Source organism: Primulina huaijiensis, chromosome 12 (assembly GCF_012295235.1).
Source record: "Primulina huaijiensis isolate GDHJ02 chromosome 12, ASM1229523v2, whole genome shotgun sequence".
In the NCBI taxonomy this organism is placed as follows: Eukaryota; Viridiplantae; Streptophyta; class Magnoliopsida; order Lamiales; family Gesneriaceae; genus Primulina; species Primulina huaijiensis.
The window spans coordinates 5,107,787-5,178,700 of NC_133317.1; the positions used below are offsets into that span (position 1 = coordinate 5,107,787).

General features: G+C 31.5%; 9 protein-coding genes across 11 annotated transcripts; 6 read left to right on the plus strand and 3 right to left on the minus strand.

Annotated features, from left to right (window-relative positions):
* The first annotated feature begins 1,362 nt into the window (after window positions 1-1,362).
* Window positions 1,363-4,318, plus strand: LOC140989264 (probable arabinosyltransferase ARAD1). The gene is made up of 4 exons (XM_073458431.1): window positions 1,363-2,097; window positions 3,008-3,301; window positions 3,389-3,484; window positions 3,677-4,318. The coding sequence occupies exons 1-4, from the start codon at window positions 1,609-1,611 to the stop codon at window positions 4,091-4,093; spliced, it is 1,296 nt and encodes a 431-aa protein (XP_073314532.1). The 5' UTR covers window positions 1,363-1,608; the 3' UTR covers window positions 4,094-4,318.
* Window positions 4,319-8,519: 4,201 nt separating this feature from the next.
* LOC140989319 (flavonoid 3',5'-methyltransferase-like) lies at window positions 8,520-9,926 on the plus strand. Its single transcript, XM_073458512.1, has 5 exons — window positions 8,520-8,652; window positions 8,771-8,853; window positions 8,941-9,085; window positions 9,188-9,319; window positions 9,468-9,926. The coding sequence occupies exons 1-5, from the start codon at window positions 8,602-8,604 to the stop codon at window positions 9,756-9,758; spliced, it is 702 nt and encodes a 233-aa protein (XP_073314613.1). The 5' UTR covers window positions 8,520-8,601; the 3' UTR covers window positions 9,759-9,926.
* A 7,998-nt stretch (window positions 9,927-17,924) lies between these two features.
* On the plus strand, window positions 17,925-19,573 carry LOC140989318 (flavonoid 3',5'-methyltransferase-like). The gene is made up of 5 exons (XM_073458511.1): window positions 17,925-18,069; window positions 18,413-18,498; window positions 18,591-18,735; window positions 18,833-18,964; window positions 19,072-19,573. Exons 1-5 carry the CDS (start codon window positions 18,019-18,021, stop codon window positions 19,360-19,362), a joined length of 705 nt encoding a protein of 234 aa, XP_073314612.1. The 5' UTR covers window positions 17,925-18,018; the 3' UTR covers window positions 19,363-19,573.
* Window positions 19,574-26,144: 6,571 nt separating this feature from the next.
* On the plus strand, window positions 26,145-29,566 carry LOC140990246 (uncharacterized). 2 transcript variants are annotated; one of them, XR_012177620.1, is made up of 10 exons: window positions 26,145-26,342; window positions 27,150-27,259; window positions 27,682-27,750; window positions 27,943-28,058; window positions 28,159-28,213; window positions 28,337-28,457; window positions 28,548-28,595; window positions 28,828-28,922; window positions 29,097-29,319; window positions 29,424-29,566. XR_012177620.1 is itself a non-coding variant. In XM_073459846.1 (9 exons), exons 1-9 carry the CDS (start codon window positions 26,249-26,251, stop codon window positions 29,193-29,195), a joined length of 807 nt encoding a protein of 268 aa, XP_073315947.1. In that variant the 5' UTR covers window positions 26,145-26,248; the 3' UTR covers window positions 29,196-29,379. The 2 variants fall into 2 exon arrangements, 1 of the variants encoding a protein (XP_073315947.1); XM_073459846.1 differs by lacking the exon at window positions 29,424-29,566 and having other exon boundaries at window positions 29,097-29,379.
* An 886-nt stretch (window positions 29,567-30,452) lies between these two features.
* Window positions 30,453-33,889, plus strand: LOC140989593 (protein BIIDXI-like). The gene is made up of 3 exons (XM_073458862.1): window positions 30,453-30,686; window positions 30,992-31,537; window positions 33,020-33,889. The coding sequence occupies exons 1-3, from the start codon at window positions 30,623-30,625 to the stop codon at window positions 33,622-33,624; spliced, it is 1,215 nt and encodes a 404-aa protein (XP_073314963.1). The 5' UTR covers window positions 30,453-30,622; the 3' UTR covers window positions 33,625-33,889.
* A 2,916-nt stretch (window positions 33,890-36,805) lies between these two features.
* On the plus strand, window positions 36,806-44,550 carry LOC140990142 (uncharacterized). The gene is made up of 11 exons (XM_073459720.1): window positions 36,806-37,055; window positions 37,598-37,898; window positions 38,124-38,266; window positions 38,466-38,562; window positions 38,690-38,767; window positions 38,858-39,127; window positions 39,955-40,292; window positions 40,590-40,803; window positions 42,936-43,024; window positions 43,111-43,347; window positions 43,954-44,550. The coding sequence occupies exons 2-11, from the start codon at window positions 37,739-37,741 to the stop codon at window positions 44,404-44,406; spliced, it is 2,079 nt and encodes a 692-aa protein (XP_073315821.1). The 5' UTR covers window positions 36,806-37,055; window positions 37,598-37,738; the 3' UTR covers window positions 44,407-44,550.
* Window positions 44,551-45,231: 681 nt separating this feature from the next.
* On the minus strand, window positions 45,232-47,419 carry LOC140989293 (uncharacterized). Of its 2 annotated transcripts, none has more exons than XM_073458465.1 (3): window positions 47,285-47,419; window positions 46,550-46,835; window positions 45,232-45,425 (listed from the first exon to the last, which is right to left on the minus strand). In XM_073458465.1, the coding sequence occupies exon 2, from the start codon at window positions 46,832-46,834 to the stop codon at window positions 46,553-46,555; it is 282 nt and encodes a 93-aa protein (XP_073314566.1). In that variant the 5' UTR covers window position 46,835; window positions 47,285-47,419; the 3' UTR covers window positions 45,232-45,425; window positions 46,550-46,552. The 2 variants fall into 2 exon arrangements, with proteins under 2 accessions (XP_073314566.1, XP_073314567.1); XM_073458466.1 differs by lacking the exon at window positions 47,285-47,419 and adding an exon at window positions 47,043-47,063.
* Window positions 47,420-52,776: 5,357 nt separating this feature from the next.
* On the minus strand, window positions 52,777-54,351 carry LOC140990492 (F-box protein At1g67340). The gene is made up of 3 exons (XM_073460207.1): window positions 54,025-54,351; window positions 53,779-53,941; window positions 52,777-53,614 (listed from the first exon to the last, which is right to left on the minus strand). The coding sequence occupies exons 1-3, from the start codon at window positions 54,282-54,284 to the stop codon at window positions 52,862-52,864; spliced, it is 1,176 nt and encodes a 391-aa protein (XP_073316308.1). The 5' UTR covers window positions 54,285-54,351; the 3' UTR covers window positions 52,777-52,861.
* Window positions 54,352-69,790: 15,439 nt separating this feature from the next.
* LOC140989811 (uncharacterized) lies at window positions 69,791-70,481 on the minus strand. The gene has a single exon (XM_073459237.1). It carries the CDS (start codon window positions 70,243-70,245, stop codon window positions 69,946-69,948), a length of 300 nt encoding a protein of 99 aa, XP_073315338.1. The 5' UTR covers window positions 70,246-70,481; the 3' UTR covers window positions 69,791-69,945.
* Between the last annotated feature and the right edge of the window lie 433 nt (window positions 70,482-70,914).

Here is a 70,914-nt window from a genome sequence, read left to right on the forward strand (position 1 = left end):
GATGATTTAGATTTTAGAAATCGTTCGTCGACGTTGAACGTTACTTGGTGATTCCAGGTGGGGTTGCAGTTTCCACGATGGTCGACCGCGGTAGATAATCTATTGTTGGGGTTGATGTAGGACACGGCAAATGTTCGTAACATTTTGGATACGGGGGGTAGATCTTGTGCCGAGATTATGGTGATTTCCAGGAGCTTGAAAACAGTCATGGTGATTGATTTTGATAGTTCTACAGATATGGAGAAAAAGATGATGCCGATGAATTTCAACCCTTTGCGACACTATATTTTTATGACACTTTTTTTAGCAAATATCCCACAATAAATGTGTCGGGAGAAAAAACTACTCAAATGAACTTATCGAAGGATTTATAAGATGTTTTTTCAAACACGAAAAATGATTTGTGGTACATTGTATATTATTGGATAATCTTTAACGATACGATCGAAGAACTAACCTATAACTTGGCTCAAATTTAAGTTAACCAGCGATATTACTAGGCTCCTACAAAATCACAGCAACAAGATGCCATATTAGCTGACTATTACTTTTCATGACAAACATATAATTAGAAGGAATTTATGTGAATCGATTAAATGTTTTTAATTAAGAGTAGGTCTCATGTGAGACCGTTTCACGGATCTTAATCTGTGAGACGGGTCAACCATACCCATATTCACAATAAAAAGTAATACTCTTAGGATAAAAAGTAATACTTTTTCATGGATGACCCAAATAAGAGATCTGTCTCACAAATACAACCCGTGAGACCGTCTCACACAAGTTTTTGCCTTTAATTAATGGGTAAGATGGATGTATAATTGTGTTTCTGATTAAAAATATATATCAATAGATTTTTATTTGTTAAAAGTTACAATTTGACTTTCCAATTTTTCGAAATCTTCGTAATTTTTGTTTTTTAGATTTATAGATATTAAATATAATAACAATTATTAAGCCTCTAACGAGTTTTCAAATTAGTTAAATAAATGAGCGTCGAGCGTTTGATCTACCGTTCGACTCTTCAATTAACATTTTCTCGAACGATAATGTGATACAAGACTTGTTAAATACGATTTTATCTAAATAACATGATTACATTAACTCAAGTTTACTTAATATACAATTCACGTCATAAAAAAAGACAAAAACTGGTGTGAGACGGTCTCACGAGTCATATTTTGTGAGATAGATATCTTATTTGGGTTATTCATGAAAAAATATTACTTTTTATGCTAAAAATATTACTTTTTATTGTGAACATCGGTAGGGTTGATCTACCTCACAAATAAAGATTCGTGAGATCGTTTCCATAAAAAATTAAATATAATAATGTTACGATTAAATATCTATACCACGTTCACTACAGAGATCCAGTATTTCAAATCCCTAATTTCATTGATAGAATACTGTGCCGATATCAATGTTTTGTATCGAAGCACTAAATTCCACTTTGATTTTCTTCAATCCAAAGTTATAAATTCAAAAAAAAAAAAATAATAAACAAAACAGCAATCCTTGAGATTAGCTATTTGTTTTCGTCAGATCTAATCTGCAGCATTCCTTTTGCCTCACGGGATTCTCACTGAAAATCCAGCTGCTTAACAAATGCAAAAATCGATAAACAAGACCCTGATATGCTTTTCGCTATGCATTCCTCTACTCTTCGGTTCGTTACTCCTCGCCGGAACTCTCGATTACAAATCCCAGTTCCTATCTTTCTTACCCCAGCTCAATAATGCTGCGCCTTGCCGAGCTCAATCACCACCTCTCCGCGTGTACATGTACGATTTGCCTCCACGTTTTAATGTGGGATTGATGGACCCCACTTTTCCCGACAGTGTGCTGGTGACTGCTTCGAATTTGCCCATGTGGAGGTGGAACGATGGGCTCAGAAAACAGCACAGCGTGGAGTATTGGATGATGGCTTCGCTTTTGTACGAGGGGAATGATGAATCAGGTTTCACCCGGGAAGCGGTTCGTGTTAGGGATCCAGAGTTAGCTGATGTGTTTTTCGTGCCTTTCTTTTCCTCGCTAAGTTTCAATCTTCATGTGCGGAATATGGCCGAGTTGAATACTGTTGATGAGCAGCTGCAGGTGGGATTTTTTTTTTTTTTAAGATTATTTTATGTGTTGTATTTGTATTTTCAATTGCTGTGATGATGATGTCTTTTGTCATTCACTTGTCTTCTTTTATAATTGTCTGGATTGCATATTTGAGTACTGCCTTGGAATTATGTACATTTTGTATTGAATTTTATGGTTTCAGCTGGATCATATGAAATTAATTATTGAGCTGATTGAAGAAAATGGTGAGATTCTTTTCTTAATCTTTATTTGTATCTTCAAATGAGTTTCCTGTCTTTAAGTTTAGCTATGGTTAACCACCATAAAAATTCGAATACACAAGGGTGTGCATAGCTCGCTAGCTAAAATTACTAACAGTCAAATCTCGCATTCTATGTATGATGTGTATCGATTAATATTATTAACTAAAGCGCACCATGGGATGATTTTCCGTGAAGCTGGGACGTAATATGATTTTTTTATGGTTCCTTTGTGAATTGAGTACAAAACACGTTAATGCCATTTTTTTGTGGGCATACTATTCTGTGTGACAGAATGTTTGAATAAAATAGAGATTTAGTCGGTATCATCTTTTTTTTAGACAAACTCCCAGTGAGTAGCTGAAATCATAATGCTTTGTATCATCAAAATGCAATCTTCTTGTCATAGAATCATTATAGCTGCATTTGAGTCATAAAATTGGAATCAGGCATTTTCTCTGAATTATTCCCAAGTCCTAGTCAATTGGAGGTTTTTTGATATGAGTGATTGCCTACCTCATCAGTTTAAACCTGTCCTTACCTCGGTCCTTTTTCTATATATGTTTGTTTGTTTTTACTGAATTAGGGATGAATGAGGGGTAACTTATTAGAATGTATGGCTTTCCATGTTAATCTTTTTTATTATTTAATAGAGCTGATCACTGTTCGTTTTACCGCAGCTTGAGATGGTAAATATTATAAGAGCATCGGATCACTGGAAAAGGTCCGGTGGACGAGATCATGTTATTCCTCTTCATCATCCAAATGCTTTCAGACAATATCGTGATCAAGTTAGTCCTTCCATTTTCATCGTTGCTGATTTTGGTCGCATCATGAACATTTCTCGACTATCAAAAGATGTTGTTGCTCCCTATCCACATATGATAGATTCATATATCAGTGAAGATCACAAGGACCCGTTCGAGGCTCGAAAGACACTTCTCTTCTTTCGCGGGAGGACTAAGAGGAAGGATGTATGATAATCTACAATAAGGTGTTAATGTTTTGATCTTTCTTTATTGAATAAACCATATGGCTGACACAGTATATCAACCTGGCAGGAAGGAAAAATTCGTGCACAACTGCATGAGATGTTAGCGGGAATGAAAGATGTAATCTACGAGGAGGGCAGTGCATCAGAAGAAGGCTTCAAAGCTGTAAGTTAAAACAGTGGATACTTTGCACAAGAAAGTTGTCAGTGTCCGAACACATCTTTTAAATCATGAGAAGATGATATTTTTTCTTTCAAAAATTAAACTTGGAAGTTTGGGGCCTTGGATTTCTTATTGTTCTTCGGTCTGGGAATATTATTTCCGTCTGATACTTCAAAATTTTCTTGGTTATACTAGTCTGCTGAACAAATGCGTTTGTCGAAATTCTGCCTACACCCTGCGGGTGATACTCCATCATCTTGCCGTCTATTTGATGCCATTGTGAGTCACTGCATTCCTGTAATTGTGAGTGACAGACTCGAGCTACCCTTTGAAAGCGAAATAGACTACAAAGAGTTTTCAATCTTCTTCTCAGTGGACCAGGCTCTGCAACCAGGCTACATGATCGATGGGCTCAGGGGCATTTCGAAAGAGAAATGGACGAAAATGTGGCTGCAGCTTCGAAGCATATCTCATCACTTTGAGTTTCAGTACCCACCAAAGAAGGATGATTCAGTCAATATGATATGGAGGCAGGTGAAGAATAAGGTTCCTGCCGTTAAGCTTGCTTTACACAGAAGCAGGCGTCTGAAAATACCAGATTGGTGGAGATAGTTCTCTGAAGTTTCAGAGTTTGTAAGTGTGTACATTCTTTATTTTTTCAAAATATCCGGGATATCTCCGGTTGAGTAACATGGGAATATAGATGGTTACAGTCTTGACTATACAAACCATAAAGATATGCTATGAAGAATAATTCTTGCTTACATAACACATTGAATTGCTTGGTGATCATAAACCATGAACTTGAATGGGATTCGAAATTGCAATTATACATCATATTCTGCAAATTTGTGTTAGATACGGTGTTACTCAACATGTACACTACGTGGTTTCAATTTTGGTCGCTGTCCGGAATATCAACTTTGTCAAATCATTGTAAACCATAGTTTCTGGTTTATTCAGGATAGGATAACTGACTGTCAAATATGACCAAGATACAATTGTTGATCATGTCAACACCATTATTTTCTTGGTGGATACCTGTATTGACTCAAAATTTGTATCCGACAAGTATTTGTATTAAAAATTATTCAATGTGATTGTGACCATTTTCCTCAGTGTTTGTATATCACAATTTATAAGTATTGTACCACTTTTTATTTCTATTATTTCACATACTTGTTTGTGTCCTAATATATGAATTGTGGGTGTTTTTTTTATTCCTCTACCCTTATACTTCTCTATTTTTGACATTTTATCTCATTTACATCTTATGATTTTTGGAGTTGCCTCCAATTCCAAGGATACAATAACGGAGAAACCAAAGGAACCAGCGTGTGAATATCTAAAACCCCAAAGGGTGAACTCTGTCCACATACAAACTGCTTTGCAAGTAGAATTTTCATTGTGGACCATGCATACATGTTTCAAAACTCAAAACCCAAATTTTTTTATTCCAAGGTAAAAAATAGTACGTATCTCGGTGATAGTATTAAGAGACAAATGTCAAATACGCTAAAAACCCATTGAAATATCGTACTTATTTTGCAACACAAATGGTTCAAGATATTCAAATTACAAGACAAATCTTCATAACGATTTCTGTCAACGGATGGATAATCGAGTCTAGAAAACTACAAATTTCTATTATTTTGTGCCCCCCATTCATATTTGTGTAATTGTGATCAACAACCTAATATTTCTGATTTCAACATTAGACCTAAGTTTGACTTATGAAAAATATAATTTTTCTATCATATCTCGTTATTTGAGATATACAATTGACAAATTCAATTATGTCTGCATTTTGCTACTTGTCCTGTTTTCTCACCAAGAAGAAACCATTCACCTTTTCTCAAATGGAAAAAAATCCCGACAGAAAGTCAAATTTTTGGCCTACTCTGGGAACTGTTTCCTAAAAATACCAATTATAAATATTATGAAGCATATAAAATAAGCAACCTTTATCTCGAAAAATTAGATTTCATTTAATAATTTTTTAAGAAAATTCAAATTTTACATATCCTCTTAATTGGATTTCATTTAATAATTTTTTAAGAAAATTCAAATTTTACATATCTCGAAAAATTGGATTTCATTTAATCATTTAACAAAAAAAAAAATAGTATTTCATAAATGAATTTTTTTTTTATCATCTTGACATTAGAATATAAATCCCAATCAAAATTTTCAACATAAGTTGTTGGAGTTCCATGTATTAATCCAACGTAAATTTTGATTTCTACAAGTTTTGATTTAAATTAATCAAGTAAATTAATCATTGTCATGTATAAAAACAATGCTTCCGCAGATAGTTAACCGAACTCCGACGTGACATATTTTAACATTCAATAATATAGTTGTACCACACCACACAAAATCTTATAATAATATCATAATCGTTGACCATATCAAATCATAATTACAAAATTTTTTTTTTTAAAAAAAATTTATTAATGCATATTTGTTAGGGAGTAGGTCTATTGTGAGACGGTCTCACGAATATTTATCTATGATACGGATCAATCCTACCGATATTCACAATAAAAAGTAATACTCTTAACATAAAAAATAATACTTTTTCATGGATGATCCAAGTAAGAGATCTGTCTCACATAATACGACTTGTGAGACCGTCTCACACAAGTTTTTGCCTTTGTTAAGAGACTTTGCGTGAATTTTATTGAGAGAATTTAAATTTTGCATATGTCAACACATAAAAGAAAATTTTGGTAATTATGATTAGATAAAAACGCTTAAAATATATATAATATGCAAAATAATTACATTAAAGAAATATCATTTTCTTAAATCTGGAATAATTGACTAAGTGGTAGGTAGTTGGAGCCATCATCAGCATTATTATTATTATAATAATAAATAATTATTATTATTATTATATTATTACACGATTGTTACCTAGGAAACTTACGTACTTTTTGTCGTGAAATGAGAAAAAGGTGGTAAATCAAGTGATTAACATGCTAACAGTTGAATTCGAATTTGAAGGTTTTTTTTTATTAATGTGTTTGGATTAATGATGAATAATACAATACCTTCATGCAATGTTAGATGAACCCGAACACCAACCAATGTAAAGTTTGACCTGATCGTGGGATTACGTGCTGAACTACCAGCTGTCACGTAGATCGATTTAGTGGACTGAATAATTTAATTGATTTTTAATATGAATTATATGCAAAAACAAAATATAAAAACAGAGATTCTCAATTTTTCAATTTAGTAAACAAAAGATGGCCACCAGCTAAACCAAAAAAACCTGGTTGGATTGCATTAATTATGCATCGGAATTTATATTGATAAAATAATTAATTACACGCAAAGAATATAATTCAATTTTTCTATTCGTTTGGAGCGATCCGCGCCAGCCATTAGCCATTAGCCATTAGCCATTAGCCATAGGAAGACAGCCTAACTATTTCATCTTCAAATTTATCTCATGGTTAATTTAGCTATCTATTAAAAACATTTCCGACCTTCAAAGTTATTATGTAAGACCGAAATATTAGATATTTCACATCAGCTGGATCGATATCTATTTTGAGATAGAGTTAATTAAACTCAAGTCTATGATCTTAATATGTTTATACTGTTATGTGTTGGCTCAGTTGTTTGTTCCTAAGCATGAGAGGCGTGTTAAATGTTTCAAATCGACAAAATTAAGTTTTTTAGAATTATATATATAAACTTGGAGAATCCTGTTTTTGGCATTCCAAATTAACAATAATGTCTAATTTTATAACTCATCTGTAAATCAATGAAGAAATTAACATATAATTTGACATTTGTACTAATAGTTACAATATTCTTGATTATATATGTTGTTAATTTGCAGGATCTTTTGGCCGTTGGAGAGTCCTGCATATATAATACATATTGGATCAATTATTATCAGTAAGGTAAATTTGACAACAGGTCGCGATCCGAGAAAATTATTCACAACGATTTCTTAAAAAAAATTAAAAATAAACTCTAAGAATTGACTTTCTGGTGTTATATTCCTTTGCATTTTTCTTTCTCTCTCTTTTTTTTTACCATATACATATCATAGTTTAATCATGATTTAATTAAAATACGTCGAGAGTCATAGATGGCTCTTGTCACTAGAATGATCGAGACATGATATTTAAAATTTTATGTAAAATTTAATAAATATCATGAGTTTCATCTTTATTTACCGTCGTTTTTTTTATAAAATATCAAACACTCAATCCTGCACGTTATTTTGTAAATATTTGCAAGTTGCACCATGTGCATAATACATTCAACTCTATTATTTGAGTATGTCTATTGTGAGACGATCTCGCGAATCTTTATCTGTGAGACGAATCAATCCTACCGATATTCATAATAAAAAATAATACTCTTAGCATAAAAAATAATACTTTTTTGGATGATCCAAATAAGAGATCTGTCTCACAAAATACGACACGTGAGACCGTCTCACACAAGTTTTTATCATATTTTTTTTATCTGAGAGCTGAAACCATAAAATTATTTTTCAAAAAAAGTTATTTCATTTTAAAAAAAAATCAATTGCTCGGTGAGCCAGACGAAAACAAAGTAGTTGCTCTCTTAGTAAATAAAAATTTTATAACTTTTGTGTATTATTTTGTAATATACTTTTTTTTGAATATTTCATTTTTTTTTGGGGTTTTTATTTTAACGGGACAATTTAGGGAAAAAAATTGTGAAACCTTAAAGACCAAAACGATATCTACCCATTGTCTATAAATAATATTTAAGAATTTCAACTCTCTGTGTTCAGATTCCACGAAGCAACTATTGCGGCAGTATGGTTGGTGAAAAAACACCAATCTCTGCTAACCCATTATACCATTATTATTATATAAAAAATTGGATAAAATATTCATAAAACAAAATAAATAATTACATGAAAAGTTGGTTGAATTTGTGACATTTTCCAATTGAATATTTCAATTAATCTTCACGCGTTGTTACGTACTATTACTAAGCTTTGCAGAGCTTTATAAATTGGCCTGCACTTTTGGCAAATGAACCAAAAACCAAATCAATCCTTTTGTTAATTTTCACAGTTTCAAATTCTTCTGATCCAACATCTCTCATTTTCTTTGACAATGAAAGACAAGTTTACAGGCACCATTCTTCAGAGCAATGCTCTTTGCAAGGTTTCATTTCTTGAATTCATATTTCTTATCCAAATCAGAGTACTTCATTTTTAACAATACTCGAAATTTGAGATATTTTTCCTTATAGTACTTACTTGAATCTTCGAATTGCATGCAGTACATCTTGGACACTGCGTATCCCAGGGAGCATGAACAACTCAAAGAAATAAGGATGGCTACTGTTGACAAATATAATTTCATGTAAGATTATATATATATTGACTAAATGTTTTTCGGAAAAAGTTCTTGTAATTATTTACTGATTTGATAATATGAGTAACTCATCAGGAGCATGATGAACGTACCAGCCGACGAGGGATTGTTTTTGTCAATGTTGTTGAAGATTATGAATGCAAAAAAGACGATCGAAATCGGAGTTTTTACCGGATACTCACTTCTATCGACTGCCCTAGCCCTCCCGGATGATGGAAAAGTACGCAGTTTTTTTTTGAATAAGCTGATAAATAGTTAATTTATACTATGAAATATGGAAGAAAATTTATTAATATTTTAAAAATTGTTTGTTTCTTTTTAGATTATAGCTATTGATCCAGATAGAGAAGCATTTGAGACCGGATTGCCATTTATCCAAAAGGCAAACGTAGCACACAAAATCCAGTTCATCCAGTCTGATGCCAATATTGTTCTCAAAGAATTTGTAGACAATGTAATTGCTTCATTTTATGCTTTTTGATGTTAGAACCCCGATTTAGTCAAAAGAATTTACATAAAAATTACATCTATATTATTTTCACGAACATGCAGGCCGGTTTGATTAATTATAGAACATAACTCGTTTCTGAATCGATGTGCAGGGTGAAAGCGAAACATTTGATTTTGCATTTGTGGATGCTGATAAAGACAATTACACAAATTATCATGAGAAATTATTGAAGCTGGTCAAAGTTGGAGGAATTATAGCTTACGACAACACCCTTTGGGGTGGAAGCGTAGCAATCTCCGAGGAAGATGAGATGGAGAATTATTTGAGGGTATGGAGACAAGCAGTCATAGACTTCAATGAATTTTTGGCTAAGGATTCTCGTATTGAATTGGCTCTTCTTTCTGTCGGAGATGGACTCACCCTTTGCAAGCGTCTCAAATAAACGACCAAATTATATATTCTTTTAGAAAAGAATGTTATGCATGCAATATGTTTATATCATTTTATATTGTTACTGTTGTATTCTCGTTTCAATTTATGATTTTTCTTAAACTTTATTTCATTTGTGATTCAATAAACAATATATATGCAAATGTATTAATTTTATCAACACCAATACAATATATGTGTTTGAACAATATTTTTTATTACTATATTTTTTTTTTACGCAGTTGACTTATTCAAACTAGTTTGAATTACTGATGGGCTATCTTATCACATCTTATTTCTTTTTTTTTCTTAGACTTTGAGTCGAATTCGCTTTGGACTTAAAAAAAGATTTGTATCAATTTTCATTCATGTGTGAAATTGTTGAAAATTTGAATTAAATTTAAAGTTTGAATGAAAATTATGGCTCATGAATGTGAGATTGTATTTTCATGACTCTACACATTCTTGAGTTAATTGTGGCTTATGATTGTGAAAATGTCTTTTGACTTTCCACATTATTGAATTAATTGGAGACTTAATCTTGCTAGCTTATAAATAGTGTGTTCTTTTTCTGAATTCATATATACAAAAAAATATTTTTTACAAACAGACTAAAGATCTCACTCAATTATTCTCTTGCATTTCATATTGTTAGCTTTTCATTTGGTCTAAGTTAAGTTTTGGTGATAAAATGAATGTAAATTTTCAGTTTGTCGGTGTAGTTACATCGTGCTAAGTTGTTACATGATTTTGCGGTTGTATCATGTGACACATTTGTTCGTCTTGATCCTCGAAGCACCATCGGAGGGGATAAATTTGTTTTAAAGAAACTGTACTTCGTGCATATCTCGATTTGATTGACTGGTTTCTTATTGTTTTACACATCCAATATTTATACTTTCAAATTTCAATATCATAATGATCATGATTTCATTTATTGTTCTATAATGTTTGTTTTCATACTTAAGACTTTAGCATTTTGGCTAATAATATGATATGTGTGTTCCATAAAAAAAAAATTTTAAAAAAAATTAAGATAAAATTTATAAATGTTTGAAATTGAAATGGTAGAAGATAAAAATAAAATATAAAGAAATTGATATTAGTATAGTAAAATCATGTAGTTATTTTAATCAAACTAATATTTTAGAAAAATCCAAAATTACATCATAACTATGAATAATTATTATATAATACTCTTGTATTATTTAGTAATAGATTATTATTATGTCACGGGTCAATTTATAATATAATGTTAATGGTCAATAAATATTGGTAGGTAACACGATCCAAGAAAATTGCTGACATCGGTTTATACATTTGTATTGTAAATCGATCTGATTTATAGTAGCTAGTACTAGTGTACTACACATCTAATGACTTGATTGTAGAATTAACTATATCTAATCTTTCGAATTGCACGGTAAGTCCAGTGCCATATTTCAATTAATATTCCAACAGCAAACGAAACAGGTTCCCAATAATAATCTTCTAATTATTAATTCATTGTATAACTTTATAAGTTATGAAATCGAACATATGATTCTAGTTACAATATCAATTGAAAGATCGAGTGTTTGTCGTTTATCAAAAAGTTATATATAACTAATAATAACAATATAATCCAAATCTTTATTTTTCTGCCGAATGATAAAAACTTGTGTGAGACGGTCTCACGGGTCGTATTTGTAAGACGGATATCTTTACTATTATATTCAATGTAAACAATATTATAATCAATATTTATTTTTATCAAAATAAAAGCATAGAAATTTATCTAGACAAGTCGTATTTGACAACGCGGAGTAAGAATTTCAAGTCCTTGTATACCGATCCCAAGAAGCAACCATTGCGGCGATGTGGTGGGTGAAAAATCACAGATGTCCCCTAAACCATTTAACCAATATATATATTTTTTTTTTACAAAAAGACGTTATAAATTTAGATAAAATGTTGGAGGGTAATAATTGTTTTTGTTGGAACTATCGAAATGTGATTTAAAAGATTTTAGTTGTATTGTTGTTTTTATCTATAACTTTTAGTAAAATGACAAACGTTTGTTCTTACAACTCATATCATATTGCAAGATCACGGGTTTGATTTTCATTGATTTCAATTATTAGCAGGGGTTATTGGCAACTTAAGGAAATAAGGATGATGGTGATACCCCCGGGGGGCTCGGGTCGGGGGTACTGGATGATCTCGGGTCATGGATTAGGTCGTGACAAGCTTTAGGTCGGTTGGATAATAGCCGAGCAAGTGACTGCCTGAGACATCATCTCCCCGGGCTGCCAGAAGCCGGGCTTCTAGACGAGTTCTCGGGTGATGGTTCTCTGTCTGGGTTACATCATAATAGAACCTTACTCGAGTGCACAAGTATGAGATATCTTATCTTAGTAATCATTAGCGTTAGAATCGCATGGATTTGACAAGGCGAAAGGAACAGTTGGGCTTGTCAGAGAAGTTGGTATCAGAAAGCAAGGTATGTGCAACCATCTTACCATAATTAGTAAGTGACCATTGAAAACAAAGTCATCACTGACTTTCTTTCTATAAATACCCGGTTTGTTTAAACATTGGTTCATTCATGGCCTCATATATATTCTACCCTCGCCATTTGCTCTCTCAAAAAAAGACACCATTAATACAGCATTTCTCCTTGTTATATTAATTCTATTTATTCACCTGCTGACTTTGGCATCGGAGTGGCCACGCCGGATAGCCCTCGGACACCCATTCACGTGGTTATCTTCATGTTTGCACGTAAACATCATATTTTTCTCAGGAAAAAAATCTCTGGTTTGGACATATCTCGATTTGCTCTCATCCCTCATCATTTGCATAACCCGATCCGGTGAAATTGTCCACGCATCTTGCACCTATTTTTACCCGGTCACATCAGATAAGTACTGTCGAAAAACACAATTTCAAGATTAAATGTGAAAACCTTGTGATTATTTGCTGATTATGTGAATAATTATTTAGTGACATGATGAATCGAATGAATGTTTATATCGATGTTGTTGAAGTTTATGAATGTAAAGAAGACCATCGAACTCGGAGTCTTCACCGGTAGCTCGCTTCTATTGACTTCCATGGCAATCCCCCATGATGGAAAAGTACGTAATTTTGTTGAATAAATCGATATTCTTTTATTCATAGAATACAAACAAAGATTAATTTGTATTTTTCAAAGAATGAGTATATTTATATCCTTGTTATTTCTATATGTTGTTTGTGTGTGTGTGTGTGTGTATACATATATTTGAATACTTAATTTTTAAATTTATTATGCAGTATATTTATATCCTTGTTATTTCTATATATTAATGTTTGTGTTGTATTTTTATCAATTTTCATTTTTTTCTTCAACTTATTTCAATTATAATTCAATAAACAATATAATAAATGAATTGATAAAAATCAATAGCAAATGTTTTGCTCTTTTATCATTAGTGGGCATGTCAATTTTAATTTATACATCAATTTTACTTTTTTGTGTCATTCTTGCATATGGTCAATTAGTGGCTTATGTCCGATCTTAAATAACAAAAATTAAAAGGATATGTTGATATGGAACGGGGACGGATCTAGAAATTAGAGTAGAAGTGAACTTGAACTTAATTTAACAAATTATATATTATAATGCCATTATTTGCCATTTGAGGTTATTTAAACTTTACATATGTCACATGATTCTTTTTAAAAAAACGAATCCGATGATTATTGACTCTTTAAATATCTACTAGTGGTGTAAACGAATCAGATCAAACGAGATTCATATAACTTGCACATTGGCCAGCTCGTAAACCAATTGGTCGGATGTGCATTGTTTGTGGGCGAAGAACCGATGTGTTTGCACATGAACAACTGACCATAGAAATATTTGGTTTCACATGTTTTTAAGGATATTTTCCCAATTCATGGTCTTGTTATAAATTCGGAAAAAAAAAAACACATGATTTTACCATTATTGCATTTAAAAAAAGCAACGTCTTCGATCTTAAAAAAAAAAAACACACATGATTTTACCATTATTACATTTAAAAAAAAGCAACGTCTTCGATCTTAAAAAAAATGAAAAATAAACTTCAAAACTTTATTTTGATAAATTTTGGGAACGAATATGACAATCAATAATTATAGAATGAAATAAAATAGTTCTCCTTATTTAAAATATTAGTTGATTAAGATGAATTGTGTATACTATAAAGTAAATATCGAGTAGATATATAATTCAACTAGCTAGTGATTTTTTTTTCTATGGAGTCGGTAGGCAAAATTAGATATTTGGTTCCTTGACAATTTTCTTCTACTAAAAAACAATTAAATACGTAATTATAGGAATAGATTTGGTGCATGAATTTCCTAAGGAATTGATAGCTACATTATTCCATACAAAAATTGTATTTATTCATTTAAATTATATATTATTAATGAGTGAAATTATTGCATAAAATTTAATATTAACATTTATTAAAATCGACAGAGAAATCATTTATGAAAATGGCATAGCTCAGAAAGAAACCAAAATTAAGTTGAAAACTGGTGGTTATTAGAAGAAAAGAACATATTATTTCATATAAGTTCATGATAAATTATTTTGGTGAATCTTGGCATGTACCGTCGTGTATCTATCGCTCTCTTAGCAGTGACAATTATTTTTGACAGTTAAAAGATAAGAACATATTATTTCAGATAAGTTCTTAATAAATTATTTTGGTGAATCTTGGCACGTAGCGTCACATGCATATTTGTCATTCTCTTAGCGGTAACGATTATTACACCCCATTGATATACGTGATATTGACTTTAACATTAGTCGTAGGATCAAACATATGTCGTTTCACCAAAAGTTTTAGTGGTACACCTAAAATCTCACAGCAAAGCAATTATCACACCCCCACAAAAATATATTTTTTAACATCGAATTTCATGTTCGAATTTTTATTTTAATATATTTAGTGTTTCATGAGAATAATATTATAATGGGGATGCGTATTTGGGAAAGAAAATTGGTATATCTTGGAGACCAAATTAATATATATGATAGACACACACAACATATATCTAAATAATATTAATATTCAGATTAAAAAACTATCCGATAACATGAAATGGTTCATTCGATGCTGGTTGTAAGGACATTGCCCTGAACGAGCCGATGGATAACACGTGGCAATCCCAATTTCAACTCATGGTTTGGATTCAAACAAAAAAAACTATTGACACATGGCAAAATTTGATTGGGTCAGGGCAATACCCACAAAGGTAGCATCGAATATTCCACATGAAATCTATATACGTACGCTACTGAAAAAAAAGTACTTGAAAAAAAGAAAAGAAAATATGTCTTCAAAATAATCTTTGTATCACAACGTAGATTAAACTTTAAAGTAGAAATTACTATTCTTCAATTTATTAAACAAATTAATGAACGCCACTAGCCAATGCAAAATTTTGTTTGGAATAATTATTTAGGTGCATTTATGTGAGTTAGTCTATGCTTCAGAAATATTTCTGTCGATATTCTAATATTGTTAAATCATGTGAACTCCTTGTATTTTTATAGAAGTTGATATATATATTGATGACAGTAAATCTAACATTTATGAAATGTTAATAATTTCGGAATTTTTTCATATATGAATATTCATAGCTTTAATAGGCATAATAATTGAGAATCTGATTGATCCCATGAGTTTGATTAAAAAGATTCCTAGTTTTACTCTTAGTGAGTTTTTTTTCTTATTATTTATTTTTATTGGATATAAATATATATGATTGATTTTATTTCTCTCTCTCTTTTTTCATGATCTTTTGGTGGTTGGAGAGTCATGCATCTCTTTTTATATTAATTTTTTCACTTTTGAGTTTTAGTCGATAAAGTTTTCAAAGTTTGTTTTGATATATTAACTTTAATTTTCAATTTTTTTGGTCAATTCCTGCTGTGGTAGTAGAATGTATCGATGTGACACCGAAAACTGTCGACATGACATCAAAAAATATTGATGTGTAATCAAAAATTGTTTGGTGTGTCAGATTTCAAATAAAAAATTGTACCAAAATAAGCAAAAATTAAAGTTAATGTATTAAAACCAAAGTCCACAAAATTAATAGACAAAAACCCAAAATTGAAAAAAAAAATAATGGACCAAAAGTCATTTTACTTTGAGATAATTGAGCGAAATGCTCTTGTGAAATCCTAGTTGAGCTAATATGTCCATGTGTTATGGATTTGAGCATTTCAATCCCTATGTTAATATGCAAATTGTGTCAATATCCCTGTGAAAATTCTCGGTGAGCTAATACTCATGTCTGTAACAGATTTGAACATTTTTATTCATCTGTTTTTTTTAGCATGCAAATTTCGTCTCTATAAGAAATTACTTCAACATATTAGCCAATTAATTCCCTAAAAAACTCATCTTCTACGACAAATCAAAGTTTACCACAATTGTTTCGATTTAATTGTGTCAATTACATATGGATATTAACTCAACATGAATTTTCACATGGATGTTGATACAATTTGGGTATTAACAAAGAGACTGAAATTCTCAAATTCGTTACACATAGATATTAGTTCAACGAAAATTTTACGGTGTATTTGGCACAATTCTCTTTTTTTCTTTTTTCTTTTTTTATAATATATATATTACTTTTTTAGAAATATGTAATATATATATATATATGCTGGTGAACAATTATTGGGTTCTTGGTAGGTAAATCTGATGGTGGGTCACGATCCGCGAAAATTGTTCCCAACGGTTTTAAATTTTATTTTACTTTTAAACAAGGGCTTTCAACATTTTAAATTTACATTTCTTTGACTTTTTTATATATACAAATAGTTTCCACGTTTAAAATTTTCTAAAAATTTCGTTATTTTTTATAAGACAAAAACTTATGTGAGACAGTCTCATGAATAGTATTTTATGAGACGGATCTTTTATTTGGGTCATTCATGAAAAAGTATTACTTTTTATGCTAAGAATATTATTTTTTATTGTGAATATCGGTAGGGTTGACTAGTCTCACATATAAAGATTCGTGAGACCGTCTCACAAGAGACCTACTCTTTTTATAATATACAAATTACTTAATTGGGATCAAATTGATAGTTTTATTAAAAGTATAGGTTGCAGTAACAAATAATTTTAACATTTTAAGTTGTAAAATATTTCAAATCTCATATTTCAACCTATTATCCCAAACTATCATCCTCCAATCATGACACCACTTTATAAGTTATATATGGGAGGCAAATACCTCATTTTGGTTATGATATCAATTATACGATCAAATATTATCATTTAAACTTATAGTAAGTCAAAATAATATCATTCAAATCTTTTAAATTACGAGCGCTACAAATATATCATCTAGGTATCTCTCGAAAAATTATAATTACTTCCAAATATAAAGCATAATTGATTAAATTATATGATAAATAATTGCATATTGCACCATCTATTGCATTCAACTCCTCTAATGTTTGCAAGAACTTATTTTAAGTGTTTTTCGATATTTTATTGATTAAAAAGTTAGAAGCAATTAAATTAAGCTCTTACAAATACTACATAAAATAATTTATACAAAACAAAACGAAAAAAAACTACACTGAAATGGTGAACGAGATGGAAAAGTCAGTTTTTTTCTTTAAATAAAAGATTAAATTTATTTTTTAATCCATAATGCTTTGAACTATTATACTCACGGACCTTCTGTTAAATTAAAGAACTCAAGTTCACCACCTTCTTATACGAGTATTTCGTACAGATCTTACATAATGCGGTTTATTTAGTTAGCATGATTTGCAGACTATCGTGTTATTCCGAAAATTTACTCAATGCACACCGAAGATAACAGCCGTCAGTACTCGCGTCAGCAAGTGTTTTATTATTTCAATTTTTTTTTAGGAAAAATATTTTTACTAGATTAGTCGTATTTAAAACCGCGGTTGTAAGAAATATTTCAGTCCATTGCGGCGGTGTTGGTGATGAAAAAGCACTAACGGCCAATGCACCCACCCCCAACCCTATCATACCGATATAATTTTTAAAAAAATAATTCTCGCGGAATAAAATAATTGATACAAGAAAAGTTAGGTGAGTCGTACATATTTTCCCATTGAAACTTTCAATCTTCACGCGTTACTTGGCCACCCAGAGCTTATAAATAAAGCCACGTTTTTGGCAAAAGAAGCAGAACCAAATCCTGCATCATTCATTTCCACAGCTCCAAATTCCTTTGTATTCATATCTTCGAAAATGAAAGACAAGTTTACGGGCACCATTCTTCAGAGCCATGCTCTTTCCAAGGTTCGATTTCTATATAGAATAATTAGTATCCGAAATTCGAGTTCGTTTACTTATTTACTAAATAATTTTGTTTCCATTTTTTCCACGTAAATAAAATATTTCTATACTATTTCATTGTCATTCAACACTTAATACGTCCTTACTTGACTCAGAAGTATTATTATTGTTAATTTGTTATAATAATCGAGTCCCATAACGTTTTAACTTTGGGTTTACTTTAGATATATTATTATTATTATTATTATTATTATTATTATTATTATTAGTAATTGATTTATTGCTTCATAAGTCATAACTCGTCCTATGTTTTCTTATAATTAACTGATTCTTAAATTGCATGCAGTACATTTTGGAAACAACTGCATATCCCAGGGAGCATGAACAACTCAAAGAAATAAGGAAGGCTACTGTCGAGAAATATAATTTCATGTAAGATTATATATAATATTGAATAAATGTTTTTTTCTAAAAAATAAAGTTCTTGTAATTATTAGTTATTAATTATATGAGTAACTTACCAGGAGCATGATGAATGTACCCGCCGACGAGGGATTGTTTATATCAATGTTGTTGAAGATAATGAATGCAAAGAAAACCCTCGAACTCGGAGTTTTTACCGGCTACTCGCTTCTATCAACCGCCCTAGCACTCCCCGAAGATGGAAAAGTATGTAATTTTGTTGCATAATTCTTTTTTTTTTTTGCTGATAGAATTAATATGAACATAGATAAATAATTAGTATTTTTGGAATTGTGTTCTTCAGATAGTGGCAATCGATCCAGATAGGGAAGCATACGAGACCGGATTGCCATTCATTCAGAAGGCAAACATGGGCCACAAAATCAAGTTCATTCAGTCTGATGCCAATATAGTTCTCAAAGAATTTGTTGCCAATGTACGTAATTGGTTAATTTTATTCTTTTGATCCACAGATTTTAAAATATTTTACTTCAGAATAATAATTATTTATAATAATTGGTAATAAATTAATATAATTTGCAGGGAGAAAGTGGAACATTTGATTTTGCATTTGTGGATGCTGATAAAGACAATTACATAAATTATCATGAGAAATTATTGAAGTTGGTCAAAGTTGGAGGAATTATAGCCTACGACAACACCCTGTGGGGTGGAACAGTAGCAGTATCCGAGGAGGATGAAATGGAGAATTACTTGAGAGTATGGAGACAAGCAGTCATAGATTTCAATGATTTCTTGGCTAATGATTCTCGCATTGAATTGGCTCTTCTTTCTGTCGGAGATGGTCTCACCCTTTGCAAGCGTCTCAAATAGACGACCAAATTATTCTTTGAAGATCAACAAAAGAAATGTATTATGCAATATGTTTATATCAGTTTATTTCTTTATTATACTGTTTTTGTTGTATTCTCTTTTCAGTTTATGATTTTTCTGGAACTTATTTCAATTGTGATTCAATAAAAGATTTGCAAATGTATTGATTGTATCATTACCAATACATATATGTAATTTGAATTCTTTTTATGCGTTTTTGCTCTTTTTTCATAATTGTACATGTCCATTTTAATTTCTATTTTTTTTTTTTGGGTACATGCTTTGGCTCTTTTATCATTAGTGGGCATGTCATTTAAAAATAAAGCTGAGACACATGTCTTAGAATAACCGTATCGGGTTGTTTTAGAATTAATTATAAATAACTGTATCGGGTTGTTTTAGAATCCGACCATTTTTTATGTTTGTATATGTTTTTTGCAGTTGGACAATTCGATGCGTTCAACATAAAATCACTAATTCAAGCTGCAAACCAAGATCATATCATGAATCTATTTCAAATCGGATGGCTGAAATGATCATTGATATTTAATTATTCAAGTCTAACCGATCAAACTTTAGCAGATGGAGGTGGATACTTTGATTCGAGCTATTCAAACACTACTGGTTAAAGTAATCAAAACACAGTATTCTAACTCTTAATTGACATAATATCTTCCAAATTGTCGAAATTCGATCAAATTTTGAGAGGCTAAACGAGATAAAATCGTAAAAAGCAAAAGGACATTAAATGAAATTTAATGAATTGTACAATGATTGAAAGCTACAAGGTAATTCTATCGAGAGTTAATACAGATGATAATTAAAAAAAATTTTCCGACCGTTGAAATTTTTCAAGTATAAATATGCAGATTCAGAAGTGAAAAAATAACAAAATAAACGATAACAAAGAGATTAAATTACATATTTCCAATATATATATTACTAGATCTTGAGCACGCTTATTCTTTCAACTTCAAGTTGCTCATTTAATACATGTCTATCAGCTCATATCAGATCTTCTAAGGATTATTTGTGTTATCCTACCGACTCAAGCCGTCAAAACTAACCGTTGGTGTTTGTATTGGTTTGTTGTGAACCGGGTGTTGCTGAACAACCAGAAGTTATTAAGTGATCACTAAGAATTTTGGTTTAGACAGTGGTGAGTCATGGTCTAAGTGAGTTGTTACAAAGTATTATAAAGCCAAGTCTTTTAGTGGATTTCTTTCCTACGTTAAAGAAATATTGACGTAAAAGTATTCATCTCCTAAAATTCTTAAACATTGTATCTTTTACATTACNTAGTTAATTAAGATATATTTCCTATAGTAATAATGCAAATTCAATCTACCATATAACAATTCGAGCATCATATATCAATCACTCTAACAATTTTTCTCATACTAATTATAATTTATGGAATCAAACGCGAGACACTTAATCTAATATTAATTAATGTAGTTCAATTGTTTGTCGTTTTACCAAAAAGTTGTAGTTGTAACAATGCAATTTCAATCTTTTAAGTTGTGTGAAAACTCAAATGTCACGTGTCAATCGTTCTTCTAGCCACGTGTCAATCGTTCTTCTAGCATAACCAATTATTACCCACCAAGTACATAATTCGATTATGCCTATTGACATTTTTTCTATGGAGTCGGATGGCAAAATAAACAATTTGGTTAATTCAATAAGTTTTTTAACTATCAAAAATAATTAAATAATTAGAGGAATAGCTTCTTCAAACATAGTTGGTGCATAATTTCCTAACGAATCGATAACTACGTCCATTCAACAATTGCGTATATTACAGAGTGAAATATTATTTATTAGTTCCACACGATGCACATATTTATGTAAAGTAGTCTAATTTTCAACATTCTAAAATCAAAAGAGAAATTATTTATAGAATTGGTATATATCAGGAAAAACCAAAATTAAATTAAAAAGTCGGGTTAATTAAAAAATTTATTATTTAGGTAATTTTAAAAAAATTGGTTAAATTAAAAAGTGGTGTTAATTAAAAAAATTATTATTTTAGGTAATTTAAAAAAAATTGGTTATATATATATTCATTTTTTATTTAACAAATTAATTTATACATTATTAATATTTTGTAGTGATGTTTTTAAATGTTGGTTGAACTATTTAATTGATATTTATTTTTATTTTCTTAGAATTTTAAATGTTTTTAAATGTTGGTTGAATTATAAACTGAGTTTAAAACTGTTAACCACGCTTATCTTGAAATGAATTTGACACTTAAAATGACAATGGGTTGGTTTTTAAAAAGTCAGAAAGGCATCAGCAAAAAAAAATAAGTAACAATAAAAAAGCAAGGTTCTAAAAAGCGTGAAGCGTCTCGAAGCGCGGATGTCAAGCTCCAAGCTTTTCAAGCTTAAGCGAGATTAGCACAAGCTTAAACGTGAAAAAGCGTTTTTTATCTTTAGTGTAATTGTAATTATCTCAAGCCAATAAATAGATAAAATAATACATAAATATGATAAATTTAAGTCTGATGCATTAATTCTCATATTTATAAAATCATAAAAATATCAAAATTACAATCTTTATTTGTTTTTGCAACTAGAACACTTTAAAAATGTTAAATATTTATCAAATCATTATCAGACACGTTTAATCATAATTAAAATTAAAGAAAAACATCTAAATTATAAATCTAATTTATTATTTTAAAATAAAAAGGAATACCTTCAAAATTAAAAAAATTTAAAAATAAATAGATGCGATTAATGGTGCTTAAGCACGCTTAATTAAACACCTTAATTATGCTTAATTCGGTCAAACTACAGTTTGACCGCTTTTTTCCGCTTTCTCCGAAGTGGGGCGTTTTTGCCGAGCTTCAAGATTAAGCGCGCTTAAGCTTTTAGAACACTGTAAAAAAGATGTCTTTTTATATTTATCCGTCCGTCCATTTTCTGTCATTTATCTCAAATATATAATAACTATATATATTTAGTATAAAATATATATATATAGTATAAAAAAAATATTTTACTAATATACTTCAATCATTAAATTCATTAGTTACTTCCAATAATTTATAATAAATCATTAAAACACTCATTAATTGAGTATAAAATAGGAAATTTATTTGAATGATTAAGCTTTTCCAATGATATTATTGATCGGTTTTTGAAAAAAACAAATTGAGACAGATAGCACCAACGTCCACAACGGTGTACACGCACGCGTTTCATATGCCTATTATTGCGAGACTTTTTGACAAACCCGTTGGTCAAAATAAGATACAATAATTTGCAGATTTTACCCTAATACATGAACTTTAGTAAAAATTCACATCATTTTCCCTAGTTTTGGATGGAACGTGCAGTGTTGTAACTAACGCATTAAGTAATCGTAGTCGAGGAGTGTGAAACATGAGACAAATAAAACTTGATTTGAATGAACGCTAGTGTCCATTTTGTTCTACAATTTCTGTAAATATTTGTGTAATGAAAAATATATTTCTTTCTTCTATATTTGTTTGTTTGTTTTTTTTAAAATTTTCGAGAAGATAATCGGAAAAGCAAAATTAACTAACAATCTTAATACTTCATTCTTATTCAATTCATTCACTGAATAGTAGTTATATGTTTACAAAAATTTAGATTATAGATAAGACTGAACTATATATTTGAGATATTCGAAAAAATAAATTGCATCATGAAACAATGATTTTCACCCTCACGGGAGTAACCTAACTGGTAGGCATTTACCAAAATAAATTATTGCATTATAAAAAAGTGCATTTCTCAAATCCTGCTCGACACAAATGGAGGGTTATGTTTTTTCTATCATATTTTTAAAACATATCACTAAATTTTTTTAGAGTCGTGTTACATTTACAACGAGATTTGTACAACAGTTTTTACGACATAAAAAAGTCGATACAAACATTATATCTATCAAAATGTAATAAAAATAAATTCAATACAAAATCTCTTGAAATAATAATAAGTTATCACGATATAATTGCTATAAATATAGTTTATAAGATATACTTGTTATACTTTTGGGTTTATTCATTTTTTGAGTAAACAATTGAAAAACCCCATCTTTATGTCTTAAAAACGCACATGAAATTCCATAGGAGGTTGGGCTTACTGAAAAAAGCGCAAGCCAATATGTTGAAGCCCATAGTCTTGAATGGGCTGACTCAAAAAAGCCCAACTCAACTAATTGGTCTATAATCATCTCCAAACAATTTATGTACCCTTCTTACATCACATTACATAGATTATATATTACACATCGACAAAAATCGAATGAAAAATATAAGAAACGATCGATCTTTCGTATCTTCGTATCTCAGTTATCTTTATTATCACGAGTATATGGTGTGACGATTTATGACATGAAACCAATGCTATATCATTATCAAAATAGATAATATATACCAATTGGCACACTATTCTAATTAATCGAGAGGAAAAAAGAAAAAAGAATAGAATGGGAACATCGAATAAGAAAACCTGGCCTTACCGTCTTTCCAAGTAGGTCCAGGTGAGATGCTTAACGTGTTAGCTACATCACTGTACAAGTCAATACGCACATCACCTAGTATCCGTCGTTTTCGGCTAGGTTGGGTATCTAATCTCATTCGCACCCCTAACTTCATCTCTCATTATCAATATCGACCCAACATTTGTGTTTTTTTACAATTTATACGCATTTCACCGCTTCACCGACAATTCTCTCTGCCCCTACCTACATGATAATTCTCATAATTTCCTAAAGTAACATGGCTAGTGTCCATCAATTTACATATAAAATATAATAATACGGACAAATATGAAGCAAAATTTTACAGTAAAACAGGCGCTCCTTTGATTTTTAGTTCACAAACTTTTGCACACCATAGGAATCTCCTAATAAAACAATGTGGATTTGTGATATCTGTGTGCCAACACTCCAAAATGGCGCCATATGCCGTGGCGGAGCCATATCAATAGCCAATGGCAATGGACCACTTTTTTTATAAAATAATTTATATATTATTTATGATATTCTAGATTAATTTAATATTAGTTCGGATAACTCAATTTTAAAAATTAAAAAATCTCATATTTTGAAATTTTACTAAAAATATCAAAATCAAACACGAACCACCAACCCGACACTCTTAAATTTTACCTAGAAGAGATTGATAATTCTAGCTCTAGGTTGACTATATGTGCCAAAACCATGTTGAGATGCAATCATGCATATATATTGCATCTTCCGATGTAAACGAATTGTTTTTGGCAGTCAAAGACCACAGAGCTGACATGTTTACATATATGCCGAGTCATCATTGTCTTTTCCATTTATGTCGATTATAATTTATACCCAAACCACTCCTGATTAATAACATAACGTAATTTTTTAAAAAAAATTATATTTAATTTAATTTTGTTGTTGAATCTAATAAAGTTTTTTAATATATAATTGTGGTTTTAGTAACACTAATACACTGATGTGCTTGTACAATATTTTTTTATAATTCATTTGTTTTATATTTAAATGAAGATCAAAAAAAATTATAAGAAATAGTGAGAGATTGTACTACAATTTGGATATATGAATTAAAAACATAAATAAGAAAAAGAAAAGAAAAAAATAATTCAAGTAGAAATTGAACTTACAAACGCTTAGGAAACAAAAAATCAATCTGTTTAGTTACATGTGATTTGTAAGAAAATTTTAACATTTTATTAATATAAATATTATTAAAAAAGATTATGACATTAAAAGTTAGTTATTCTATGTGTTTCAAATTTAATAATATAGTATAGATAATCATTTTTAGCTGCATAATTAATTTTTTTCATCTTTTCTCTTCTTTTTCTTTTCTATGGTCATCTCACTCTTTTTTTCTCTCTTTCTTTTGGCCATTTTAAATTCTTTTTCACTAACCTTTTGAATAAATTTCAATTGATCCTCAAGAACATTTGGATTCAATTGAACCAATGAAACATTTGTTCCTCAAGAAATTGATGTAAAATAGTTCCTCATTGCCTACTCGGATTGTCAAATACGAGTTCTTTGAATGTTCACTTGAGATCGATTGTTTATCTCGTTAATAGTTGTTGCTAAGTTCTTCGTAATTTAGAAATGAATATCACACAATCAATTGATTAAAAAAGATCGAGACAACACAACATTTTCTTTGTTTCATCGAATCGAGGGTGTGACTCCGTTTCGAATGCGTTTGCTTTCCGTGGTCGAAGAATCGCATCATTTTGGTATCACCACATTGTTAAAATAGAAAACTAAATCTTTAAGGATATGTTTGTAGCGAAGGATTTAAATTTGAAAAATTATATGAATTGACTTCGGATGAATTTGAAATCTATAACAATTACTCGAAAAATAATTAGTTGAATATTTGAAAGTCATTGTCAAGTGAATTTACCTAAACCTAAACCAAATGATTTGTTATTTATTGATTTGAAATGCTTAACTTCAAATCTATCCGTCCAAATGTAACCTAAAAATTTGATTATAGATTTGAATATAATCGAGTAACTTGCAAAAATAAAAATATAATTATCAATCACTTCTTATATCGAGGGGAAAAAATCACATCCCGTTGATTACTCCCACTCATTTATGCGATATATACAACTAATAAATAATAAATAGTAATGACTATAATTAAACCGCCCTCAATTAAATAAGGAAAATTAGAGATTTTAAAAATAGAGGGTATTTATGTAATTACGCCCACATGCAATAATAAATAATTACAAATTGAGTTCTAAAGAGAGGACTAGTGCCACTGGTTTACTTTAGTCTGGCTGAAACTACGAGGAGCAAAACGACAATGGTGACTGAATGCGTTGTATCATAAGAAACGGAGAGATTTGTTGGATTTCTTGCGGCTGAAATGAGACCGGACAAGATTCAGGGAGGCGGATGCGTGGCGATTCGGATGCTTACTCACTCATCCTCGTTTTCCAAATGCAATCCTTCTCATTCAGGTGTTCACTAGAGGTTTTTTTTCCTTTGTTGTGATTGAATCATGTCTACGTTCGATGTGTTGAGTTATGGTATGAGGATCATTTGAGACTTTTTTTTTTATATAGGTTTTGAGTAGAAGCTGTGATATTTGTTGAAATTTGGCTATTATGTAGTTTTTTAACTGGTAGTTTCGCTGTTTTCGGAGTAATGCTGCTTGTTCCAGTTATTTTTGTGTTACTTGATCGATTGAAGATTCCTGTCTGTCAGTTTGCTTAAGCTGATGTATGGTTTGAGATTTTTTCCTTTTGGTTCTCGATCGTAACATTTTACTGTGTAAGAAGTGAACATAGGAAACATTTTTTTAAAAAAAAATGGTCTTTTCATGTTTATTTGAAAATCCTCAAGTATACTTGGAGAAATGACTATATGGTAATTAACGGCCGCCATTCTATTTCCATTTTCTCAAACAATGCGGAGATGGGTTGATGATGCCCAATTCCATGCTTCTTCGAGCATAGGTGATGATGGTATATGAACTGGATGGTCAATAAGATCTAAGAAGGAAACACATTAGGTGGCTATGGGAAAGATGTGAAATATATAAGTCTGCTTGTACAATATCTAGATGGGCAGTCCAGTTTGTTCTATCATGATCCATGAGGAATATATTATGAGAATAAAGTTACAAGGAAATTATTATTTAGATTAGAAGACCAAAGGATTTGGACTTTGATCACTTTCTATCTTCTGCATAATGTTTTTAAGCATTTTCTCACTGTGCCATTCATGTGCATTTTTGGGATAAACATTTACTGCTTTGACTTCAGATGTTGCATCTTGTGGCACACCAGTGTGGATGGGTAAAGGCCTCACCTGTGTTTGCTTCAAGCGCAAGGCCAGCTGTCCGCGCGTATGCATTAACTTGAGCCCCATACAGGTAAGATCTGTATTATGTTGATGTAAGGCATCTCCTACGCAATGTTGATGCCCTTTAGATTGTAAATAAATCTTTCTAACAAATTAATGATAATAACAAAAGATCAGAAGCTCGTTGTGCACAAAAGCGAGTGTGATGGAAGCATATAGCATATGTTAATCTTTTGTCATTTTGTTAATTGGTTAGGATTGTTTTTTAACTGTGTAACAAATCTATTCCAGGTGTCCTTGTATTATTAGTTACACTTGTGTATATATACTTGTAAGAAGGATTTACTCATTAATTAATGAAAGCCATAATTTTCATCACTCTCAAAGTCCTCTTAACTTAACACATAGTATCAAGTGGCATGACAGTGTTATTTATTTATTATCTTTAATGTTTAAGATGATTGTCTTCCCTCAATTACTTCAAATTGCCAGGAGGAGAGACTAAGAAGATTAAGACGCCGGACTAAAGTTTACTTTGATGCATCCAGGCCAGAACATCAGGTGAGATTGAAGGACACAGTTATGTAATCTTGCATCTTTACAATTTATAAAATCTGCATCTGCCCCCTTTGCACACATCCGTAGTGTATTGTATGTAATTGGTTGAGTGGTATCTGAATTTGCAATCCAAGAACTTGCCCAAGTTTCTTGTTTCCGTTTCAAATTATACCTTCAAATTTGCTCAAATCACAGGATGCTTTAAGGGCATTATGGTCAGCTACATACCCTGGAAAGCAACTACAGAGTTTGATTTCTGACCAGTGGAAAGATATGGGATGGCAGGGGAAAGATCCATCTACAGACTTCAGGTATTCTTTGGTCCCAACTTCCATATTTGCTAAATAGCTCATTTCGCCTCTCCTTGTGCTTGCCTTTCTCATGGACATTGAACGTGCCTCTGTTAAACAGGGGTGCTGGCTTCATTTCTTTGGAAAACTTGCTGTTCTTTGCCAAAACATTTTCGGTAAGATTCAAGTTGTCCTGTTCTTATGGATATTAATATGGTATCACGTGATTTATCTTCTTGAAGTTGCTATCGCATGATGCAGTATATAAAAATGTCACAAATCATCGTTTTATGCCACAGACATCTTTTCAGAGTCTCTTAAGGAAGCAGACAGGCAAGAGAGCAGTTTGGGAATATCCATTTGCAGTTGCTGGAGTAAATATAACATTTATGCTCATGCAAATGCTCGATCTGAATGCCAGTACGTAAATTCCCACATAATTTACAAAGAATTTTCGATTGTATGCATTCCCTTCCTATCTATGGCTGATTTGAGGTCAACTATATGCAGCCAAGCCTGGAACGTTTATCAGAGCAATTTTTCTGCAAATGTTAGCAGGTGAAGCAATCACATCTAACCATTTCTCTTTGAGTATGTCGAAACAAAGATAATCAAACATATGGGGGACAAGGCGTGTTCAAGATATATTATCGATCAAATTCATTGCACATGATCAAATTTTTTTATTTTGATAATATTTTTATACTTTGCTCATTGGTGTTGATGTGTTTCTGCCTTGGGAAAATGAAAGTTTTAACTTCAAAATTTGAAATCTTGATCCTTTTTGCAGAGAATGAGTGGGCATTTGATCTACTATACTGTGTAGCTTTCGTGATAATGGACAACTTGTGGCTCCAAAAAAACGCAACATACATGGACTTCAATGTAAGCAATATGTCTCTCTCTCTCTCTCTTAAAAACATGACCTATATAATATTCAACTACTGAAAGACGAATGTTCCTTAAAATATATTTCGTTTAGCTCGAAACTTTACAATATCGTTCACCCTTTAAATGAAACTTCATCTTTGAGAGTGTTTATATGCATGCGTTAAACAGGATATTTTAAAATCGACCCGGTATCAATTGGAGAAAGAACTGCTGATGGACGACGTTACATGGATCGAAGACATGCCTTCCTACAGCCTTCTGCACTGAATTTTAGTTGATCTTTAACATATGCTGACACAGAATTGGAAAATTGAGTTTTTATTATGGTTAGATACTTCAATCTTGTGTAGCTTGACATTTTCTTTTCATGTTCTTGGATTTGTAGAAGTAGGTATCTATCAGGTTTTACTTGTGCATATGGAAACTAGTATTAACTGCATTCAATCTTGTGTAGCTTAGCATTTTCTTTTCATGTTCTTGGATTTATAGAAGTAGGTATCTATCAAGTTTTACTTGTGCATATGGAAACTAGTATTAACTGCATTCAATAAATTAGGACAATGTCAATTTTATCAAGTTCTATATTTGTAAAAGCTATGGTAAGTTTGTTGGAAGTACAAGAAATTCATTTTTCTTGATGATATATAATGGTTAATGGGATCCTAAGATAAAGATATTGTCCGCAATATAGATCAAATGGTATTCAATTATCCAAATATGTAAAGTTTATACGTGACCTCACATAAAAATATTTTTTAATCCAATTGTGATCATTTGATTTATCATGATTGTAGTTTGAAGGGGAAGTTGGTGAAAAATCCTCAATCAAAACATTTCTTTGGGTTCACTCCCTACCCACAAAATTGTGGTACTATGTCATACAAATTGTGGTACACTTCATGTGGAAATGTGGTACTATAAAAGTACCCAGAGACTGAGCACAAAAAAAAACGACTATTGAGGACTGAAGGCCAATTTTCCCTAGTTTGAACATAAAAACTGTCACTTTTGATGGGTTTTTAAGTTCCACTGGATGGCACTTTTTGGGAAATCGGCACATGAGTTGTCACATGACGGAGAGTTGTCTAACCCAAATCCAAATCCAAAACTTTTAAGTTTGTCGTTTTTATTTCTTTTTTATAATTCGTATTCCATTAGCTGACTCGCATATTTTTTTCTTAGTTTCTCATAAAATAAAATAAAACATCAAATTAGATTCCAAAGCTTTCATATCATTTGTCATAAAAGAACACGCCAAAAAATTGTGTGAGACGATTTCACGGATCCTATTTGTGTGACGGATCTCTTATTTGAGTAATCAATTAAAAAGTATTACTTTTTATGCTAAGAGTATTATTTTTTATTGTAAATATCGATAAAATTGACTCGTCTCACAGATAAAGATTCGCGAAACCATCTCACAAGAGACATATTCAAATAACACACCCCTGCTGGCAGTTTCATTATGGATTTTTTCTTCAGAGATTTGAGTTAGACTATTAGAGGGTACTTATTATTTTGAAGTTCGCCTTCGTTTCATCACAAAAATGAGTTTTATAAATATATTTCCAAATTTCTTTGACCAAAATGCAAAGAAGTTTCTCTGAAAATCTGCATTCGTTATCATCAAAGTCAACTATCATGCAGCTATAAATAATCATCATCCCCCCATTCCCCCTTCACATACGAACACGATGGATCATGTGTTCCAATTCCTCCTCTTGTTCTTCATTTACATCACATTATCAAATGCTGCAGGTATATTTTATCTTCTTCTTTTGTTTTTTTTTTATTAACGGGAACTGCATTTCTATTTGATACCGACTTTTTTTGGCTGCAGTCACTGTTTTTATGCACATTTTGAACCCATTGTGCGTCCGGAGAAGATCTTCATTTTTATGAATTTAAATACGAATCTGTCAACCTGAAATTTATTAACATCTCTCCCCCAATTGGACCAAGTAGGAAACGAGATGGACGATCTCATACGATTTCTCCTCTTCCCGAACTCACGGATCCGCCCCCTGTACAAAATTTCTAATTACATCCTCTGATTTCTGCAGATATACTACAAAACCCGGATTTCGAAATCCCTCCAATGAATATAGTCGAAAACGAGACTTCCCAGTTATTGCTCCTTCACAACAAACAAAACCCAATTCCAGGATGGTCGTTCGATGGAACAGTGTGGTATGTAACTCCAGCTGCCAACTTATCTTTGCCAGGAAATGGCCACGCGATTCAATTAGGAGAAAATGGTCGAATCAACCAAACATTCAAAGGGACTGATGATTACTCGGATTATATTCTCACTTTCACTCTGGCTGCTCAAAACGAGAATTGTTTCAACAACTTTACGGCCGTTAATATTTCGGTTCTTGATCCTGAATACGATGATGATAGATCACGAGTCTTCTCTTTGGAGAGGAATCTGAGCAGACAGTTGTGGATTAGCTATGGTTTTCATTTGGGATCATGGGGAAGTAAAACGGATTCCATAAATCTCGAGATCATGAGTGTGGCACAAAATTTGGAGCAAAATGTTACTTGTTGGCCCGTCGTGGATAACTTTATCGTGAACAGAAATCGAATGCCCCGATGGTACGAAGGTATGTAGCCTTTCTTATTCCTTTGTATATATATATATATATANTATATATATATATATATATAAACACACATATATGTAATTGCGGGGTAGGCAGGTCAATTTTGGTACCTCTGACATATATATACATATGTTTAGCTATCCAAAATATGGTGGGAAGTCACTTCGAGTATATATAGTTGCCATTCGATGGATTTCAAATAATTTTTTTTGCTATTTAGAAAAATAAGATTATAAATTTCAAATTTACTTAGTGTTTATATAATATTTTATGTTAATTATGATGAATTTTAAGTTCAACCAATAATTGTGTCATTTGAAATTTATTTTACTTTGCATTACTAGCGTATAAATAAGTAAGGTAAATTTGAAATTTAATATATTGTTTATTATTAAAATTAAATTATTATCAAAATATATGGATTTTAAATACATCTTTTTGTTAAGAGCTGACAAATATAAGGTGAGAAATTCTATTTGAAAGATCTGGAAATGAATGGCATACATATCTTAAATCTTAGGTGACAACTATTTATTTTCGATGTTCATTTTATGATACTATGTGAGTTTTAGTCTCTGTATATTTTCATACAAGATGTTCGTATGACTATTTGAATTCCAAAAAAACATATTTGACATCTATAGTAAACATCTTATATCAATCATACGGCGGAGTAACACATTAAGTATAACATAAACCGAGATATTTTTCGACTATCAAATTCTTTTGTTTTCATTCTAAGTTTGTACATCAGCAATTTAAAATTATTTACAATGTAATTATTTGAAATAATTCAATCTTTTCAGTAAAAGTAAATGCACCAAACTAATTACACGATTTAAATTATAATAGCCACTTTGTCTTTGTTTATATAGTTTTTATTTCTCAAAAAATGAATACTATCATTTTATTTTCACTGTTTCTTTGTTTTCACATTTCTAAGTAGAATAATTACTTCTTACTATAACTTTTATTATATGCTAAGTACTCAAATCGTTATATTATACTATTTGATTATGACACACGTGATGTGTGTTCTGTAAAAAAAAAAAAACCAAAGTGGTTTTTTTTAATTAATATAAAATAAAATTTGCAAAATTTTGAAATTGAACTGGTAAGAGATAAAATAAAATATTAAGAAAATGTTATTATAATATAGTAAAACCGTGTAATTAATTTAATAAGATGAACATTGTTTTAAGCAAATCTAAAATTTTATACACTTAACCAGAATCTAAAAACTCAGAGTATCAGAGTATGTAGGCACCGATTAATTCACTCATAATTAATAAACACACACTTGATAATTAAACAGTCTACTTATTCAAAATTGGAATGAAATTCGAGTAAAAAAAATAGCATTTTTTTGGAAAAAAGAATTTAAAAAAAGACCTCTAATCCCTAATCTAATCGGCCCAAAATTTTTTTTTTAAAAAAAAAAAACACATATTTTCATATTTGAAAATTCAATATTTCTCGCAGGTAACGTGATAGCAAATGGAGATTTTGAGATTGGGCCAGCAGTCATCAAGAACTCCTCAGAGGGAATTCTTGTAAATGAAGAATCAAGCTCATACCATACCCCACTCCAACAATGGAAAATCCTCGGAACCGTAAAATACATTGATTCTAAACACTTCAAAGTCCCCCGAGGCAACGCAGCAATTGAGCTATTTTCTGGTTATCCATCTGGCATCCAAGCAGATTTCGTTTTCCAAATGGAAAAAACTTACACTTTGAACTTCACTCTAGGTGATGCTGATGATTCCTGTGTAGGAGATTTATTGGTATTCTTACAAGTGGGGAATGATATAAGGAATTACACAGTCCAAAGTAATGGGACAGGATCGGCTAATTCCAGACATTCTGTAAGTTTTAGTATTGCATCCGAATTGTCGAGGGATACTTCTATAGCGTTCTATAGATTCAATGAGACATGGACTAGCGATGGTGTCCTGTGTGGTCCTGTCCTAGACAACATAAGTCTGTATATGCTGAGTTCGAATTCGAGTTCGATGAAGATGGAACTTTGGTATGGTGTTGTGATTTTTAGTTTGGTACTTCTTGGTATGATGACTCTTGTGTAAGGATGGTGAAATGGGACTTGAATACTATTCGGTTAGTTTACTCGTAAATAATGACGAAGGACGGACTAAAACATGAATTAGTTGTTTAGATATTGCAGGTTAGGATGTTTGATATTGATAACACTTGCGGACATCATTGTTGAACTTTAAAGCTATGTATTATGGAGAAAATTATACGTGGGTAAACAATATTGAGTGAGACACAAGAATTTATGACAATTTACAAAGTCCGAGGGAAGAGAGCAACAAGATTTACAGTATGAAGCAAATTTAACTTTAATCGGAACTTTTTACTCACTAATTGTTTTTTTTTTTTTTTTCATTTCTCTGACTCTATACAAATAAATACTTTGAGAGACCGTCTCAAATGAAACTTACTTATAATCACATAAACTCATGTGAAACTGTCTTTCAAGTCAATTTTGTGAGATGAATCTTCAATCTGACTCGATACATGAAAAAAATTATTATTTTTCATTGAAGGTATGAACTAAGTTGACTCATCTCACGAATATGGCTCCGCGAATCCGTCTCACAAGAAACATGCTCTTAACTAATATTGTTATTTTGGATAGATGATAATGGTTTGATTGATCAAATTTGATGTAAAATGGTAAATTACAACTTTGTCATCTTTAAATGATCATTGAACATAAATAAAATGAAGATACAAAAGCTACAATGATGTTATCTCGTGGGCAAATCTTTTGAAACAGATCTCCAACCTCGGTCGACCAATTAAAAAATATTATTTTTATACTAAAGGTGTTACTTTTCACTAGAGACATGAACCAAATCGATCTGTGAGATCATCTGATTAAAAACATAATCAAAGAATAATATAAATGATAATATTATAATTCTAATTCAGTTATTCAATTGACGTGGATAAATAACACACATAAAACTGCGCTAAACATTTGATCGGATTGGAATATTAATCATATCAAGAAAATCAAATGCCACATGATTTTTACACGAATTTTACGTGAAATTTGAACTGTATTCAAACTGTATGATTACGCTAATAAACATATTTAAACTTGTTGGACATGTTTTCTTATATTATATTTCTATGTTTTATAATCATTTCAATGAACAACGAAAACTTTTGAAAGCATAAATAAAAATACAAAGAATTTCAACGTGGTCCTTCCAATCAGCCTAATTAAGACATGAGATCATGACCAACTGTCGAATAAAATCCATTAAGTACACAAAAATTTCCAAATGCTCAATTTGTATCTGAAAATTCAATGAATCATCTATTAAATTTGCTATCAACCAAACAACCATTCTTCCATGTATTTTCCAAATACTCACAAGACTAATTTGCACGTCAGAAAGCATGTAGAGATACTCATTTTTTAAAACTTTTATTAAAAAAATACGATAGTATTAATTTTTTAAAAAATAAAAATACATAAAGATCTTGAAAAAATTATTAATTTTACTTTATAAAAATATTGTCATTTCAATTAAAATAAAAAAATTTCCCAGAACAACCAGAAAACTCTGGCGGCCCGCCATTAGGAACATCGGATACCCCTAAATTCAAATTACATTATCGGGGGACAAGGCTGGTCCTTGGGTACGTCTCTCTGTCTGCTACTGTGGGGTCTTGTAATAAATATATATTGCTACGATTCCACTTGATTTCCCAATGCTCCTATTAAACTTTTTTTTATGCAACAAAATTATTCAAAATATAATTTTGGGCAGAGATTTATTTGATGGACGAATCTTAATTTAAATTTATTTTTATAAATTTGTCAAGAACACTAAATCATAATCGTAATAATTTAAGATTGTCTCTGGCTTTCCACGCTTTAAGCTCAAATTTAGGCTCGTGTTTTTTCTGGATTCGAGTCTCTCATTAATCTAGTTTACATTTCATGTAACTAAAATCGAGTTCGGATAAGAACTTCATACGTTGTATTCATGTCAAAAAGAAGATTCAAAAAATAATTTAATTAGTTTTTAGTCGTACTCGATTCATTGGTAATCCTATTAAATATAATTTATGAATTCTATGATGACATCTGTTAGTTATCCACATCGGTTGGATAAATAAATCGGGAGTTGCATATATAAACTTGGACAATTCTCCTCTCTTGAACTAGCTTCTGAGGTTGAGTTAAGTCCAAATTTCAATCTTAACAACATCGAATATATTTGGAACTTTTAGCGATCTAAAATATCAATAAGTTTATGTTGGAATTGTTGTGATATTGATGAATTGAAATTAAATAACGAAAATCAAGAAAGACTCGTAAAAGAAAACAACGCGAAAGAGCTCCAAAGCTGCCTTGGAACTATTGGAGCATCCGAAAGGGAACGCCTTAGTGTCCCAAGTGCTGCCTGGAAATGCAGACAAACAGAATTAAATAAGAGTGAGTTTTCATGAACATGACGGGAGCGCTTCTAATCTTGTTTTCACGAACGAACATGTGTTAGTTTTCAGCGGATTTTCTGAATTCCAAAATGTGTCTTTTGATCAAAACTTCAAATACATACATGATGAAACAACATATTCTTACAGACAAAATTAAATAAGAGAATCAAATATTGTTTTAAACACTTTTTCAGATACTCAAAAATCATTATCACATTTATATTGAACTTTTTCATCTTTCTATTATAACAAAGATATTTCATATCGTTTTTTAGTTATTGAATTTGTGATTCAATATGTTTTCACAATTTCAATATGTTATGACAAATGAAATTGCTGTATCTCAAGAAAAGCAAAAACTTGTGTGAAACGGTCTCACGGGTCGTATTTTGTGAGACGGATCTCTTATTTGAGTCATCCATGAAAAAGTATTAATTTTTATGCTAAGATTATTATTTTTTAATGTGAATATCAGTAAAATTGACTCATCTCACAGATAAAAATTCGCGAGATCGTCTCACAAAAAAAATACTCATCAAGAAAAGATGGCCAATTACCATATCATCGAGACACTAATCTCAATTTATCTTTGCTCATATAAAGGGAATGATATGTATGGAGCTTCAAACCAATCCAAAACCTACTTATTGCTGACGTGGCTGTTAAATTAGCACCGCATGTGAAGTACACGTACGAACGCGCGATTGTTTTATTTATTTGTCCATCCATGAATACAAAGACATAAATCGAGAATTTAGCCAAGGGGAACATAAATGTATATTTCTCACTGAAAACAATACACAGTATTTGTAATTTTTTCTCAGTTTTCTTCAAAAGGAATTTCCATCCCTTTTCATTTTCCCTCTCATTTTTTTCATTTCCCAATCTTCGGAGGGAAAGGAAAAAAATCAGTACTCTTCCAATATTTTGAATTAAACCCTGGTACTTCTTCAATCTTCGACTTCCACCTCATTAGCTTGCTGTGCTGCTTCGAAGGAACTGCGATTTTGTTGATCTTTTCAACTTGCAGTTCCAGGTACGTCCTGTTATTTGTTTCTTCTGAGTTAATTGGCATTAAATTAAGCTCAAATATGCTATTGATGCGTTGCTATGCTGGTTTATGTGTTGTTCTTAGGGTTTTGGAGAATTTTGAGTTTAGGATTCGATGCATTTTGCTGGAGAATCAGCTCATATTTTATTGTTTGTGTAGTTTTTGTTTGTTTGTTGGTCTAATGATTAGTATAATCAATTGCTGGGTGAATAGATTGTGTTGTGAAGTTCTTGTGTTTTTATCTTATTGCGTGTTTCTCGATCCAATTATCTATAATTTATGCTTTTATTGCTGTGGATTAATTCAATTGAGCATTTTCATGTTTCGTGCTTGCTTGTAGAATTGCATATTACTGGTTTGCCAACCATGGATGTGTTTTGCACTCGTATCTTTTGGCCACACTCAGTCGAGCTATGAATAATTGCCTTGTTTTGTGTTTGCCTACATTTTCTGATTCTGATCAGTAGAATGAATTTTTTGCTAATCAGTATTGCTTTATGGATATTGATGGCTCCTTTTCTTCCCAGATTTGGTTCTAAGACTTGAGTATTTCACTCCTGAAGAGTGGAACTAAGACTTGGTGACTTAATATCTAGGTTGATTGGTTCATCTAAATTCATCGCTTTTGTCTTGAAGCTGGGAGTCTGGGTTGAATCCCTTTATGCGAGATGCAGACCAGGAAAAAAGTAGCTGGAAGAATTTCTCAAGACCTACCCAGTCCTAGGGTTTCAAGACTACAAAAAAAACTGGTGGGAAATGTTCAAGTTCAAGTTCAAGCAAAGAAAGTTACTGAGCTAATCACGTCTTCTGCTAGGAAGAAAAAAGTTGGTGCGTATTTGAACTGCTTATCCATCGACAGCCTTGTAACAGTCTTTTCTTCCATTGGATAAATCTCCTTGCTTAACTTCGCCTCTACTATCAATGATGCCATCTTCTAGTTTTCTCTTAATGACACATCATTTACTAATTAGTCATCACTTCTAGAAAGATCTACTTTTTTATGCAACTTTGTGGTTTGAAATTGCTGACGTGGTTTCTCTTACAATTTTTAAGTTGGTACACTTTCTAAAGCTGCTGAGGAGCCGGTCGGTGGAACAAATTTGGATACCAAATTCAGAGTGGAGTTTGATGATTCAGATGTATGTTTGAGCTATGATGCTGGTTCTGGATTTGACAGTTCTTGTATAGCTAATCAGGTAACCACATGCTTTGCATGTGCAACATATCTTGACATGTATTATGCTTCATCTGCAGTGCTTCATACATATCATTACCTTCCATTGGTATTTGTTCGATTGTACAGTAATTATTGAGGAATTTAACATGTCAAATTACAGTGTTAAGAAACAAGAAGCATATTAGGTGATATGAAATTTGGTTCTTGTCGTTTTTTAGGGCTTTGACAATGAGGCTACTAATTGTGTCATGGAAACTATATTTTCTCCATCCTTTCATGTTGCAAGAAGTATTGGAGCGGAAATTTCAAGAGGAGGTAGTTTGAGAAAATAACTGATTTCCTTTTATTCTCTATGCTTTTTTTTAATAATTATGGGCCTATTTTTATCTAGTGTACTCTATCTTATATTATATGGATTCAATTACCCTAATCTTTCCAGCAGACTTCTGCTCGTTTTTTCATCATGGGAGCCAAAATATCGAGGAATGTGGTAATAAGAACACACATATAGATTGCCCTGGTATGTGCTAGTAGAATAGAAACCTGTATTCTTGTCCCCAACATTTTTCATAAGTTTGTCTGCTGAATCATGCTATCATTATAAATTTAGGCGGTGCCGGTCTGTCACCTGAAGTTTCGGCTATATATCTTTCCATGAAAAATTCCAACCTAGAATGTGTAGATGAGAATAATCAAGATCACATGTCGGTCGTTGTCTCGCGGGATAATGAGGATGGTGAAGAATATGATGATTTTGACCCATACTTTTTCATCAAGAATCTACCAGACTTGTCTTCAGTGGTCCCAACTTTTAGGCATATGCTACTGCCTAAACAGACAAGAAGCTGTCCATCAACCTCTCTCGTTCTGGACTTGGATGGTAAAATGTTTACATAATTTCTCTCTTCCTTTTGTCCTTCATGTATGTGAGGGCTTTTCTGCGAGATCTCAACCAATTATCTCACTCTGGGTTAGAGGTGTAAACGAATAGAGCGAGCCGAATCGAAAAATATTTGATTTGTATTCGTATTTATCGAATTCGAGCCGAATTCAAACATGTTCTTTTTTCGAGCCAAACTCAAGTCCAAATTATTTTGTTCGTTTGTTCGCTAGCCGCATTCGAGCCTTAATATTTTATTAATATAATATAATTATATATTGAATAAATACATTTCTAGCTTTCGAGTACTTATTTTCGAGTAATAGTTCGCGAACATGTTCAAATCTTTCAAGCCGAACTCCAACTCGAGCTTTAATTCGAACCGAATTCATGCCAAAATTTTCAAACTTCGAAAAGTGTTCGATTAGAACTAATACGAGCCAAGTTCGAACCTTCAATTTTTTTATCATATTCGATTCGATTCAGTTTGTTTAACTCTGGGTTGGAGAAATTCTTTTCACGGGGGATCTTAATGATTTTTATGCAGGTTTGAATTAAAAATTACATTGTCTGAATCACTTAATGCTATGGTTATTAGCAAAATCACATGCATCAAGTTACTGCTCAAGTACTTGGGAACTCTGCAAGTGCTTTCTAAATCATTATTAGTATCTGCCGTCATTTAGTAGTTCTCTTTGTTTGAAGCAGTGCTGAATATTCGACTACTTTTTCCCTTGCCAAATTTCTTCTCATATGCCTGCTAGATCAATTGCGTCTCTTTTGCTAGTATAGTGACATGTTCTCAAATGAAGATTTATGCTTGGCAGAGACATTGGTGCATTCTACGCTTGAGCCATGTGATGATTCTGATTTCACATTCTCCGTTAATTTCAACTTAAAGGAGCACACAGTATATGTGCGATGCCGTCCTCATCTAAGGGAATTTCTGGAGAGAGTATCCAGACTTTTTGAGATCGTCATCTTTACTGCCAGTCAAAGCATTTATGCTGAGCAACTTCTAAATGTCCTGGACCCAAAGAGGAAAATCTTTCGACATCGTGTATATCGTGACTCTTGTGTTTTTGTTGATGGGAATTACCTCAAAGATCTATCTGTTCTTGGCCGTGACTTGGCACAAGTCATTATAATTGACAATTCTCCTCAGGTAATATCACTGTTTATTTTACTTCGGAAGCTTTCCGAATCAGTGCTAGCTTATGAAAGCCATTTCATTTTTCATCTTCTAGCTGAATTTTATATAATTTTGTAAATGGATGGAGATTATATGATGCAACCTTTCAACGAGTTCCAACGCTTATGTTCCACAATTTTCTCAGTGGCATGATGAAAACTTTTTGATCCTGCTGTTCTAGAAAAGAATATTATATTCAGCGCTTTGACGACAATGCTAACCAAACTTTGAGGTTTATCGAATTGGACATTGTTTTTTGTTTCCATTCAGGCTTTTGGTTTCCAAGTGGATAATGGAATACCAATCGAAAGTTGGTTTGATGACCGATCTGACACTGAATTGCTATTGCTCCTGCCCTTTTTGGAAAGTTTAATCGGAGTTGAAGATGTAAGGCCCCTGATCGCTAAGAAATATAATCTCCAAGAGAAAATAGCAGCAGCAGTTTGCCCTTCAGATTATAACCTAGGCGACCCATTTGAAAGATGATCCCCCATTTTCTCGTCAAAATTCTTGGACCATGATTTCTTCTAAACCGTTCTCTGAATAAGTTTGAATACTACAATTGGTGTCGGAAGTGAAGGTCGAAAGCTACTTGGCATTTCACCCATGACATAGTTTGATCTCAGGCAATTTCGCGACTCCCGGATTATTGGCTTGTTTTCTATCTCTGACTGTGTAGATAGATCGAGATTAGCTTAGTCTTGGAATTCTAACAATTGTCAAGGCAAGTAATTTAAGTTATTAAAACCCCAACGTTTTTCAAATGGAGCAGAATAACTATATTTACTCCTGGTTTGTCTCTCTGTTTATTTTAAAATCAGGTTTGTGTTCTTTTGCTGTTGTGATTTCAGTGCTTATTCTGGTTGGGTATGCTTGTTGTGTTGGTTAACTCTACTGAATTTGACCCAAATGTGAGGGTATAACTAGGAGTGTAATCCAATTTGGCTAAAAAAATGTTTCGATCATTTTCGAGTTTATCTCAAAAAACCAATTTTTGATTCAGCTATCAATGTTCATTCACTTTTACGAGTTTCTTGTGAATTAATATGTAGTGGTTATAACTTATTATTTAGGATGAAAAGATCAGGCGATAATAATAGTATAAAGAGGGAGTGAGTAAATTATTTAGGAATTTAATTGATTTTCAAAGATTATCTTTTAGTTATCATCTGTTCATACAATCAGTGTGGAGTCAAATATCGACTAAATATTGATGGTGTAAAGCAACAAAGAAAAATAGTGTTATCGTGTGTTCACATAATGATGATGTAAAGCGACAAAGAAAAATAGTAAGAAAATGCATAAAGAAAATAATGTTATCGTGTGTTCACATAATGATGATGTAAAGCAAATTCTTCTACTTTTTCCCTCTGTTTTTCATTATATTTTTTGCATTTGAGATGACTTTACCGGATTGAGTTTTTTTTTATCCCCACCAAGTTTTAAGTCTAAACCAATTTATTAGAAACGACACCGAAGCACTCCTAATTTTTAAACCCAATTCAACTTCTACGATGACTTCTTGCTAACTCCTCTGTTTCCCCTATGACAAGTAAGAGAAGAGTTTAGTTCTCCAAGTCTTGAGGCAACACTTTAGCCCAAGTTTATCTCAAAATTAATCTCATATTGTCCTACTAATAAAAAATTATAAACTTACTTCTATGCTATTTGTAAACATCAGTAATTGAACATCTTAAAATGACACCATTTCCACCAAAGCATTTGAATATGGAAGTGTTGTATCTAAAGTGCTTGATGAGTGAACAACGAGTCCATAAAATCACATCATATGCATGAATGGGGGCAGCGCCAAACAAATTGTTTGATATGTTTTTCAAATCAAATCAAATCAAATCAAATCAATAACTCATTTCAAATTTAAGATTTTTTTTTAATTGTTGCTTATATATTTTATAATATCCATATTAGTAGATACTTTGTTTTTTCTATTTATAATATGTTTATATTCTTTCTGTCTGATTGGATTTTTTTTCATTCATTTCAAATTCAGAATATCTCAAGTCAAGTATGTTTAATTTTGGAATTTTTATGTGATGAGTTTCCAAAAAAAATTCATCATCTTGATATGAGTAATACTATCAAATCTTTTAGGTACTCTTTAACTGCACAGTCTCATACCTGAATAGTTTTAGAATCCCTCTCCTTCTTGTGTAAGTTCAGTTTATTCATGTTTCCTTCGCCTGTCAGGAGCCACTCATTGTCCGTGTAATCTCATGACACCAACAATCACTCTCCGCCATCTTCAGTCTCGGGCCTCTGTTTCAAATATATAATTTACTTTTCATATTTATTATTTTTTCTAATTTTTTAGTGAGATGTTTTTATTTAATTTATTTTGTGATAAAAATGGGAAAAAAATCTTTTGGTAGGAGAGTTTGTATGGGGTTTCCAAAATAAATAATGATCATCCACCGATTCATGCATAAAACAGAGGTTAAATCAGCTGCGGCCTCCTCTAGAATATTCTTCCTCCACTCGATTAAGAGTCCCTTCAGATCTTAAGACACGTGGCATTATTTAACCATTCATCACATCTTTATGTAAATTACATCGTACGCCTCAGTTCACACTTCTTCGCCGACTTTGTGTAAGAAGTTTCCAGTTCCCTAAGCTTACGTTATTGTTCGTTCTCTCTTGTAGAAATTCTCGATTCGAGTTTTGCGATTTATATGGCTTCGTCTGAGGTAATTGTTAATATTTTATCTGTTTAGTTTTTTATTTACTTCAAATTGTTTACGAATTTGCATTTTTTCGGTTCTTTTGTTGCCAGGTTGATGTTGAGGTTGAGAGAAGTGATGCGGAATTGAAACACCTTGAATTTCTGAAGATTTTGGCGGTGCACGCCTTCGTGGTGGTGTCAAATCTGTACGACAACGCCAAACAGAACTCCGGTCCGCTCAAATCCACCGTTGAAACAGTGGAGAACGCCGTTACGGCCGTGGTTGATCCAGTGTACCAGAAAGTTAAGGGTGTTCCTGGTGATCTCCTTGTGTTTCTCGACAAGAAGGTATTCGGTTTCTTTCCAAAAAAATATTTCTCATTTTTTTTGTTTTATTGTTTTAGCTGGATTTGGGTTTTTTTATTTCTTGCAACTGTATTTTCGAACACAAGTTTGTAATCAGGATGATATCATGTTTATGCTCGTTGTTTCCCTTTTTAATTGACAAAAGTTTCCAGGATGTTCAAAGTTATTAAAAATATCCTCCAAGTACTATGTCATTTTGAAGGAAAAACTTGTCTTCCGATGTAATTAAGTTAGCCAAGTTAAAGTTTTGAATTACTGTAGTCGGGAGTTTCTTGTTTATCAAGTGATTAATGAACATCTTGATTTAAATTGGATAATTTAAGCTTTATTGCTTACTATTCCACAACCCTGTTTCGCTGGGCTTCTTAGTAAGAAAACTAAAAACTTGTATCAAATTTTTTTTTGAAAATTCATATTTCAGTCTCTTGAATTTACGAAATCGCTTTCTGACCTCTTCTAGCCGCCTTCAATTATTCTCTCGTGTCCTACCTCGATTGAAACCGAGTGTTGCTATATGTGGTCCAGTTTCATTTTGTATCCAGCCTCTAATGGATCCTCAAGAACTCAAATTTCATTCTTGTTTCTTAGGTGGATGAGGCGGTCTACAAATTTGATGAGAATGCTCCACCCACAGCCAAAAAAGCTGTCTCTAAAGCTCGGAGAGTCGTGAAGAAGGCATCAGTAATAGCACAAGACTTGGCAGAGGAAGCTAAAGTTGCTGGTCCGTTTACTGCAATTTCCCATGCTGGTGTAATTTCAAAGCAAATAGCTGTGAACCAATTGGCTCTCTTTTGGTTCAAAGCTAACCAGTATCCTGCTCTGCATGGAGCATCTGAGGTTGCTGTTCCTGCAGCTGTGCACTGGTCGGAGAAGTACAACAATTTGGTTAAAGATATGGCAACAAAAGGGTATAGTTTATTTAACCATATCCCATTGGTTCCTGTGGAAGAAATGGCGATGGCTTATAAGCAGGTGGAGGAAGCTGCTGGTAAGAAGACAGATACTGGCAGCACAAGCGGCAGTGAATCGGATGAGGAGTAGAGGGTTTGGATTTGTTTTCAAGAGTCCTTTATTATAAAACATCAGGTCTGGGTTTGGGAGTTTTTCATCTTGTGGATTGAAAGATTTGTGTAAATGATTTGGAATTGATACTTTTGTGTGTATAGTTTTTGTTTTGGTGGTCTCTATGCATTTTGTGGCTTGTTCAAATTATGAAATTAGAAATTGAGTAGTAAAGACAAGAATTGAGGAATCTGCAACTACATAGACGATCTTTGCCGTGAGAAATTAGATACCTCGTGGGGATTTCGTGATTCCGTTCGGTAAAGAAGAGCAAGAGCTGAGGGCTAAATTGTCGAGCAAACCCATTAGAATTTGAATAGTAAGAAGCAAACAGTTGGCACATAGAAATATGTAAACTCCTCAGTTTTAATATACTTGTTTCTGCTTTAAATTCATAAGATGAAACGTGTTTCTGGAAGAACATTGCCGAGATGCTTTTTCTGCTGCTTCTGTGGATGTTGTTTGATCTATGTTGATATATCAATATACCGTCACAAAATAAGTCTTTGCTTGATCTATATTTGATTTTCCGGCACAATATAACTCAATAAAAGGATGCTTAGAGTCCCAAAGAAGTGCAAAAACCAGGATCCTTCAGAAAAATGGGTTCCTATTAAAGGAGCGCATAACAACTTAGATGAACTCCGAATGACAAGTCAATGTGGGATGTGATTTGATATTTTCCATGGGATGTACGGGAAGGAGTATATTTATGCAGAAGAAAATGTTCTCTATTCTTCTATATCTCATTACTTAAACCTTATGCCACCAATTCACGTGATAGGGGATAGAAACGCAGTCACAGATCGCAACAAAGTATCAATAACATAGATGCAGAAGAAAATGCAATTTATTCTCAATCCCATAATTTATGCTTCCACAATAATAAGTTTTGAATATAGAGCTTTCTTGGTCTCGCTGATCTGCAGCACATAGCCAGTAAAAAACAAAATACATCTCTATCCAGACTCCTTGAAAGCTAGATGCTTTAAATTCCACTGCATGAAAAACAACACAGAATCATCAGATACCTCAACACAATTTTTCAATCATAACACTTTGATTCTTGAACGTCTGACTCCATTTTTAAACTCTGATTCTTGTTTGAGCTTCTGCACGTTAGTTAACAAAAATAGAACTGCTGTTATCTCTATCCTTAAATAACAAGGCAGTGTTAACATAAACCGGACAGGGATAAGAAATGTCTGCGGCATTTCTTTAGTTCTTAATTTGTTTCATAAAGGTTTATATCTGAGTTTTGAATGTACTTGGATGAGCGCATAAAACATCATTGCTTTTATTAAACACAGTTAAATTCTGCCACGAATCACGTGCATAACGCCACGTAAGAATGGAGGTTGTGTTGGTAGAGGTGATTCTGGTGGAAATGTGAACAACTGGCCCTTCTAGGAAGGTGTTTATTTTGTGAACAGAGGGAAGTTAATGCTGGAGAAATCAAAACTGAAACAGCTCCAAGGCCATTGAAACTTAATGCACAGTTGAAATGCCTGTGCTGGAAATAATATACATCTTGACATAAAAAGTAGGACGATGAAACAAAGTTTTACGACAGTTTGCAGCAGCCATAACTCGTGACATTAATGCCAACAACGAATAGGTTCCAAAATATTCTCACCAATAGTATATGCAACAACCTGTTTACATAACGGTGCAGCCAAAGTTAGAAATTATGTAGCTTTTATCTTTATATGGAAATATCATAAGGACTCTTCCAGAATCCATCCATCAGGTTCAGGCAGTATGACAGGCTTTCCATTTTACACTATTGAGAATAATACAAATCCTCCAACTCCCATAAGTACAAATATGAATGCAACTAGGATTCATAATCATATCCAATATCAACAATTTATTTTTCGGTGTACATATAAAAAAAATCTCAGAAGCAACCAGTTTACATTTTATATTGAAGAAAAAATGAGAATTAATTAACCCGTAAAGCTCAATAGTCTGCATCAAAATGTAGTCTCGTAAGAATTATGTGACCCTAAAACCTATACCATATTTTTAGTCCTGAACTGTCACAAGGTCATAGTGATACTCATACAAAGTTTCTTATGTGCACTTTCGACAAAAAGAAGGGAACAAGTTACAAACTGACCAATTATTTGGATGAGGAAGACGAAGAAGCTTCTTGGATGAGGTCATCATATGGGTCCCTGCGCCCTGGAACTTGGCTAATCTGAGAATCCCAGAAAATCTGAGCATTGTGCCGCTCGAAGGTCCAGAATCCATAGGGACGCAGAGGTAAGCTCCACATTTCCTTAGTTTTCTGGCACTTGTCTTTCCTATCATACAAACGCTCCCTAAATTTCCTGTCCCTCTCCTTCGGATCCTCCATCATTCGCAGAATCAAATTCTCGGCAAACTCCATTATGAATCCCATCCTTCAACATCACATTTCAAATACAAGCATTAAAATTAAAAGCGAAGATGTTCACTCAGTTGTTTTTGCCAGTGGTGAATGCAATCCTAGGTCCAATTATATCTTAAAAAACAATAAACCATCTAAAAAAACAGGAAAAATATACACAAATCAGCTACGATCAAACATTTTTTGAGTTAAAACAAGATCACACAATACAATAGACAACTTCACTGGGATTAGGGATGAATAATGACGTAACTTTAATAGAATCGTGGAGGCTCCTATGAAGATAATTGAAACACAAAGTCTAGCTTCTGAGCCTTTTATGAACCCTAGATTCTGACACCGGATCGAACAGAAACTGAAAAATTAGATCACGCATGCAGCTGAACATAGAATACAGATAAAGTTTCAAACAAAAAACCAATCAAACAGAGAAAAAAAATTGAATTTTGTGGATCGATTTACCTGAATCAATGGCGTGAATCGACTGATGAGAGAGCAAGGCAAACGCGAAAAATTGCTACTGGCCAATGAATTTGCCACGTATCTCAGCCACTGATGCTACTATAGTAGTGGGCTTGATCTCTAAGCCTGTATCAATCATATTTGGGTTTTAAATACAGATTTCTATTTCTTTCTGGAAGAGCCCACTAGTTCATGACTATGATATCAGGCCCAATTTCATTTGTCTTGGTCTACCAAGTTTAGGCCGATCAGTTGTATAGTGAGTGATATACAAAAACTTTTCGCAGACTTTGAAGTAATTATTTATCATATTATTTATTAATTATTTATCTTACATAGATAAATCATTTTAAATTACAACATTACTCTTAATAAATAATAATAATATTATTTTATTAATTATTAAAAGGACAATGATACAAACTATTATTTATCAATCAAATCAAATACTATATTAACTATTTATCATCATATTTCTAACTTCAAACTGAAATTAAATGTCGATTTTTTTGTATCTCACAAATTTGACGATAGGCTTAAAATATTAATATATAAATAAAACTCTGAATATTTAAATCATTTTGTATTATAATCTTAATTTTTAAATATGGTATCGCATCCTATTTATTTTATATATACAAAAATGACAAAAACTTGTGTGAGACGATCTCACGAGTCGTATTTTGTGAGACGACTCTCTTATTTGGGACATCCATAAAAATATATTACTTTTTATGGTAAGAATATTATTTTTATTTTGAATATCGGTAGGGTTGACTCGTCTCACATATAAAAATTCGTGAGACCGTCTAACACGAAACATACTCTACGAAAATAACACAAAATGTACTTATCATGCCACCCATTTCATTTATTAAATGGACCATACTCTTTTTCGTGTGCCGAGGCGGACAAATTGCCGTATCCATCCGAAATAATAAAATATCCACACAACTCTACCTCGAGTGCATTTGTATCGACAAGCTTTTAATGCCAAAAATAAAACCAAGAAAATGTGATTTTTTTATCCTTTAATTTGCATTTTCATTTAAATATGTATTAAAAAAAGGCTCTTCACTACTATACTTAAATGTAATAATTGTTATGGTTTTAAAAATTTTAAAAAACCTACTCGATAAAACATTTTTTTTTTTGAAGAATCACATATGATATCACTTTGGATTCTAGACTTAGGTAAAGTAGGCTCGAGTTCAAGATCTAATTATAACAGTAATTTATATACAGAAATACAGCTTTCACATATAAACTCAGGTTAGATATATACTTACAATGAAGTAGCACATGTAATTAAATTTAAGAACCATACATTTTCGTTCCTAGCTCCACTTAATATTTTGTACATATATTTCGAAATGGGGAAAAAAATGAGAATATAATCTTCCAAAATTAATTAATATATAGTTTGTAGCAAAATATTGTTAGGATGTCATTCATACGTGTAGGGTCTGAATAATCGAAACAAAGACATGAAATAATATATACTTGAAATTTTCATATTTCATTTGATTCGAATCATGTGGAGACAACAAGAATCCATCCCCACAATATATATAATTGAGACATCGGAATTTACATTAATTTATTTGCAAGCATTCTATTTCCTGGTGGCCCATATAAATAAAATATCCCCCCTCCAAGTTTCATATTTTAATTGATCATATATATAAATACGGATTTAAAAAATGTGACATAATCATTGGAAATTTATTAAAAAAAACTCAAACTTAACTAAGAAATGACAACAAATGTAAAGTTTGGGGCTGAAAGAGGAACATATGGAGGCTTTTTTTAAAAAAAAATTAAAGAAATGCGTATATTCTATACGAAAAACTGGCCATAATCATGCAAAGAGATGACGAAAACATGAGAAAATGCTGACGTTAAATATATTGTATTATTAAATATTACTGATCAAATTAAATCCTAAAGAATCTGCGAGCTTATATGTATATTATAATCCAAAGTAATTTGTGATTTTAAGAAGTCAATTCCTACTAAATGCATAGATTAGATAGCCAGTGGCTTGGATCATAAGTGCAAGAATGCGAAAGGGAAATGGTTGAGAATTTTAATTGCCTGCACATCTGGCAACTTCAAGTTACATTTTTTTCAAGTAAATTAATTTAATTTACGCTGTAGCTGCATGATTAATTGAGATGATGATAATAATAATAATAATAATAATAATGTATTTCATAGGAGACCGGGCTTTAGCCCTTGTAGTGGCTCGGGTTCGAGTGCCGGAGTCGAATAAATCAACTAGATGGACAAGTAATCGATATAGGCGACGACGCTGGAGGATTTGTTCGGTCTAGCTAGATTATTATGTTATTATTTATTCCTAACTTAGATTTTATCTATTAAATATTTATTATTATTATTCAAAATAAGAAATATGTAATTTTGATATACTTTTATTGTCTTAATTAAAATATTTCGAACATAGATAGCATGTGTTGTGTCAATATCATGCACAACATGATTCTAGTATATAAAAATAAAGTTGAGAAAGAATATAATATATATTGAAAAAAGAAGAATATTAAATAAAGTTATATTTGAATATATAATCTGGAGGCATGAAAATAAAACAAGAAAAAGGGCTACGAACATGCAACTAATTGCTTCTGGTGAGAAGTCGATATTGTCATTAATTTTGTAGCCATGTATGAGGTAATTCGGTACAATTTTGTTGCACTTGTTCGGGGAAATAATAAATTCTTGTACTATTTTTTCCACCAAATATTTGACTCAAAATAGATATAATATTTCTACCATACTACATTGCCAACAATTAATATTTTTGTCCCAACGCTACAACTTACTAGTCTTTTTTAAAGTTATAATTATTTTTGAATTACTATAAATTTTATTTTTAAAAAAACAAAAAAAAATTGTGCAAAGAATTATTATCGTATCAAAAACGACGAGTTTAATTCACTATTTCAATCAGACACTGCTAATTTTTTAATTTTTTTTTCATTTACAATTTTGCTCGAAAGGAAGTAATCAAAAATGGCACACGCTTTGAAGATTTTTCGTGTTATTTAATACATTTATGTATGAAAATTTGATTTTATGTATCGAATAATTCGACAAATAACATCAATTTACTGTAATATCACATGTTAATCAAACTTGATAAGATTAAATCAATCGTGTCATTTTAAATATTATGAAAATATATTCTACTTTCATAATTGCTTGTGGAAAATCTAGCCGAAACTTTGCATTCAATATATATATTAACGCAAATACCAAAGAAAATTTAATGTACATGAAGAAGATCTGACAAGTTGTTTTCAATCACAATTAAGTGCCTATTAAGTATTAACCCCTAAGAATAACCAATGGACATGTTGTAAGATCACATAAACTGAATTATTGTAACTATTTTCCTCCCTAAAAAGCAAAAATTGATCTCATATCTCACAATATCAACATAGAGCAAATCAGACAATAGTAGATAATGCGATTAACGGCAATAATCATCTGTATAAAAAAAACTAACTTTTATGCAATGTTTTTTTCTCGAAAATACGGGTTTTTTTTCCCTGGAAAAACACGATGTTTAGAGGTCTGTTTATCTAAAAATGTAAAGTTCGTGATGTAAATGATGTCGCGTTATCATCAAGAAATTGATAATAATCTTAAAGTTAGTATGGATCTGAGTTTGTTCGTTAGGAGGGGAAGAAATAAATCAAGACACATGGGGAACAATATAGGGATGAATCCCAAATGCAGAAAGCTTGTATTTGTTGGAAATTTAGTGTCATACATTGTTGCCCTATTTGTAGTGTTGTGTACTTGCATTCTCAACCAACAGTTAGTCTCCAACCAACAAAGATGGCATCAAATGGTNTTTTTTTTTTTTTTTTTTTTTTTTTTTTTTTTTTTTTTTGGTTTGGGAGTTTGGACCACAAATGGTGGGCTATCGGTGGCAAGTAGATACAATCGTCGTCTGTCTGATCCAAAAATGATTTTTTTCTTATTGAAGAGAAGTTAATATTTTTCTAATGTAATAAACTTGTCTAATCTCCGGAGTTACGGCATAACTTTCTTTCCTACCAACGTGTTCTGTATTTAAGTAAAAAAAATTGGTTTAGATTATATAGTTAGTAGTGAATAATTAGTGATAAAAGAAGGAATAAGTGCATTCCATTATTAGATGCTCTTTTACATTCCTTTGTTTTTGTATCTTTATTTTTGAAATGGGGAGCATAAAGCTTTTTCTCAGACAAAGCACATTCTCCACTTGCATAATGCATCGTCTCCTTAACTTTTACCTTTGCCCTCTTTCTAATCCATTCTTTCTTCTTTATTTATTTATTTATTTATTTTTCTTTCTTCTTTTTTTTTTTCTGCTTTGGTCAATCTCTTGCAATCTGACAATTTTTGACCAAAACATATAAAGTAGACTAGAGAAAAAGAAACAGACACTTTGCCTGAATCGTCAATTTTAATTACTTGCTACATAGGATACCCTATGCCATCGTTCCCTTTCTGTTTTCCTTCTTTTTTTTTATTTTATTTTATGGGCACATTATTTTTATCATTTTTACTTACATTCACGGACCTCAATAACACTATTCAATAAAATAGATTTACCGTGGGAATCTGTCTTAGAGTCCCCATAAACGTGTCACTATATTTTAATTGAATTTGATGAAATATATATATACATTTCAATTAATAGTAACGTTAGATGGATTGAATGCGATGATAATTTTATACCAAAATTTTCCTTCAATTAAACACATGGATGACATTCTATGAAATTGTCACCGTTTGAGAATGAAGAAAACGAAGGATCTAGATGTATGAAATGTTTGCTGGTTGATAGACTTTTTCAGATGAAGCTTCCTTCTTTTCAATCTTTACCCTAAAGTTGAGGCAGATTTCAAGCATTTAATGTGGTCAGTTATTCAAATATTTCACATTTAACATCCCAACTCTTCACCTAATAATTTTGTACAACACTCAATTAATTGGAATCAACGTTTGTTTGTTTTTTTTTTTTCTCAAGAATTTGCAGTTGTCATGAACCACATTTCATGTGATCTGCTGAGAAGTTTGTTAAAAAGCCCAGCAATATCAATATTCTGTTATCATTTGGTAATGTAAGTGTAAATAGACAGAATGTGTGTGTGTAAATCTTTAGATTTAATATGTGATAATCTAATTATGCTGTTTGGATTAATAATGATTAAGACTACATTTTAAAATGAATTTCTAATCATACAATGGGAAATTCGAATAATAATCAATATATAAATCAAATCTACTTTTAAAGTGAATCGAATCGAATCAAATAAATAATTTCTTTGTTTTTCATTTTGGATCTGAACTTAAAACGGAGGAATAAATAAACTCTATTTTACAAAGAAAGAGAGGTTAAAAAGTTCACTTGTAAAAACAAATGGCGATAATAAACTATTAATAAGATTCCCTTCCAAAAAATTGGCCTCGAATCATTTCACTCACCAAGTTTTTACTCTCTCTTTCTTTAAAGACTCCCGTGCCGTTACCGTCACATTCACAGTCCACGCCTTGCCGTTAACTCTCCTCCATCGCTTCTCCGCCATTACCATTGATGCCATCACCACCATGGTCATTGCCATCGCCGTTAAAATAACCGTCGTCATCCGCCAGTCTTTCCACGGGTGCGCACTGCACCTTATGGCGCAGCTTCCAATCCAGCGCCTGGCATGCGCGAGAGCAGTAATTCACTGCTCCGCATGCCGAACACCGACGGAATTCATGCCTCCTAGTCTCGGGTCTCCCGCAACCCGAGTGTGAACAAAGACGGAGCCCCGAACCCGGAGTGTTCCCAATCTGATCCGAAAACCAATCGGCTAAAAACCGGTTAGCCGGATGAGCTTCCGGAGTGGGTACATTACACCCGAAATCACTTAGTAACGGACACCCGCTGCCAGCCACGTGGCGGTGGGGATTCCACGTCAGCCACGAGCTGGGCACCACAGCGGAAGGAGCTGCCGCTAGAAAGGTGGCTAACTCGCGTGCGTTGGCTTGAACTAAGAATCGGCGTCCCTCGGCGACGTTCTGCTTCACTCCATAACCATCTTGCAGGCAGTGCCCAAGTTCCCGAAGTGCGTCGACGTGGCCGAGAAACGCCGCGCGTGCACACAACGCCACGCCTGCCCGAAGGTCTTTATCGTTCTTCGAGCTCCCACTGCCGTTGAACTGGACGATGGCGAGGGAGTAGAGCGCGGAAGCGTGAGATCCAATCGCGGCCTTCGCCATCAATGATGCACCGCTTCCTCGGTTGTGCAAACAGTAGAAACGAATCTGTGTCCGGTAATACTAATAAATCTCAGTAATTTATTTTTTAAATAAAAATAAAAGTTCGCACATGCATCGAGAGTCAATTAACTGCTATCTCAAACAAAATATCTCATATTTTATTTAACATTATCATCAAATCCGAAGAGAAAAAGCTAAAAAATACCAACCATGCCTAGAATAAAACAGGCTTCGATATTTCCAGCATCAACGCATAGTTTGAGGAATCGATGAGCGGACTCCGACCAGTTTTTGGCTTTCACTTCCAGCATTTTCTGCGAGGATTTGGATAACACCAGCGAATGGAGACCTAATCCATTTAGCCTTTTGCATCTGTTCGTAAAACAAAATAAAATGAATGAAACTCGGATTCAGATACGAAAAAAATCTGTTCACACTGAAAAAATAACACATACGTTATCAAAACATTGATCAAATCAGCAGGACAGGCGGCGGTAGAACTGAGTTTGCACAGAATAGTCAGCAAAATATCGTCCGGCAAAGCATCAAACAAATCACGTCCACCGGCAATCTGAGGCGATTCCTTCAACATTCTCCGGCAGCCGATTGTATCTCCTCCGGCGACCTCCAGTTTCCTTCTCTTCACGGCTCGGCTATTATTAGCGACGCACATATTCACCTCTTTAGGATAACACAGCCCTCTCCTGGTTCTCATGTGTTTGTGCGTGATTTTGTCTTTTATTCTTGTTAGAGATAAACGGGGAAATAAGGAATGAGATGTGAAACGAGGGGATACCGTATATAAGAGCGTTGGGGGTATCTCTCGGAATTACGTAAATGCCCCTGTTCTTTTGTCTGTATTATTTTACCTGCAGAACGTGGTCAAACGGCGTTGACCAGATCCCCGCACCCGTCGTCCTCTGTACTCTCTCCCACTGCGGTGAAAGCGAAAACTCAATTTTTACAGTGTCATTACTCGTGCTTTATTTTATTAATTAATATTAATATACTTTTTTTGTAATAATTTATTTATAGATAGGTATATTTAAAGATACAGATTCAAATCAACTGCATTTATTTGTCATCTTTGTGTTACAAATTCATTTGTTGAATTTAAAATTTCTCGAAATGAAATGATTTCAAATGCGTTGTCCTAATCTTTTTTTTTTTTATTAAATTCAAGATCCACCAAATCAAAACTCAATATCAGAAATTATATACTTATTTAAAATGAAACAAACAAGTCTTCGTTGGATCAACTTTTGTCCATCAATTTTGGTGAATTTGTTTTTGAAGTAGTTATTTCTGTTGAACGAGTAAGGGAGATGATTGGATTGGAACCAAATAAGATAATCCGTGTAAACAATAAACAATTTTGTTTTTAATCTTAAAAAAAAAAACAAAAACTTATGTGAAACGGTCTTACGGGTAGTATTTTGTGAGACAAATATCTTATTTAGGTCATCCATGAAAAATTATTATTTTTTATGTTAAGAGTATTACTTTTTATTGTGAATATCGATAGGATTGATCCGTCTCACAGATAAAGATTCTTGAGACTGTCTCACAAGATACCTACTTTTAAAAAAAAATTAAATTGTATTATTACAAGAGTAGATATCATGTGAGTGAAATATAATATTTTTCATGGGTCGATTGGAGATCTATTTCACAAAATTAACATTATTATAATATTTTACTAAATAGTTTTTTAATTAATATTTTTTAAAAAAAAAAACACCAGCAAAAACAGAGCTTCGGTTGCTCTTGTTTGTTTTTTACTTGCCATTTGTCATTTTATGTTATGTTGTGATTTCCCCTTTCCGCCCTTTCATTTAGCTTTTCTCTCCTCGATTAACTCATTTCACAATTTACATTAAATCAACACTTTATACACACACACACACACACACACACACACTTTTTGTATATTACAAAAATTTAAACAGTTAATATTTCTATATAATCTCCATTTGAACTCTTTGTAAGTTTTTTTATAAAATTATTTTCTAAATTATTGGTAATGATATAAGTTTTAAGTTTTAGAATTACCGATTTACAAAGCACATATTGTATTATGACTTTTAGCACGAGTAGCATGTCTCATTTGTCGCAGCAAAAAATGTGTAAGCCTCAATTCGACATACTAATATGTTATCGAGTAAACTTATTACACATTGTGATTTATCCGATTAATATAATTTGTAAGAAACTGAGTTAATATGGATATTTACTCAGTGACTCGGTGAAAAAAAAAACGATTGTATCCTTCATCTCCATAAAAAAAATAAAAAGAGTCAATTTTAATATTTCTATCCGCGTAAGACAAATCATATCCTATCCAACCAACATTTGGTAGAATGATAGTTCTCCCGTAAGCCACGAATTTGTCACGAGAGACGATTGTCGAGTGAAAGACTCGTTTCTCCCCTCTCTATTTGATTAATATTATTTCCTATACGCATGAAAGAAAGATGTAAAATATCAAGTGGGATATATCTTAAATGATATGGTATTCATTTATTTCCATCAAATGGAAGGTCGATTTTGGGAAAATGGTCTTAAAATGGAATTTAATAATTTCGATCAAATCATTGAATGCAATTTATATATGTAATAGCAACAAATAACAAAATTAGATTAAATTAAATAGTTTGAATAAATTTAAAGCAAACGATAAAAACAAACGAAAATCATTTTTTTTAAAAAAAATTAATAGAAATATAATGAATTATTTTCCAAAAAAACAAAATAAAATAAATAGAATGAATTAGCACTAAATGAATTAGATAACTATATTAAATACATCGAGGAATCTTATATCACGATAATTTTTAAAATAAGGGGAATTTTATTTTTTTAAATAACAAATTGGAATCGTCTAGAAGCATTGATTACGATTAAGAAATCCATCAAGAAGGAAGGCCTAGCTAGGTAGCTAAGGTTTCTTAATGAAAAAAAATTATTGAATCAATAATATATCTTTTTAAAACAAAATTTACACCAATAATTTTCTTGAATAATATGCAAATGAATGGATTATTCGCTGCAAATGATCCAAGGTAAGTGGACCTAATGACTCATTTAATTATTTTTATTTATAAATAATAATAATAAAAAATATTGGGAGATTGTTTGGAGGAGGATAGGAATGGATAAGTCGAGAGATGATGTGGATCTCGATCCGGTTATTTCAACCACTCATGTGAAGTCACCTGGGACCCATTTAAATGTAATCTAGGACATGTTGGAAATCCATTACTCAGTTCATATCTTAAGACATCTAACTCTAATTATATAATCGTTTTACAAAAATGATTAACTCGATTTGTTATAAAAGTTTAAAATAAACTCTTATTTAAATTTTCATTTTCAACAAATGTGAGATAATGATATTACAATTTACTTGGACGATAATAATACTACATTAAGGTAATAATCGGTGATTGTTTTTTTAATAATAAGTGATTAAATATATTATAAGTAAATTTGAACTTCAAATATATAAAAAAATGAATATATAATTTTGAAATAAAATTTTTAGGAAAATATTATCACAAGAAGTTAAATGGATTGTCGAGCTAGAGAATATGCGAGTGATAGCTTGTCTTCTTGGTGAAATAATTATCGATACAACGATGAAACCCGTCAAAAGCTTTTCAAAGCTCTTATTCCATTCAAATTAAAATTACAATAAAAACACCTATCAAAATCATTTTCCGAATTGGTCGGCATTGACAATTATTTTCCACTCATACAAGATTATGACCTTAATTGATCTTACCTAGCGTTTGATTTTTTATGTTTTAAATTAAGCACTATTTTAATTATCTCTTGACCACTTTTCAATATATGGTGATTATTTATTTATTAATTATCTTGATTAGACGTTAGTTTTTTGGTTGTTGGCTCCTGTTTATACGTACTGATGAAATCATTATTATTATATATAATAATAATTAAATTAAACGTCTTTAATGGTCAAAAATATGTTTTACGTACAAGATTATTAGCAAATGATTGTTTGTTGCTAAATTAATAAAGGAGTCAAATCTATTACTTGGTGATCCTAAATTTTCTTAATCCGTTCGACAATGTCCATCTAACGATCAAGTCAGAAACGATGAGTATGAGGGATATTTGTACATGCATGTACTTAATTTATTCACTTTGAGTAGATAAAATTTGTGAATGTTTTAATCTTTACCACATCTGATGTACTACTTATGTGCTAGAAAGTCTTTTTTGTGAACACCATAAAATAAACCTTGCCGGATACATAGGTCGGCTTAGCCCGGCCATGTAATCTCCGTTAGTTTACCCTCACCTCGGAAGCTCGAGAACATCGAGAAGACGACGGAGTATCGGACGGCATGTTTTATATGTGTAAACATGGATCATAGGAAATCGATCGGGTTTTTCGGATAGTAATCGATCGGGTTTTTCGGATAGTGGAAGTGATAAATCATGTTCTTGTATTTAGTTTCCACTTAATTTATGTAGTTGTAAATGTTTTAACCATTCTGAAATTAAATTTGATAGCGCTTTCTGTGTATTTTGTCTTCGAGTCTATCACGCGTCTATGAATTGTGACAATGCAACCAACAATACGGCCGACTTGTCTCAAATGAGTGAGTATTTTCCAATAGGGGGACGTTAACATAAAATAGTCAATTATATAATAATTGTATATATGTTGCTATCAACTTTTTCAATAATGGGGAAAATTGTGATCATTAATTTATACTGTAAACGGTGGAAAATCGATCAGGTGGTTCCTTCCTTTTTTCAGTTAATTTTATGTTAGGAAAATTGTGATTTTAATATTAAGTTTACATGTTTGAATTTATGAAAGTTTGGTTTTCTTTCAGTAACATGTATTGTTTAGTTATGTTCTTTTTTTCGCCCAAAAACACAAAATCTAACAAATATTTTTTTATTAGACATCTATGCTCTCCTACCTACTTTATTTGACAAGAATAAAACTTACATTTAACATTTTAAAATATATCTAAGCAAAAAATAAGGAAAAATCGACATGATTTTTTTCTTCAAGTTTTAAATTTTTGGTGTTGTCTTGTTTTATATATTTCATTTATTTTTGCTTAAATTGATTTTAATATGAGTAAAACATGATTTAGTCGCATCATATAAGCCACAGTATACGAGAGAATCCGTTCCAAATAAACAATATTCGATTAGTTTAATGACTTCCAGTTAAAAAATATCAAAACAAGAAATTGGAGTTGTTGATGATACAACAAGAGAACGAAGGAAAACAAAGGACGAGAGTATTTGGTGTAATATTGTATTCTTATATATCTGACAAGAACGGACTTTTACAAGAACTTCTCAAATATATATTATTTTAGGTCATGGGACATGAATCCGATCCATGCAAACTTGTAATTTTATAAGCTGTTATTTTTGACCGATAATTGGGAGAATCATGTAAAATTAATATTTTAAAATTATCAATTACAAATTAAGTTTAATTAATTCAGATGAACATTAGCTGTTTAGAGACTGTTTGGTTGTTCTTATAAACTCTCATAATTTGTTCGAATAAAAAAATTGCAAAACTATTATAAGCTATTAAAATTATTATTTTTTGACCGTGCTTATAAGCTCTTTTAAAAAAGTTAGGATACTCCACATTTTTTTTCAAAAAAATCTTATTTTTATATTTTACTTTTCCAAAATATACTTATATATTTTCTTAAATCTACATTTTATCTTCATTTTATTACTTTGTTTTTTCTAATCAAATTTAAAATACAATCTTGTTATATCTTTTTATTAAGATATAAAACAAACAAAAACATTAATATTTTATTGAGTACATTATTAACTATAATTTTTTTAATCAACATTTTATTTATACACATTAAAAATAATATTAAATATTTTTCCTTCAAAGAACATACTTTTTTTCTAAATATAAATAAAAAATAGATTTATTTTTTAAAATATTAAAATTATAAAACTATTTTCATATAAATATATATAATTTACTTACTTTAATTAATTATTTGATTAGATGGGGTTGACTAACTACCAAATTTTCCATTTCCCAATCTCATTAACTAAATAATTGGTAGATAAATCGGCAGCCGTGAATAGACTTCCTAAATTACCACATTTTTCTTAAGCAAAATTAGCATAATTTATTATTTTATTGCCGCCTTAGGACATAAATTGTATTTTTAATGGTAATTAAGGGATGGTTTCCATTCTTACACGTGTCAATCTGTCGTGAACGGATGCTTCCTCCTTCCATGGTTCGGAATTTTTTATTTGACCATGAATAATTTATATTGAATAATGTGAAAAGTATATCAATATGATATTTATAATTATTAGATTACGAGATTTTTTTTTAATATATAACGAGAATTCGAAATATATATATTTTTTAAAAATTTTGAATTAAAAAAATTATATAATTTTTGCCAGAATAAAACAAATCTTAAATTTTCAATTAACATTAATGCGTTGAAAAATCCGGTTTGGCTTTGCCACTAGAGTTGGCTATGATACATAAGAATCTATTCGTACGTAGTAAAAAGTGAAATTGTATGTTATGTGATTACACTTCACGATTTTTGTTTCAATCGGGCAAATTTAAAGTCCGTTTTCATGTTTAACATCAACAATTCAGATTAGTTGATTAAGACAAATTAACCGATAACAAGATTAAAAATATAATTTTTTTTAATAAAAAAAATGAGAAAAAACACACACGTAAAAATTAATAAAAGAGATTACATGTATTACGGTTACATCGACTTGTAAACCGAAAAAATAATTCATTAATACGTGACTGACTCCCTAAACGTAAATTAAATTAAACTAAATTTGACTCCACCGTGAACAAACTTTTACTTAGAGTAGATTTCAAGGGTAAATTCACATGCATGGGTCTGGTTTATCGTACAAACAAATTTTTTAGGAGGATTACATGTGATCGGTACTTATGCATCCAAAAATATTTTTGTATTATTACGACGTTTGGAGGGTATTCAAATTTTTTATTTATATACAAATTATAAAACTGATTTAAAATATAGTTTTCTTCGACAATTATTCGATTAAATTTATTTTTCAACCAAGACGATCGTCGTCTTTCTAGCTCCCTCGGCTAGGAAACAAAAGTTGGTATGTATTTTCCATAATATGATTTTGTATATTTATTTGAACATAAAATATAGTCAATTTAGTTTATGAATTTTATTTTTGGGAGCAAGGTTGATTTATCATTCATTTTGTTTTGGCGAAATCAAGGGCATAATTTTGGGTACGGCAAAATTGGGTGTTTGACTTCATCTTGGCTCGTGTGATGCATCACCCCTGGCTTACCCATGCTCGGTTACTTATGCCTAATGCAATTCAATTCCTTCGAATTCAGGTCAATTAATTTAAGTAAACCTTTGTATTGTATTGATCATAATAAAAGAACATACTATATTTCATGATTTGGATATCTTATTCTTAGCTTTTGGGGATAAATTTTGTAATTATTAACCTAAGATTACAAGAAAAAAAATGACTAATATCTTGATGTATATGCATCGGATAAATATATGAACTGCGATAAAATATTCGCGAAAAAACAAATTTCGACTTTTCAGAAATAAACATTTCTTGATTTTTTTATCGATCGAATAAATTGAAAAATATGCGATAATATACTTTTACTAACATGCCAAGGTAGAGTAACTTAATTTTTTTTTTAAAGTTGATAAGGCGAAACATGGATTTGAGTGTCGAGAGAAAGAAATGTCTGGGCAGAGGATGTTGCTTGACGCATTTGTTAGGATTACCTCGTTATTTGCCACACGCCTGCGCATAATTTTTCCTTTGAGTCTTGTCCAAGCCTAATTTTCACCTTTGCTTAATCATCTATATATATATATATGTATATGTAAGTAATATAATATTTCATTCATTAACGAAAATTTGAATTTGAGGGGGAAATTGCAATAAACCCATTCAAAAAAGTTTTAAGTCTCAGAAAAGGACACTTCACAAAAATATTATCAATTTATTAAAGGCAAAAGTTTAATCAACAAAATTTTATTTACTTGAGAGAAATATTTTAAGCTAATTATCCCGCTAACAGTTTGTTTGGATGCTTACAATTTTGGATTTCGATTTGGATGTAGGATTGGATTTAAAAATCTATGAATTTAGAATTTCATCTTCTGTTTGGTTTTAAATTTTAAATAAATTTAGAATTTCATTTCTTCTTTGGAAAAAATAAGATTTGAATTTGGAAATTTAAAATTTTACTAGAATAATCTTAATGATATTTTACATAAATAGTTTTTTAAAACATATTGTTCACATCATTAAAAAACCAAAAATTAAAATTAATCTTATCATATATTTCTCTATACAATTTCAACTATATATTTGTGTATTTATCATTATGTGTGTTTAGTGCCTCATAAAAACAATTATTCAGTACAAATAATTAATACAATCACATGCAAATTGCATTTAATTTGGAATTTTGGGAATAATTATATTAAAAATAAATCGATTATCTGATACTCCATGTCGGGTTTATCTTGGAAATGAAATTTATGAGTTGGATTTTGGATATGAAAATTTTAGGGGATTTTTGAAGGAGCAAATTAGGAGAATCCGCGCTTCCCCCAATCACGGTGACCACCCTTAAATAGGCGTTGTCAATACCGTTGGATCACTCGCACTATGTTTGTGTGCTATCCGGACCGTTCATTTTAGCTTAGTTTTTCTATCAAAGAGTTGACTGAGGTTGACCAAATTTGACATCATTTGGTCGCAAACGGAATGCTTCCACACGCAATTCCAAAATCGTTGCTTCATTTTTTAGAACTTCAAAGTTATTGATTGTTTTGTATGTGGTGAAATTTTAATTATTGAATTATGATTTCAATTTTTATTAAAATGTGATAAATATATATAATTTAACGATATGAGAATAATTTTTTCCGATGTCGAGTAGATTAACTCGATTTTCACAATGCACGATTTTTTTCCCTCTCCAAAAGTGCATGTAATAATTGGAATAGATTTTAGTACCAATTCAGGTCTCCGAATCTTATGAAGCTCGTAATATACCATACTTGGCCGTGTAAGCAAGAGCGAGGTTGCTTTTTGCCTGCTTGTTTAGGGACAAAACCATTTCTTAACCTTTTACGTGCATGGTAAGTGAGCTCAAAGATTAATCACCCTATCTTATTTTGTTCATATTACACAAAACTTTGACATGAAGAAATTACTGCTAAAACTTAACACATGCCAAAATTATATGGTATATGCCTTGATATGTATAGTAAAATATATTTTATTTTTAATCCGAGCATGCGAAAACTTAACACAAGTTCAATATGTGCCTCTTTAATATGTATCACTTTGCTCTACATGTTTAAAAAAATAACTCACATACATGTATGATTTTAAAGCACGTAACATTTATTTTACGATTTACCATTTTGTAATGCCTCGAATCCATTTCCAAGCAAACACGACTGAACAAAGGGGTCGATGTAGTGAGTAATTCGTCTTCATCATCATTTTTACGAAAATAGTCAACTCAAGTTATTGTATGAATTCATTGTGAGTCATTGTAAACTTATCATAACTTCTTTTTCGAACTCATGTAAGACAAAATATACAGATACAACAAATATTAAAATGATGAATTGATGTGTTAATTATCCGTAGGAAGCAAAATGTCAAGGTAGTGACTTTGTCGATGATGAGGGAGGGGTGGTTGGAATACATATCCCCAAAATCCTTACCCGTTTGATCAACTGGGGAGCAATGGAGAAAAATAAATTAAAATTTAGTTTCGATAATTGATTCATTTAAAAAGTTTCTCGGTTTCCGTAAAAGCTTTGGTATAATTAATTATATTTGAAATTAAATGTTAACAAATAATCACTTTTTTTTAATTTTTTAAAAAAGATGCTAGATTATCTAATCCTTATCTCGTCAAATTCATTCCGTGGACTTGTTACTTTTTTTAAAAAAAAGGGTTACGTGGTGGACTAATTTTGCATCAATGAGCATGCTTAACCTTAAAAAATGATTTTATTTCAACAAATAAACATTATTAAATAATAATCATTATTTACTACGAAGAGCTAGCATGCTTTCGACAAGGTAGATCAGAGTTGGCGCCGTCAACTTATTTTCTATACCACTTTCTCTCTGTCTGTCTCTGTGTGTGTGTGTGTCTGTCCTTGTCAACCCAAAGTAATTAAACATTTAATTTTGTTCTCCATTAATACCTTTAATTCATCTCCTAAATAAAAACAGAAACGTAATTTCTTTAAAGTAATATTAAATACATACATAAACATCTATTACACGGATTATTTTGGTTGATTCCTACCTGGGATAATTGATAAATTAATTATATAAATTTGTTGTGTTAAAAATAAATCATTGTCTCCTTACTTTCGAAACTATTCCATGATGCAAGCCGAGTGGGTAGTAAATTGCGAGTCACGTCAATGGATTATTTTGTGTTTTTAAGAACAGCAAATGAACCTAATTGTCTCTTTCAGAACTATAAGCCACCTTAATTTGGGTAATAATGCATGGACGGTCACTAACTCTTCCATATTGTATATAAATTGTTACATGTACGCATGTATAAAGTTTTTTTTTTTTTTAAATATTACGGTTGCGTGTGACGACCCGGATATAAGCCTGATCCGACCCGCAAAATATTGGTTGCATACTTACATCAACATGTATCTCTCAATCGTATTACATGCTTCACATAGATGGAGTATTTCTTGTTGTGCAAATTGTGGGTTAGTTAAATAAATATTAAATCTTGATTTCAGTAACGTGACATTTTATCATTCTCGTTAATTCCCTATTTTCCTCGGAAAATTGTAATGAATGGAGTGGTTTAAAATATTTAGTTGTTAATTAATGGGGATTTGTGAGGATTTAGCGTAACGAACCGTAAGTGGGATTAGGGAGAAAATAAACGAGAATATTATTGTTTCTTAACGCATTTATTTACCCAATTTGTGGGATTTAGTTTAATTATAATAATTGTAATGTCTAGTTTACCTCGGGTTTCATGCATAATCTCAGTCACTACGTTCTAAATTTTGAGTATGTCTCAAGCGATCTTGACATTCCTTTATTCTAATTCCTTATTAGAACACTTTAATTTTTTTTTTTATATTTAACGTTTCAATATTTCTTTAATAATAAATAATAATTTTAAAAAAAGTACAACAAGGAATCTGTGCATCATCAGCAAAAGTCATGCGACCGATAATGACCTAATCACAAATACTTGTTTGGTTGATAATAATTAAAATTTTATATTTAATTTACAAAGTATTAACATTAATAATGCAGCCTTTTTTTTTTAAAAAAAAAACTAATATATAATAGGTCAAATGTCATTGTTAACTGCTCTTTCTTTTCAACATTTTCTTATTTAAACATTGTCCATGTCTTGGAAAATTATACAATAATAATGCGTTGATATTTGAAAAGATTCTATTAAATTTAGGATATATATTATTTTTTATAATTAGTCATTTATGTTTGTTTCAAAGTTTTTGATATATATTCGTATATCAAAATTACAGTGTAATATATCACTATTTTTTATAATTATATTTTGATCCTCATTTAAATATAAACCAAATGAATAATAAAAAATACTGCACAAAAGCGTGCATTGATGCACTAGTATATATTACATGTATAGGACGTCATAATTTTATATAATAATGCAATGTAATATATGTCGACCATAAAAAATTTGATCATAGAATTAATATGTCCAATCAACCAAGAAATTTAAAAGAGGAAAATGCCGTCATTACGTGGTTTTAGCTAGTGATTTGTTGCACAATTTCAAGTTAACTAAAACAAAACATTGTGACATTATCCCGGTATCTAACACTGATTATTTATTATATTTGTGATTATCATCTAAATAATTCTATCCTAAGTACCCAACCCAACTATATATTTCATATCACGATTAAGGCAAAAACTTATATGAGACGGTCTCACGGGTCGTATTTTGTGAGACAGATATCTTATTTAGGTCATCCATTAAAAAATATTACTTTTTATGCTAAGAGTATTATTTTTTTATTGTGAATATCGGTAGGGTTGACCCGTTTCACAGATAAAGATTCGTGAGACCGTCTTACAAGAGACTTACTCCACACTTAATAAATACATCTTTTTGTTGGTGCATTTGTAAAAAAGAAAAAAGAAAAAAAAAACTTCAATCTTATAAATTTTATCCATTACTAAAATATATAAAATTGTTAACAATTGAATTAAAATTATGTAATCTTGAATTTTATTTTGTTCTAATATAAATATTGACTCTAATATAACCATAATTTGAAGTACCTAAAAGCACCGCCCCAGTTGTTGAAGGTTGTCCTGGATCATGCTTTTCTATAGTTGTTATTGCCTTAAGAATTTATATTGTTTTTATCACTAATAGTCAAATTTGTGTCACGGGCTACATGTAGTGGGGGGCCATTACTTCAAATTGCTTTATACACATAGATTTTCGATATTTTTAAAATTCCTTCTTTGAAAAATTCGCTTTCAAATAGCTGATATCACATCAGTATTGAAAATTTGCAGCGAGATCCTATAATATTAGACTTCTGAAATTTGAGACGATATCCAAAGTTGGAGACTCCAAATAATTGACATAATGATATTAAATTTACTCGCCTCAATTTGGTTTAAAGAAGCACTTAAATTGAAGAAAATAGATTTATAATATCTGGATTTTCAACAAAGATTTCAAATTAATCAGCGATATCAAATTCTTCCATCCAAATAAAACACAATAGAAAAAACTTATGTGAGACGGTCTCACGAGTCGTATTTTGTGAGACGAATATCTTATATGGGTCATCCATGAAAAAGTAATACTTTTTATGCTAAAAGTATTATTTTTTATTGTAAATATCGATAGGATTCACTGTTGACCCGTCTCACAGATAAAGATTCGTGAGATCGTCTCATAAAAAACCTACTCAAACATAATTTCCATTCCATATTACGTCATTATCAAGATTTTGATCTGAGACATATCACACTAGAACAATGTATTGGACTTCATCTTATTTTATAATAAACTCGTATTACCGGGCTTGGGCTGAACCTTAATGAAGGCCCATACTAACAATCCCATTACAGCCCATTTTATTTTATTTTATTTTATTTTAGGATTTTTTTTAAGTGGATAAAGACAAAATGAAATATATGTCGACTACCACGCCGTTCTCTTTATAAATGCGGATTTATTATGTTTAATTTCGTTGTCAACCTTGCTTGTAATGCACATTACATATATTAAAATCGATTATTTAAAATTTATGAAAAAGTTTTATCACAATATATATTATTTAGAAAATATTAATTTGTTATCTGCATCTCCTAGTATTTCATTACTCACACTCATTGTATTTGCAAATATATACATATCAAAATGTTTTTTAGTAATAAAAATTTGGTTTCGATCATATAAGTTGACATATGTTTGTTTTTAGTTTTAGGTCATTTGTAAACTACACGCTCAAGATGTTCATTCCTGGACGTGAAAAAGTGTGTTAGTTGTCCACATTGGTTAGATAAAATGCCTGAGAGTTGCACACATGGACTTAGACAATCCTCTCATCTTGTGCAAGCTTTTAGGGTTGACTTACGCCCAAATTCAAATTTAACAGAAGTATTATATGTTACCATTATACACTTCCATGTCAATAATAGATTATTTGTCCTCACTGAAATCAATGGCTAAAAATTATGTTCAAGTCTAATTATTAAAGGGCCTTTGAATTTAAGGAAAAAATTATTATTTTTAAATAAACACTAGATTAATTATCTTATGTTAATCATTTCAAGTAAAGACAAAGCACATGAATATGTATATTTTTGGTAGTTCGAATCTTTATCCAATTGACTCTGAACGCGCGCACAAACACACACATTTATAATATCGATCGGAAAACTGAATTTCAAGGTGATGAATTTAAAATAAATAAAATCAGATAAAATTGGAAAAAAAAAAACTTATGAATAAAGATCAACTGCTAATATGAACAGAATGGTTTTTTTTTATTACAACTCACGCGAGGAGGGGTATCGAACTCGAGGATATTGGTTATTCCGACAGCGGATGAGACCACTAGGCTACAAACCCGCTCTTGAACAGTATCGTTTTATGGGACCACAGTCTGCCAAATTATTGTCATCAAAAGAATAAATAATAATATAAATAATGCGTTTCTGCTGTAATTTTTCACGAAAATACTAATCAAATGTTATTTATTGCCGTTTCTTCCACACTACTCAATTATGTGAAAGACTGCGCCTTTTGCTTCTTGACCCCGCAACCTTCTCCATATCATTAAAACGACCACGACGAGAAAATATATAAATTCAAAATAATGTGGAATATTTTTTTTGCGAGACAAGATTGGATAGTTTTCATGAGTCAATTTTTATAAATAATTTACCAATATATATATTTGTTATAAATGCATCTAACAAATATAATACGGTTTACATACATATGTTATTTTATCAAAAATTATAGTTATTTTATCAATTATATATGCAATCCAAAACTTTTGAATAATACGATAACACACATTTGGTTTGTTAAGATGGACTTCAAATTTCCCCCAACCAAACATTATTCTTGTAATTGTTTTAACAGATAGCAAATTGCCCATTTTATATGATCAAACATATATTCTTGTACAAATCGAATAATTTATTGAGATGAAATGGTAATGATGATTATAGGTAATAATATATAAAATGGGACATCCTTGTAAGATGTGGTTTAACATAAAATAAAAAGATGATACTCATATGTTAAATGTGATGAAACATATAAAAATGATTATATATATATATTCTAAAACGAATGAGTTGGGATTTGATAAAATGGTCCCGAATGAATATTAAATAAATTATATAATTGTTGATAAATAAAAACTTAGGAACGAAGGTGAGGAGTGAAAGGAGTAATGATTGGCAGGGAGGGAGTAGTTCAGAAGAGGATAAGATTGATGCCGTGCGTGGGATACAGTGATTTTTGATATTTTGCTGTTCATCCAGTCTCGCCAAACCAATTGTGGTGTGGTCAAATGTTCNCATATTGCGGAGATTGGAAGGGAATATGATGTCCTTTTAGAGGGAGGAAGCTTAATTCTTGTTCCCATTCTGGGTCTATATTTGTTCAAAGAAAATGCTTAAGCTAATTCCATGCGTCTAACCAAAAAATCTTTTCTTCTTCCAACCTTTCGATCGTCCCATTCATTTCCTGTGGGTCCTTCTTCCCCTAATTCTTTCCATTCTACAAACGAATTATCTAGAATAATTCGTAAATCTAGATCGGCTAATTGTTCTCGAATAACACCTGCACCAGTAGAGATTTCTCGATTTCGAAATGTATCGAAGCCTTGGGTAGTAAAAAAAAGCGGGATGCTGTATTTCCAAGATTCGATTTCATATTCGAATAAATNATACATCGGTGAACATAATTTTGATCGACATAAAGAAAAATGGTTCCTTGAAAAATATTAGTAAATCATTATCAGATGATTAGTAAATCATCTGATAAAGAGACTTTAATCAGATGACGTTAAATTTTGGGCCCGTTTCTCAAATAACCCATTCATAAATTCTCGTCAATAGAATGAATTCACCAACTGGGCCGGGCTAGAAAAGTGAAACAAACGAAGACAAAAACATAATTTTGGGCCGAACAAAATTTCAAATGTGAAAAGCAGTTCATATCAGTACCCAACTCAGTCCAATTCCAGCAATGTTTTCGAAGTGTATCAGCAACCAAAAAAAAAACAACAAGACTTATTACAACTCTTTAATATTATTTTCCATATAGCACACGTTTCTGAGTTCTGTCTATATAAATTATTATACTGCTTTTAACCATATTTGTCTTATAAAATGCATCTTATCATATAATCAAAACAAATTTTATGTATCGAGTTATAACTAATACAAATTGCATAAGCCCAACATGTAACATTGACCTATTGTATGGGGCAACTGGCAACCGGTGAATAGAAATAATCTAACCATGTGTAATCCAATTTCACCAATGAACAGAAGGCAGTTGCACGCACTTTCAGGGAAAAAGTAGGACAAGGTAATCTGTGAAAATATCTCATTTAATTAAATCTATCATTGTATTTGACTTTTTTTCTTCCTACTTCAATCCAAAAGATTCAAAAGATTATGCATACAATCAAATTCAAAAGAAATTGAAGTTACAAAATATAGGTGCTAAAAGGGAATCAATCCACCCTTTTCTAAACAACTCCGGTTCGCTTTCAGCGAGACCCGTTCGATACAGATACCTGAACCGGGATTGGACGGCCCGTCCCTGTTCCACCACAGCTATTGCACGCCATGCGACCCGAACCAGCACAGGTTCGACAACCCACGTCACCATCCGACCATCGCGAACAGATGCAGGAAACCCGGCCCGACCCGTTGCAGCTGGGACATCTAGGCCCCCGGCCAGAACCCATCATCGGGTTTTGAATCTGATCCATTACTTGTTTCACGACAACTGCTCCGGCTAACACGCTTAAACCAGTGGCTAATTGGGTAATCACAATCGGACTCATTCTTTGTATTGCTTGTATCCTTCTCTTTCCGATTGTTTCGAGGAAGAAAAATGGGAATTATGAGCGAAGATATTTGGGGTTTGGGTGTTTTTATTGTTGTGGTATATGAGTTTCCGTGAAGTGGTGGTGGACGAGTACACGTAACAGCAGCGTGGTGGAAAAAGCTGTGGTCTTGGGGTGTTTGAGGTGTTTTTGGAGCTTAGTAAGGGGAAAACAGAAGGGGAATTCATATTTGGACATCTTGATGGGTTATTTTGTTGTCTTCTTAATTCTGTGTTGGCTTTCGAATCTTTTATTTTCTTTCCTTCGGCAAATCCTGTGGAAAGATCAAGATGCACGATTCCTCTTTCGAGCACATATAGGAGGAATCCAGTCAATTTCTCGATATATTATGTAATAAGAAAATATAGATGCATATTTTGGTTTTAACCTCAAAATAACGAAAATTGAGACAAATAGGCTCGCATAGCAGTCCAATCCAAGTTCAACTTGAATGAGTTTTCAAGTTCAAATTATTATTATATTCATTTATTCGAATGTTAATTACAATTTGCGAATAAAATATGAAGTTTGATCTCCAATTACTTCAAAAACTGAACAATTCTTATTTGATCGAGTGCGCCCACACGAATCTAAAATGTTTGTCGACGGCATCACACCCAACTAAAA

Coding starts and splice junctions, on each gene's coding strand:
- LOC140990492 (XM_073460207.1), bottom strand. CDS start 54,284: ATGAGAACCAGGAGAGGGCTGTGTTATCCTAAAGAGGTGAATATGTGC. Junction 53,942..54,024: donor TTGATCAATGTTTTGATAAC/GTATGTGTTATT, acceptor TTTTACGAACAG/ATGCAAAAGGCTAAATGGAT. Junction 53,615..53,778: donor CCTGTTTTATTCTAGGCATG/GTTGGTATTTTT, acceptor TACCGGACACAG/ATTCGTTTCTACTGTTTGCA.
- LOC140989293 (XM_073458465.1), bottom strand. CDS start 46,834: ATGGGATTCATAATGGAGTTTGCCGAGAATTTGATTCTGCGAATGATG.
- LOC140989593 (XM_073458862.1), top strand. CDS start 30,623: ATGGATCATGTGTTCCAATTCCTCCTCTTGTTCTTCATTTACATCACA. Junction 30,687..30,991: donor CACATTATCAAATGCTGCAG/GTATATTTTATC, acceptor TGATTTCTGCAG/ATATACTACAAAACCCGGAT. Junction 31,538..33,019: donor AATGCCCCGATGGTACGAAG/GTATGTAGCCTT, acceptor TATTTCTCGCAG/GTAACGTGATAGCAAATGGA.
- LOC140989264 (XM_073458431.1), top strand. CDS start 1,609: ATGCAAAAATCGATAAACAAGACCCTGATATGCTTTTCGCTATGCATT. Junction 3,302..3,388: donor GGAGGACTAAGAGGAAGGAT/GTATGATAATCT, acceptor TCAACCTGGCAG/GAAGGAAAAATTCGTGCACA. Junction 3,485..3,676: donor CAGAAGAAGGCTTCAAAGCT/GTAAGTTAAAAC, acceptor TGGTTATACTAG/TCTGCTGAACAAATGCGTTT.
- LOC140990246 (XM_073459846.1), top strand. CDS start 26,249: ATGAGACCGGACAAGATTCAGGGAGGCGGATGCGTGGCGATTCGGATG. Junction 26,343..27,149: donor ATGCAATCCTTCTCATTCAG/GTGTTCACTAGA, acceptor CTTTGACTTCAG/ATGTTGCATCTTGTGGCACA. Junction 28,458..28,547: donor AATGCTCGATCTGAATGCCA/GTACGTAAATTC, acceptor AACTATATGCAG/CCAAGCCTGGAACGTTTATC.
- LOC140989319 (XM_073458512.1), top strand. CDS start 8,602: ATGAAAGACAAGTTTACAGGCACCATTCTTCAGAGCAATGCTCTTTGC. Junction 8,854..8,940: donor GTTGACAAATATAATTTCAT/GTAAGATTATAT, acceptor GTAACTCATCAG/GAGCATGATGAACGTACCAG. Junction 9,320..9,467: donor TCAAAGAATTTGTAGACAAT/GTAATTGCTTCA, acceptor ATCGATGTGCAG/GGTGAAAGCGAAACATTTGA.
- LOC140989318 (XM_073458511.1), top strand. CDS start 18,019: ATGAAAGACAAGTTTACGGGCACCATTCTTCAGAGCCATGCTCTTTCC. Junction 18,070..18,412: donor AGAGCCATGCTCTTTCCAAG/GTTCGATTTCTA, acceptor AATTGCATGCAG/TACATTTTGGAAACAACTGC. Junction 18,736..18,832: donor CACTCCCCGAAGATGGAAAA/GTATGTAATTTT, acceptor TGTGTTCTTCAG/ATAGTGGCAATCGATCCAGA.
- LOC140989811 (XM_073459237.1), bottom strand. CDS start 70,245: ATGAGTCCGATTGTGATTACCCAATTAGCCACTGGTTTAAGCGTGTTA.
- LOC140990142 (XM_073459720.1), top strand. CDS start 37,739: ATGCAGACCAGGAAAAAAGTAGCTGGAAGAATTTCTCAAGACCTACCC. Junction 38,267..38,465: donor GTTCTTGTATAGCTAATCAG/GTAACCACATGC, acceptor GTCGTTTTTTAG/GGCTTTGACAATGAGGCTAC. Junction 43,348..43,953: donor TTGTGTTTCTCGACAAGAAG/GTATTCGGTTTC, acceptor CTTGTTTCTTAG/GTGGATGAGGCGGTCTACAA.